At 40.5% G+C, this 60,948-nt stretch overlaps 4 protein-coding genes across 11 annotated transcripts in view; 3 read left to right on the plus strand and 1 right to left on the minus strand.

The window, feature by feature from the left end:
• Positions 1 to 5,490, plus strand: part of b3galt2 (UDP-Gal:betaGlcNAc beta 1,3-galactosyltransferase, polypeptide 2) — a 10,816-nt gene extending 5,326 nt beyond the window's left edge. For all 4 annotated transcript variants that reach the window (XM_071486323.1, XM_071486324.1, XM_071486325.1 and 1 more), the window contains one exon: positions 3,097 to 5,490. In XM_071486323.1, coding sequence (XP_071342424.1) covers positions 3,447 to 4,790 — 1,344 coding nt within the window. In that variant the 5' untranslated portion in view covers positions 3,097 to 3,446 and the 3' untranslated portion in view covers positions 4,791 to 5,490. The remainder of the gene's footprint in view (positions 1 to 3,096) is intronic.
• A 37,687-nt stretch (positions 5,491 to 43,177) lies between these two features.
• On the plus strand, positions 43,178 to 47,052 carry glrx2 (glutaredoxin 2). Of its 5 annotated transcripts, none has more exons than XM_071486331.1 (4): positions 43,178 to 43,240; positions 44,495 to 44,561; positions 44,985 to 45,161; positions 46,119 to 47,052. In XM_071486331.1, the coding sequence occupies exons 2-4, from the start codon at positions 44,496 to 44,498 to the stop codon at positions 46,281 to 46,283; spliced, it is 408 nt and encodes a 135-aa protein (XP_071342432.1). In that variant the 5' UTR covers positions 43,178 to 43,240; position 44,495; the 3' UTR covers positions 46,284 to 47,052. The 5 variants fall into 5 exon arrangements, with proteins under 5 accessions (XP_071342432.1, XP_071342431.1, XP_071342433.1 ...); XM_071486330.1 differs by having other exon boundaries at positions 43,234 to 43,450; XM_071486332.1 differs by lacking the exon at positions 43,178 to 43,240 and adding an exon at positions 43,268 to 43,305 and having other exon boundaries at positions 46,119 to 46,934.
• A 288-nt stretch (positions 47,053 to 47,340) lies between these two features.
• Positions 47,341 to 53,619, plus strand: uchl5 (ubiquitin carboxyl-terminal hydrolase L5). The gene is made up of 11 exons (XM_071486327.1): positions 47,341 to 47,537; positions 47,992 to 48,055; positions 48,134 to 48,239; positions 48,969 to 49,094; positions 49,819 to 49,880; positions 50,274 to 50,404; positions 50,657 to 50,720; positions 50,934 to 51,036; positions 52,297 to 52,410; positions 52,686 to 52,784; positions 53,236 to 53,619. Exons 1-11 carry the CDS (start codon positions 47,462 to 47,464, stop codon positions 53,278 to 53,280), a joined length of 990 nt encoding a protein of 329 aa, XP_071342428.1. The 5' UTR covers positions 47,341 to 47,461; the 3' UTR covers positions 53,281 to 53,619.
• A 4,343-nt stretch (positions 53,620 to 57,962) lies between these two features.
• rgs2 (regulator of G protein signaling 2) lies at positions 57,963 to 60,300 on the minus strand. Its single transcript, XM_071486333.1, has 5 exons — positions 60,186 to 60,300; positions 59,979 to 60,068; positions 59,460 to 59,521; positions 59,056 to 59,222; positions 57,963 to 58,889 (listed from the first exon to the last, which is right to left on the minus strand). The coding sequence occupies exons 1-5, from the start codon at positions 60,278 to 60,280 to the stop codon at positions 58,695 to 58,697; spliced, it is 609 nt and encodes a 202-aa protein (XP_071342434.1). The 5' UTR covers positions 60,281 to 60,300; the 3' UTR covers positions 57,963 to 58,694.
• Positions 60,301 to 60,948: the final 648 nt, after the last annotated feature.

Raw genomic sequence — 60,948 nt, forward strand, 5'->3', positions numbered from 1 at the left:
CAACCTTTTAAATAAAATACTATAAAAGTTTAAAATATGGGACCTTTAAAGTAACTTCAGGTTTTATAGAAATTGTGATGGGAATTTTTAATTCATCATTTAATAATGAAAATAATTGTTAGTTGCATCCCCACCAACCTATGGTCCTCATTCAGCTACGAGATTCACGACTTCTTTGTTAAATTTGTGTTTTGTTGTTCACCCTGATGAGTGCCACAAACCACAATGAGTCACGACACTTAACTTAATATTTAAATAAATCTAGAAATGTAGTGGCTGAATTAGAATGAGGACTGCTACTTCTAAGGCAGTGTTATTAAACAAAAGGGAGAACCTCAGTCAGCCACATAATCAGCCAGGCCTGTTTCAATAAAGCAGAATTTAACCTCGAACTTCAGCGAACAGCCTCTCTAAATGGCTCGCCAATGGAGGCTGCGTTTTTTCCTGAGGAAAATGTGTCACTATCACAAAGTGCACTGTTTCACTGAATGAAGGTCATATCCTCATCGACATCAGCAAAGCTTGTTTTGCATGCATTACACACTTTGCAGAGGCATAAAACGGGCCAGACAGTTTATGTAGGCGTGGAAACAGAGAAATCTACCTGTGGAGAATGTGTGTGTGTGTGTGTCCGGTATGTGTGTGTGTGTGTGTGTGTGTGTGTGTGTGTGTGTGTGTGTGTGTGTGTGTTTATGTGTGTCCATCTCGCTGTTGAAAGTGTTTCTCGTCTTTATTATGTTTTGTTTTTCCTCTAGGCTTGAAGCTGATGCGGTGACAGGGGCGATGCTATAATGTATGCCTAGTATGTCACCACTGTGTCATTCCCCCAGCCTTCGTTCTGATTATTGACCGCTGCAGAATCGCTGGGGCTTTAATTAGTGCTAGTGTAACTAATTGGCTTGCATAGAAGTGACATTGATGGGAGGCAAGAAAATGAATTAATGAGGAGAGGCATTGGCAGATTAAATGGAACTGCTAAAAAAGTAAAAACGGATGCCTGATCTCTCAGCGGAATTGGCTTTTTTACACCGAAAACAAGAAAATAAAGTCACACACTAAGCCATTCATGGTCGTCTACATGTGAGCGTGTGGGTGGGTGGATGTGCCCGTGTGTGGGCATCCATTACGAGTGTGTGTCTCTGTGTTCATACGTATTTATGTGTGTATGTGCCCCTCTGTTTGTGCACACTTCATCAGAGCTCATGTAACTAGATGTTCATTTAGTTGACAGGAGAAGCGCTGGATATGCTTCGACGTAAAGTATGTTAACCTTTAAAACAAAGCCGGCTCTGGCCCCTCTCATTCTCCTGTAATTGCTTGCGCTGGGTAAGCTCACTCGCCTGAAAAGGTTATCGTGTTCCTTGCCAGTTGTCATGACGAATGAGCAAACATAGCAGGAAATGAAAATTGGAAGTTTAGAAAATCTGCCTCACACTAAGCCGGCATGTAGCAGCTGCACAAAATAATGCTTTGTTGTTCAGCAAATTCAAATTATTAAAAAAGCAAGCAAACAAATAAACCAAAAAAAAAAAAAAAAGCAGCGCAGGCAGCCAGTAAATTAAAACACTCAGGTAGGAAGGATGGATTCACTTGCTCTGCTGCTACATTAATATTCACTAACATCTAGCACAACCTGCAAGTTCAAATGCACAGCAATGATGATGTATGTGTCTAGTGTTGACATAATTATGTTTTTAGTGCACATGCATCTTCTATATACACATGTGACTGTATGTGCAGTAGGTTTGCTCTGTATATCATTAAGTCTGGTCTGCATTAGGTTTTGTGTTGTTGTGTGCCTCCGTGAACACAAAAAAACGATTATGTATGCAGTATTTGGTGTGCATATCATAGAGTGCAATGCACAGTAAATGTTGTGCTTGTGCAAACTGATTGTTTGCCTTGGAGAGTTAGAGAATCAATGTGCGCATACATGATCGCCTTTGTGCCTCCCTTGGTGCACAGCTCCCTGAGGGCAACAGATGCAATCGCACACATCACATTTGGTCTGTGTGTTCTGTGTGTTTGCATGTGTATCTTGCATCTTTTGTGCATGTTTCCTTGTATGTCCTGTATTTATGCCTGTGTGTGTGTTTGGAGATCGGGCAGCCTGGGTGGCCACAGCTAGACAGTAGGCAGCGTCGATAAGCCGAAGGTGGAAGGTGAATGGGGGCTTATCATCAGAGGCTGGCTCAGGCTTTGGCACCACTGCCTGCTGGACCCTGAAAACTCATTCTGACTGATGCATCTCCTCCCTAGTTGTCGACGCGTGGTGGGGGGCTGATGACACTCGCTTGCCCAAGCGGCTCGGTGTAGCGTTAGCCGGCCCCACATTGAGCAAACCTGCAATTTATACTTCTGCCCCAGGCGTTAAGCTGAATAATGACATGCAAGAGGCAACCACCACTTCACTATCTCAGCACCAGCTCAGACACATTGTCTATTCTTCAATATTTTTAGATGGTCTTAACTGCCAGATGAGTTTGTGATCATGTAGGAAATGTTCTTATTTCCTATCATTGTGTAAAGCAACAGGAAAATGTGCTCAGTCGGTTCTGTTTACTGCGAGGTTGGATTAATCTGAAAAATTGTTTTGCACCCTGTCTCAGCAAAGAGGCACACATCTGGATCTACCTTTTTCAGTCATACAGATGCATAGGCATTTTTGCAACAGCATTCCCTTCTTCCACTGAGATGCTTGCAACAGTAATTTCTAAATTTCCTGTTTTCTTTCCTCGAGAAGTCACATCCCCACACCATGCTGTGTTCCAAGTCCCTGTCCAATCAAAGATGCTACAAAGCTGTCATACTAATTCTGCCATTTACTATTGTGGGCTCTGCATCCATGCACAGAAAAAAAATAATTGGGGCTTTTGCATCTCGAAGAAATTAATTCACAATTATTGTTTGTTGTTGAGTGTTCCAAAAGAAACCATAAATAAAATGATTAAGAAGCAACCCCCGTTCTTCCCACAATAGAATAAAAAACACATCTGCAACTTAAACAATTGATACATGGTTCAGTGCCAGCGAATAGCAGTTGCTTTTTGGACCACCGCCAAGACTGTTTTCTCTTTTTCTTTTTTCTCTTTTCAGATTAGAGAGACCAAACACAGAGGAGGTGACCCTTATCATATCCTGAAGGAGACAAGACAAAGAGCATGACCCTGTGTTTGTCTACAGTGCCAAAGAAGAGCCAGGGAGAAGCCTCTATGGCCAGGGAATCATCGCCCTCATAGCTCCACCAGGAGCCCTTTTGAATTTGCTCCAAGCTGCACTGGTGGACTCAATTGTTCCCTACTCCACCAGGAGGCTCACTCCAACCCGTCTGCCAGCTCAGATAACCCTCTGATTGTTGGCCACCACATGTTTGAGTTGACTGTATGTGACTGCCGCCGCCGCCCATTCTTGAGCAGCAGCAGCCTCCTGCGACCCCGACCTGCACCATGCAGTGGAGACGGCGGCACTGCTGTCCCATCAAGATGACCTGGACCGTCAAGCGTTCGCTCTTTCGGACCCATGTGGCAGGCCTCCTCTCACTGGCTCTGCTCTTCACCCTCTTCTTATTTTTCAGCCACCAGGACTGGCTGCCGGGACGCAGTGGGCCCCGGGAAAATCCACTCACCTACACCATAAGGGGCTTTCGCAGCCCCAAGGGAGAAGCCAACCAGAGCAGCTCCTTGAGGAGCCTGTGGAGGGAGACGGGGTATGTAGCACCAAAGCCTCTGCTCAACCTCAGCTCTCAGCAGGCGGAGGGGGCGGCAGGAGAGGCAGGAGGGGGGGGGGGTGGAGGAGGAGGTGGAGGTGGAGGAGGAGCCAGGATGGGTGTAATGGGGCTTGGGGACTCCATGAGCACAAACAACAGTTTACAGAAGGAGATGGGTGTGGGTGGGAGGCTCAGCGCTCAGCCCTACCGCTACATCCTGAACGAGCCCTTCAAGTGCAGGGATGCCACACCCTTCCTCATACTGCTCATCGCTGCAGAGCCCGGCCAGGCCGATGCCCGCAGTGCCATCCGCCAGACCTGGGGGAATGAGAGCGTAGCGATGGGCCTGGGGTTTGTCCGTCTTTTCCTGCTCGGCACAGGAAAAAGCTCAGACACCTTCCTTCAGAGCAGCATAGAGGAAGAGAGCCATGTTTACCATGACATCATCCAACAGGACTATCAGGACACGTACTACAATCTGACCATCAAAACCCTGATGGGCATGAACTGGGTGGCCACCTATTGCCCACATGCCTCCTATGTGATGAAGACAGACAGCGACATGTTTGTCAACACCGAATATCTCATCCAAAAGCTGCTGAAGCCCGAGCTGCCTCCCAAGCAGAGGTATTTCACCGGCTACCTGATGAGGGGCTATGCACCAAACCGAAACAAGGACAGCAAGTGGTACATGCCGCCGGAGCTGTACCCAAGCGAGCGCTACCCAATATTCTGCTCAGGCACGGGGTACGTGTTCTCAGGGGACATGGCTGAGCTGATCTACCAGGCCTCTCTCAGCATACGCAGGCTGCACTTGGAAGACGTTTACGTGGGGATCTGCTTGGCGAAGCTGCGCATTGACCCAACACCCCCTCCCAACGAGTTCCTCTTCAACCATTGGCGGGTGTCTTACTCCAGTTGTAAGTACAGCCACCTGATCACGTCCCATCAGTTCCACCCCAATGAACTCATCAAGTACTGGAACCACTTGCAGAGCAACAAGCACAACGCCTGTATCAACATGACCAAGGAAAAAAACGGCAGGTACAGACACCGAAAGTTTCACGGAGAGAGGCCTCCGTGATGCGTCCTGTGATTACCACCTGCTTCAGAAAAAGGGAGATGGGTTCACTCTAACTACAGCTGGTGGAGGGCATGTTGAACTCAGCACTATACACTATATGGGGAAAAAGCACATTGTTTTTGGTATTGTGTACAGTTGATGATCCAAACTATTTTTTTAATTTGAGGAAAAATGTTCAGTATTGTAAACCTGGTGAGCTATTTCTAAAGAGGAACGTGGAGGGTGTGAATGATGTGGAGCTTGCACAAGTGCAACTCAAGAGTGGTGTTTATGATAATTCAGGTGCCAACAGAAAGTGTGGGGGTTATCCTCTAAAGGGGACTACAGTATGTTTCACTCTACAAATCTCAAAAGAAAAACAAAAATTAAAACACAATTGTGTTTACACAGACAAAGGGAAATGTATGTGATTTATGTCGAAAGTTACACTACCTAAATATGAATGAAAGTATCTTTGACGTTGACCAGTTATGCTGCCCTGTTTCTCAGTGTTTACTTTACATATTATTCAAAGAACACAACTCTATGGAGAAGGTTTATCTGTCATATACTGTATTTTATTTTCAAAAAATCATAATGAAAGCACTCAGAATCACGTCAGAGATGACTGAGATTGTATTTTTTAAAGCTTTACATTGAGTATAACTGCACTTGAGCAAATGTGCAATGAATCAAATAACAATTAAATGTACTGAATTCATCCTTTTTGTAGTTGTGTTTGTATTTTCTCTGGGGTCCTTCATGATACATGAATTAGATACTTAACATACTTCTGGTGTCAAAGTTAAAGACAACACATTTTTTATTATAAACTAAAAAAAAAAAGGTTATGTTTTTGTGAAGTGATTAGATGGAATTTCAGCAATTCAAGTTGCATTGAGCAACAATCCCATCAAATACTTTTATCCATATTGTGATATTAATTTTAAGCATATCTCTCAATGTTAGCAACCAGTTGCAGCAGCTAAGCTATTAGTTAACTTATAAAGTACTCTTTTCTAAGTGGGGATTTATTTATCACTGAGTTAAAATGGGTTGCATTACCTTGTTATGGAAAGATTAGCCACTAATCTTATCTGTAGCTAACTGAACCAGCTGAACGAGCTTCTGTTAACTGATGAAGCTATTATTAGCTTGCTAATCTTTACCCATTAAGAGTAAAAGTAATGTAAAAGTTTTTTGTAAACTGGAATGATTTTACATGACATTTCATGTTAGCTACAACTAGCTAAGACAGTTTTTATAATGGTACAACCTTATTTAGCTTGAAACTGCACACAGACTGAGTGATGGATTAACTTATAGCTGGAGCGACCAAGTCCAGGATCGTTTACATGGCATTTGTTCAGGAAAGGTGTGGTCAAAGAAAATTGAATAACCTCTTGTTATTCTGAGACCAAAGACCTCTCCCATTGTATCTTTTCTCCATTGTTTCCTTTTGCAACTACGTGTGGTTGCACTCAACAATCAGACCATCTACAAACATAATTCTGAACAAACCAGGCAAATAATGTGTATTTTTCTACAAACATAACCATGATCATTAATAAAAAAAGGTAATATTGTAGTCAGTGGACCTTGAAGAAATGCATTAACTTTTAGTGAAACATTCAGAGAAGTTCTGGTCAGGTAGAAACAATGTGAAGACAAACAATCTCAAGGCTGAGTGATGAGAAATGAATTAAACATTGAACTCTTCAGAGTACCTGGAGAATACAAAATATTCCCCAGCAAAACACCTAAATTTAGATTTTAATTAAAAATGAATGCATATGATTTTGAAAGGCTGCCAAACAGAACTAAACTTTCAGCTTGCATAAGTGTGTGTGTATTTATGGGTGTGTGTGTGTGTGTGTGTGTGTGTGTTGTGATGGAGGGAGGCAATACGTAAATATACACTCCAGTGCTCAGGGCCACCAGCAAAAAAGAGCATATAATTGGGTGATGACTTGAAATAGCCTGTATCAGATTAAGGTAATTTAATTAAACTAATGGAGAGCAGGGGCTCCTGCACTTTTTCCACAGACTTCACCACACACCTGTCAGTCTCGTTCTAATCACCTGTACATTTCAGTGATTCTGTTTAGGGAGCTGTAAAATGAGTGAAGTTCACACAATGGTATATTTTAAGCCGCTAATCACTGAGCAGGGGAGTCTTAGGGAGGAGGAAGCTGAAATGGCGAAGACAGCGGAGGGCGAGAATATCGAGATGTTCATCTCAGATAAGCTGCACAGCGGCAAGGTCTTATTTGATGCCAGAGCCACAGGCAAAGAGACAACAGCTTTATTTTTTACTTTGTATGCGCCCATGTAAGAGTTTGTGCCACTGTATCATCCTCAGTTCAACTGTTATCACAGCAGGTAGATAGTTTAGGTAGATTTTCTGGGAGATATCACATCATTATTATCTCGAAACAGAGGATGCATCTCAGCACACATTTCTGCACAATATTTACTATTACAGTCTGCTTCACATACATAATGTCAGCTGTATCTATTTCTAAAAACTGAATAACAAACAGCAAAAGTATATTTCTTTCAAATGTACCTCTGGAAATGAGTAAGGTATCTACTTATATATTATGTATGTCTGTATGTTCTTTGACTGTAGCATGATCTTCATCATCCCTCGGGTCTTGTGGAGAGAATCTTTTTTTTATCTAAGTGTGAAAAACATCCCTATAATATTCTGTACATTTTGCTGGTTCCTTGGAGAGAAGTGTGACATCCTAGAACAACTGTGGCGCACATACAAAACCAGATGTACAGAAGCAGAATACTGTTATACTGAAAAGTACATTTTTCACAGGCACAAGTGAAAGTTTGCGGAAAAAGAGTCCCAGAAATATGTACGTTTGGAGTCACAAAGTGGATTCTGACAGTTTAAGGTACAAATTTATTCCAATTTAGCAGGAAGTGAAGGTATAGTCAAAGGTGCACTTCGTGAAGTCAGGTAGAGACGAGACAGGGGAGGCAGGAGAGGACTGCAGGCAAGAAATGCCATAGCCCACGCCTTCTTCTCACAAACAGATTACATCCCTTGGTTATCTGAAGTCAGGTTTGATGTTGACGGAGAATCCAGAATTTATTGCACTGACTCTCGTTAACTTGGCAATGCTTATTTGGCTCCGTTTGACTGGAAGTGCATTAAAGTAGAAAAATGACAGTGTCTGCTATATACTGCATTCAAAACACTCCAGGCTATCATTAAGGATTTTTTTTATGCCACGCCACCTGTTTCAGGGCACAGGTCATCGTTCAACATTCCTGAGCATGATGTCCCACCGAAGATAAAATCTCAATGGGAGACTCAGATTACACGCGCTCTTTAGCACCACGAAGAAAACCTCTGAGATATAACAGAGCTGCATGACTGAAATTGAAATTACCGTGCCAATGAAGATTTGATTCTGCAATATTTTTTTTGTTGTTTTGGAATATGCCCCATGAACATTTTTCACAACACCGTTTCTTTTATTTTTAATATTCTATTCAATACAAAAATGAATTCACTGGAACTGACTTCTGTTTGGAGACAATACAATACTACGCATCTGTTCAAGTGTAAACAAACTTTTTTTTTCCCCTCCCTGAGCTCCCTCACATATAAACTAGTTAGTTTCAATCCACTAATTCAGTCATTTGCATTCTTTGATTCAAGTTAATCCAGTGTTTGCAATTCACATCAGGAAGCATCTTTGATATGTTTTCCTCATTGCCATTTAACAGAGTTAAGGATGAAGTTTGCACTTGAAGACATAAAAACAAGTATAAGCTTTATCTCTACTTTGCTCTGTCCAGTGATAATCAACATTGCAAAGTATTTGTACAATAACAGGAACAAACCAACTATTTGTGATTATGGTGGCCATTAACTCCTGTGTTCTGTGAGATAAAAATTACTGTTTTTGTCAGTGGAGTTTTGTGGGCTTTGAAGAGAACTGGATGCTGGCTGTCTGGTAAACAAAATGGCCTTACTCTTTCACAAAAAGGTATATCTCTGTAGGAATCCTTTCCATAATGTTGTCAGACACAAACAATAACAGTCTGAACCTGTCAGTGGCAAAAATAAGAGCACTTTTAGCAGACAGACAGCAAATTCCCTGTTGCTTACATTGCAGCAGCTTTTTAGCTGGTCTACCTTTCTTGCTCAAACGTGGACCATCTGCAAAGATGTTTGTCCCTATATTGTTTAAACCCAACAACATGGGGTTAAAAGAATTAAAAAAATATCAGGAGTTTGCTTTAATATTTTTCTGTCAAAGATAAAAATAATTCACTCCTTTTGGTGGGTAAAAACCAAGCCGTTGTGCAGTTGACTCTCAACCGCAGCCTCCCAATAAAGCTGTGAGCTCAGCCCCTGTTTTGGCCACAGCAGTGCTGGAAAGCTTCATCAAATTGCAAGCTCTAATGACTGTGCTTCTTGCTGCTGTAATGACATGACTGTAAAAGGTTAGTGTGTATATTTCAAGGGTTTTCTCTGCTGGTTTAAACCAAACCTGGCAGTTACCACACTGGACAACAAGGAAATCCAGTTTCCCCCTTAAAGCCCATGTGATTCCAGGAAGGTGCAATTCATGAAATACTCAACTGGTCCCTGGTATTCATCACCCTCCATTAGTAATGATTAAAGTCATGACTCAAAGTGAAAGGATATTGGGAACATGGTTGGGTATCATTCATGCATGTCCTGTGCAATCAGAGCGCCAGATTACCAGCATCCGGCCGCACTCAGCCCTTCAACAAATAATGAAAACGAAGGAGGGCGGGGGAAGGGAAAGGGAGAGGGAACGAAGAGGTAAAAGAGGTAGGGGTAAAAACGAGGCAGAGATCGATAGACTGGTCTGCTACTGGGGAAAGGAAGAGGCTTTGCAGGATAAAGTGTAGTGAGGGCAGGCGATGGTACAGGTGAAAGAGAAAAGGATGAAGAGGAAAGAGAAAAATAGCAGGAAGGAGGTGGTGATGAATGAAGGGGAAAGGAGCAGTGACTGATCAGTATTGAAAACCTGTGCTGCTGTAAACGTGGTATAAAAGGCTAACAGTGGAAACGGATTGAGATGTCTGCCATGATGGAGTGGAGGCTGTGGCCCGGCTTTAACATCACAGCTCACTGCTCCTCAGAAACCAGAGAAGAGAAAATACACTTGAGGAAGAGACAAATCTCCTGACCTTTCCGTAACAGCCAGGACTGGAACCTGACTAATATCTCTCTGTGGGCATGACTGATGAATCCTAATGGAAGCTTTAGATGAAGAATAACTGAATTTGACAAAGAAAATGATAAATGTCACAACTGAAAAGCCATTAGCTCATTTCCGCAGCAGGGAAATAAACATTTTAAAGTACAGAAAACATATTTGCATGATAATGACTCTCACCTTATAAACAGAACCACCACCCCCCCACCATTTAAAGTTTTTGTCTGATAGAAATGGATGATAATTCTTATGTAAAAAAAAAAAAAAAAAAAAGCAAATTAGCATTTGTAGAAAGGAGAGCTAGGTCAAGCTAAAGTTATCTGCAATAGCCATGGCTATAATTTTACTTTAAAAAATGGAATTCACTTACTAAGATGTCAGGTCATTTTAACGAAATGGTAATGACCTGACATCTTGGTAGTTTTTACCACAAAGCCAGGCAGTAACTAAATCCAGTTAGTGTAGAGAATAACCACTTGCTAAACTAGCTAAAATATCTTAACAGAGCAAAGATAATTGCCATAACCTCTATAATAATTAACTTGATTTCCACCATCTCTAAGTCATTATAAGTCATGATATTTCAATATTAACAAAGAGACAACAGATTTGATAAAAATGATGCTCACAAAACGATCGTCCTGCTAAAAGCTAACTTAAGAGTAACTGCCACCACAGCCTCTGACTTAAGGCCTCAGAAAGCAAAATAAATCCGGCCACATGCTTGTTCCTCTGGCTCAGTATACGCCTAGTTCCATGGCCTGAATTTGGCCCACATGCAGCATGGGTGTCATTTGCCACTTCAACATCTCGACTTATTCTGGCGCACACCCAGAAAATCTTCTGGCTGTCAGTCAATGTGGGGGAAAAAAAACAGCAGGACTCTGCCCAGATGTGGAAGCATATGGGCCAGACTTCAGGACCAAGGCATATGTTGGGCCAGAAGAGACATCAAAATCACATTTATGTATTCAATTATATTAATTTATTATAAATATTAATGGTAGACAGATTGACAGATTTGATGACATTCACTAAGTCCCACTAAATCGTAACTAACCTAGCTTAGCAGAGAAACAACTGCCATCTCAGCCTCTGCCATCTCAATCATATGCTAATAATAAATTACAGATTCCTTGTTTGTTGATTTCAATATAAATATGCTATTTAAATGACAGACACATGCTAAAATAGAGATGTTATCCCTGTGAGCTCTGATGCAGATAAAGATCATTTACTTACACAAACTAGCATGGGTAAGAAAGCTGAAATAACACATTTTGATTGTCTTTTTTTCTCTGAAGACTATCCGAAGACAGACTGCAGCATATGCATTTTCAGGTATAATTTGCAGTTCATGGTTTGGGGGTAAAACTGTCAAAATCTAAAGAATCCTCTACAGTGCCTGTCAAACCTAAACCTAAAAACTATACCTTTTCCCCCCTCAACCCAACATTTTCTGCAATTACTGTTCTCTTCTTTTGTACAACAAAATACTCAACTGAAAAAAACAGCGTTACATATCATCAAACATGGAACTGTTAGTGCTATAGTTTTAGAATCTATGTACATCAACCCCCACACAAATCCCTTACAGTCATTTTTACAGGATGCAGGCGACATCACGCACCATCAGCCGAGGCAGAAGTCCCTAACGCTTTCAGACAGATGGCAGATTCCAGCCAGGACTCAAGGACTCAATGATGGGGTGGTGCCAGCATCCAGCCAAAATCTATTTATAAATGTAATTTGACAGAGACAGTCCACAATGCAGGAGAACTGCTGGACGTCCAACCTGCCAGGGCCCAGATAAACAAATCCAACCCTGTTAGCACTTTGAAGGGCCCTCTGAAGACGTGCGTGTGTGTGGTGCTGTTTGCACGGCACTCTGGCCATTAGCCACATAAAGCAGTCACAAGGGAAGCTGGCTATTGTTATATAATGGGTAACTTGCACACAGGCTGCCAGGGTCATGAAGAGCAGAATAGTTAATGCCATGCAATATGATGAGGTATATTTTCTCCAGTGTCGGGTGGGCATAATGGTACGTGCAGACATCAATTTGAATTTTAAATGTTTATTATTAGGGTTGCAAATGGCTTTATTTCATATAGGCTCTGCAAGTACCACTGACTTACATTGCGGTATAGAGGTGTCACTGCTGCGATGCGGTTAAAATGCTGACATTCAATGTCAAGGACTCATAGCCCCTCTTTAGTACAATGCAGCTGATGATACTGAACATACTGAAAATGCAACCAGACAGTTTTTTGTTATGACTAAACAATGGCTTATTCACCCGATCTCAACTGATCACGCACTTACCAAAGCCAAACTACAGGCAAAACAGCAGGCAGAAAGTAAAGATCTCTGCAACGCAGGACTGTACTGTAGAGATACAGAAGTGTCTGCCGACCAGAGACTGTAGAGAGCCATTTACTGTTTGCATGTGCAAAATACTCCCTAATGCAGTGTTATCAACTGGTGTTGCCAACAAGCAAACAAGAATAACTTCTTACATTGGAACATGGTGAACTTGGGTTTGACATGATCCCCAGCCCCAACAAAAGACTTCTGAGATAAATGGAGCGCGGCACAAGACTTTATTGAAAGCCATTATATGCAGCATATTCATTTGATCATAGAATCTTTAAAACTGTTCTGATTTCATACGTGTTTGTTTCACAAAACAATCCTGGTGAAATTTGTTGCGGTCACCTTAATTTCAGCTCATTAATCTCAACGAACCTTTAAGTTTGTTAATTCATCCTTTTGCTTTTGTTTATTTAAAATCAGGGTCTACATATGTTTAAATTAGCTACATTATTGACTCGATTTGCATGTAAGCACATTCAAATTAAAACTGAAACTCAGCACTTTAACCACACAGCGTTGTTTCATTTTAAATCCAATATGCTGGAGTGCAGAGTCACCACAATAAAAAATGTATTACTCTTATAGTACTTAAAAGCCACACTGCTTTATACAGGCATGATCCATCCTCCGGTGCACACACAGTGATAGGTTTTATGGTTTCCCCTTTGTTCAAAATAGAAGTGGAACCATATTACGATAAGAGAGCCAGCGGAAAAGAGACAAAGAGAAACTTCATCAAGGGAGAAAATCCAGGGCAGGAGACACCACAGTAGCATCCACATTGATTGACAGGCGATCTCTGACTGCCAGGAGCAGTGCAGAAACACCACAGCAATGAGTGATTCACACCACAGATGGTGACAACAGAGGAAAAAAACAACCACAAGTGCAGTATTACCATGGTAAGACCATATAGGCTTACGTATCTGAGCTTATAAAAGCATTTGATGAACTTGAGTGACAGTGTTCTTTATTATATCGCAAACATACATATATATATATATATATATATATATATATATATATATACAGCAAATCCTGCTTCATTATTTGATACTGAACATTTATGCTTGAACAACTTCAGATCATGTGGCATTACCAGCAAGCGAAAATAGAATCAAGTTTTTTTTTCTTTGAAGTACATTAATCTACACAAATCAGTGAGGGTGATACTAATTATCTCTCCTCAGGCCTGTCCACCCTCTCCCTGATGGGAGGTTGTGGAGAGCAGCAGCCGACGCAGCTCGTCCACTTCTGTCTTCACTGTTTATCCTTGCACTTTCTGCGATGACAAACGAGAACAAATCACAGGCCGAGAGTGCGTTAGTAGGGTTATTGGGTTGTGCGCCGGTAAAATGCGAGCCTGACAAAATACTTTTTTTTTTCCTGGAGAATCTCAGCGGTGTCATCCAACAAAGTGGAAAGTGCAGTCCTTCTTTGCGCCTCAGGCAAAATATCTGTTGCTACATGTTTGGGAACTTTGGCATGCTACCCATTTTAATTAGGAGGCAGTGTGGCTTCCTAAACCCTTTCACTGTGGGACCTGAGGAAAACAAAGCTCAGTAGCTTCTCAATTCCACACCACATACTCAAAGTCTGGTTAGAATTAATACATAAAGATGTCAGCACTCCTCTTACAATTTGCCAGAGTAAGTGAGCAACACTTACCTGTAAAAAACGAGCCCATAGGTCATTTGTCCAGCAGGTTATTAAGACCCATAGTTACGTTCATTGTCAGGTGATGTCTCGTGGCCGTAGTAATTATGACCGGAGCAAAGGGAAAAGTGTGGTGACGCAGCATATAGAGCGACAAAGTCCACATCAGGAGGAGGATGGGGTGGATGGATGAGTCCAAAAAGGCGAGCAGTGTTCGATTCCCATGTGAAAGTAGCAGTTTATGTTGTTTCTTTTATCCATGACTGTTCTACAAAGTTAACCACTTATTATTGTAACCATGACAACAAAGATTGTCTTATGTTGAGGAAATGCTTATTTTAATCCAAATCATGAAACCTAACCAAGTGGCTTTTATGCCTAAACCTAACCAAGCCTTGACTGTTACTATAGTAACAACAGCGATAAAGGTAGGTACGCCGCTCTCGGTACAGTCTGCGTGTTTATTATTGTATTCATGGTCTGCACCTGCCGCTGTGGGGGCGCAATTTCGGGAGACACTCCGAGGGGTTGTATCAGTGTTGAAAAAAACAACCTGTAAGTTCAGTTGGACTTATTGGATTGACAGGATTGGATTTTGCAGGGTACAGGTGCAGTGGCATTTCATAAAAAGCTTCACACTGCCAGCAGCTCTCCAAAATCATAGCTTGACTGACATCTAGGGAGGCACAGCTAATGAAATCTTCTGTAATGGCAAACTGCACTAATTTCTTGAAGAGGCATTAACTGCCAAAACATAATTAGATTAATACCAAGTGCATACTTTATAGAATGAAACTGGGGCTTAGCTGTAATGTCACCATGGAATCTAATATCAAAAAAAGTATGAGGGCTCTGGTGGATCAATTCATCATTTTCAGTGACCTGCCACTCGGTTTAACAATCCATTGTTGTAATTCCTTTGTTCCAGTGTATAACACTTTCATCAAGTGAACTTACACAACTAAGTCTCTCCCAAAGGATCAAATCTGTGCAGCGAGCTAGTGATGTCCTCAAAATGTCGAGCTTGTTTCTCCATAGACATTAAATATCTTTGCTGATTCATTGTTACCACATACTCAGTCTGTCCCAATTTCTTCCTTTAAGAAGCAACGCTTAGAATTCGGATGACACCACGCAGATGTTAGATGTAGTGTCTTATAAATAGGACCAAGTCCTCAAATTGTTTTCCCTTGTAAACTGATTTTCTGGCCCCTATGGGAAAGGAAACAAGCTTTAAACACAACACTGACATACAGTAATATCACCTTTTAAAAGCTGCATTCGTTTGGAGCCATGTTCCCACCCTCCTGGCCAATGTAAATACAATATTCTCTCTCTTGTAGCTTCAGCAACTCCTGAGGGAAATATCTGTCTGTTCAGCTGCTAAAAATGCTCCGTTATTAGAGGTTAAAATCTACTGAAGGATTTAAAAAGATATGAACATTATAAATGAAGGTGACAACACAAGGATTTTACCCAATTTTGTCCTTTTATATGAGTTGAAGACTTGCATCCCTCCCTCCAGGCTGAGTGAATTCTGTAAAACTGTTAAAGAACCTTCAAACCCACACAGGTGTTTTCACTCATCTTTGCTGAGAGCTGTGTTGAAAATTACATCAGGTCAAACGTCCACTCTACTGTCGGGATGGCAGAGGTATAAGCAACAACTGGTGTAAGCCGTGGAATCAATCAAGAAATCAAGGGATCCTGTGGATTTCAAGGAACAGTTTGACATTTTGGAAAAAAACACTCATTCTCTCATAAGATCAATATCAGTCTCATGGCTCCAGGAATGAGTGCTAAAACCCTGAAATAAGTTAGCATCTTAGCACTTCCTGCTCCCTCATCCAGAAGTCTATGGGTTTTTTGGATGGGTTTTTGGTTAGATGGCTGAAGTAAGGTTTGTTATTAACACAAGCTCAAGACATTTTCACGTTTTATTCTACCACATAAAAATACATCAATAAATACCACAGTCATGATTTTTTAAAAAGATTTCACGTGTCCTAAAAAAGGGTTTGTTGCTAAAAAGTGAGTAAATGTGACTAAAGAGGTTGTTGCGGACATTAAATGTTATCACAGGAAACACAAAAACCAACATATTCACTACATCTCCTTTACAGCCGTGTTGTGTTTGTACTCGTGCTCTTGCAAACTATTACTAACTTTATAAGAGGACAGGCTTTTGTAGAAGAGGTCAGAGCTAAATCAAATGGCAACTCGACAGTGTTGTGGTGGTGATGTTGAAGTCATGCAACTGTCGTGTAGTTCATTTATAGTGTAACATTAGCTTTTTGCGTCTGGTGATATATGATTTATGTATTTAGGCTTCAAAAATCATAAAAGTGTTGTTAAGTAGTGAAAATTATTTTGCTGAAAGCAACGTATAAGTATCATACGTATCAACGTTTGCTTGTTACTGAACTTAATTTCTGCACTAATCCAAAACTCATCAATGAGGTAACCAAGGTGATGCTAACTTCCATGCTGGGTTATACCTCATCCCTGCAGGACTCTATATAAGGAAGACCTGAAGTCTTGGCTGGTTGCCTGGCAACCTTACAGCGACCATAAGACTTTGGGAGATCACTACTTTAGGCCAAGAAAAAGTCCTGCAGATAACCCTCTGTAAAACCACATTTTCATCCCTTGTTTCTTGTACAGGTTAAACCAACTATATATATATATATATATATATCATATCATGTTGGCTTTTGAGTTTTAAATGTGTTGGTGGATTTTGTTACCTTCAGACAGAGCCATGATTGTTGTTCACATCCTGCTTCCAGTTTTGAACGCTAAGCTAAGATAAAAATAAAAAAAGTAGGTGTGTGTTTCCCAAAATGTCAGCCAATTGCTTGAAATGGTGTTTTGACTTGCAAATGTAATCTGACGTTAAAATAAAGTATCAAAAAATGTGTCACCTGTAACATTTCTAACACGTTTGTCCTTATTTGTGTCAAACGATCCAGTGATCACAAGTGTTGGCAGCCAACACTGTCAATAGCTGCTAGATTAAGTTTGAATGCTGACATCGGCTTGGCAGCATTCCTTTGATCTATCTCACCACACACACACACACACACACACACACACACACACACACACACAAACACACAAACACACACAAACACACACATCAACCCTGCCCTTTTCCTCTCACAGGTTTCATCCACAAAACCCTATACTGTAGAACTGCTGCTGAGTCCTTTAAGAGACCTTCACGAGACCTTGTTGGTGGATCCAGGCAGCTGGATAACACAGCAGAGGTAGCAGCCATTTGCAGGAGCACCAGATATATGGCTGAGAGAAGAGATTGTGACAAGGCTCTCCGCATATGGCAGACAGGTCTGACAATCTCACATTGTGCTCCTGTCTGCTGAACGGTGTGGGTTAACAGCAGCAAAAGAGAAAGGGAAGCAAAAGGAAAAGACGTGTCACGAGCTGCGAGAAAAGTCAGGACAAAAATTACAGCGACAGCAACCAGACTGACGGATTTAGCAGCTCCAACATTTGCAAAGGTCTATAAACGATACAACAGAAGAAAAAAAGCAAAAGAACTGAATATAGGACACCAAGATGTAGGGCTTTCTTCAGTTCACTTTATTTTAAAAAGAATCTTATTGCAACCTCTGCACACTCAGAGGAATAAAGGATGCACAGACTATAACCCGAGCTCCCGCTTGACTAATTGAGGTGATTGATGCTGTGCACGAACTTGTAACATCCAGAGTTTCATTAAAACAAAATGCAGGAATCAAGATAATGGCACAGGGGGCCTAAATAAAAATGGCAGCCCTGAAATTGGAACAGGTATAAGTCCCAGTTCTCCCTTAATTCCTAAAATGCACTATTTGAGGCAAACAGCATAGTCAAGGCTTTTCTCACTTTGTTTTTAATTAGTTTTGTATTATCAGTGACAGCGAAAAGGTCACAGCCATAACCATGGCTGCATGCTTTAAGGTAGGAGACAGGCTCAAATAAAAGATCATTTGTAGTGGGTTTAAGGTTCAAAATGAAGTACAGTAAATTGTACGTGCTCACAAACGTAGCGACTCTACTCTTTCTTATCACCCATGTTGTCTTATCACACCAGTTTTGCGAATGTAAATAATGGCAGCTGCAGACAAATGGTGATGTTTGTGATAATAGATACACGTGTTGATCCTCCATCTGCTGTGCTCATGATAAAAATAAAATCATACATATATTCAACAATTCTGGACAGCAATAGTTCTATGTCCGGTCTCCAGCCTGAAATTCTGATGCACAAAATGCTCACCTACCAACCTGACCGTCACCCTCACAGACCATCAGACGGTTAATTCTATTGGCTACAACAATTTGTTGAGGTACCAGACTATCTATAAATTCAGCCACTACGTTCATCTTGGAGGAAAATTATCCCGATTACAAAATACAAAAGCGGTGTGGACACACACTGCGGCGTCAGCAGTTCAGCGAGGCAGCGTCATACACAGGTGAGGTGATGCAAGAGGTGCGACGACTCTTTCCTGCTTGTTATATTATCACTGGTTAACTTGACTGTTACCAGAACGATCCTCAGGCTACTGGGAAATGTTGTTATGGGGTCATTGTTGAGATTTTAGTTGTGCTGTGAACCACTGGTGTACAGAATAGAGAGTAGCGGCAGTGAAAGGACACTGAATTTTAATATACAAAGAAGGGTAAAAAATTACATGAGCAATAAAGTCCATTGGAATGACAGAATCCAACAGAGGACTTCATGCACAACTAATTTCACTACAGTGTCCAGGTTGACATGTTGTGAATGGACTTCAAAAAAAAAAAGGCAGGAAATACAGTGAAATCCTAACTGGTATTAAAAGTATTTGTTCTTCGGTCCCCATGAGCATGTGCGGCCCCTCATGTGTCTCCGTCTCACTATGTCAAGTTGTCACACAAATGTAAACACATGCACACCTTGAAACGGGCTCCTGTCATTCCTCTGGTAGCACCATTCATGCGTTTGTCATTGAGGAGCCATGTGAAGTCCCAAAAAAAAAAACAACTGCAGCAGCAGCAGGTGCTTTTACTGATTAACTCCTCTGGTTGAATGCGTGCTAATCATTGAAATCAGCTGTTGAAGTAATATTTGGTTGGAATGAAAAACCTGCACACGCTACATCACAACAATATGTCAATCTCCTGCCATCCAAACACAACCTAGAAATATTAGCAGATGTTCACAAACAGCAAATGTGCATTGATGTTGTTTAATATTCCACCGTTGGATGAAAATGGTTTATTTCAGGGAGGAAAAAAATGTCAATGTTTGAAGGCAGACCATAAATCTCATGTAGGATATGTACATTTGCAACGACAATATATCAGTAGAGTGCACATGCACACAGAGATCAGGTGCAGAGATAGTCGAACACAGGCAGTATCCTGTATCAAACAGTATTTTGTCTGTGTGTGGCTAAAGTACACCTGTTTTTTTTTTGTTTTTTTTTTTTATAGGTAACCAGTTTGTTTATAAGAACACTTGCTGGGTGTAATATTAACAATGGTTCACCGTGTTAGTCTGTGGATGGAACCAACGTCACTGACTTGCAGACAAACCAGGCCCAGTAACACACAGTCTGAGTGCCGGGGGGGGGGGGGTGTGTGACAGTAGAGATGTTCTGAGTGACCGTGTATGCTTATTCCACAGATACCTCCTGACACCTGTCCAACCGCTACGCACACTAGGTTTCTGTTTAATTAAAGCTAAATGAGCATCTGCTGCTTCACTGCAAAGACTCTGAACATGTTAAAGAACTGGTTAGCATGCCTCTCTGTCGGCTGTGTGCCACCTCAGTGTCACAACAAGCCATGGACAACTGCAGACCTCGTCATTCTGGTCCAGCCAGAAATAGCTCAGCAACTATTTGATGACTGGCTGTGAAATTTAGTTTCCAGTGAGGCCGCCCTGAGGATGCCTCTTATTACAGGTATCCACTTGCACCTGTGGCAAATAAAAAGATCTCAGTCTGTTGACATGGGAAACATCACACCTAATTAAAATTGGGATGTTAAAATTGCCATTGCGATCACGTTAGCATGCTGATGTTACTATTTGGGGATGCCAGCTTCAAGTTACACTGGCTAGCTTTAGCCCCAAAAAGTTGGCCATCCGCCGACAAGGCTATTTCAGAACTAAGAGCCACATTAACAGTGACACCTGCTGACCAGTGGCACCAAATGACAAAAAAGCTAAATGCAGGCAACAAGAAAGGTAAGAGTTTCGAGAGACCCATTGGAAATATAAAGGACATCTTTTTTTGAAATTATCCCAAGCCTGACTGAAGAGTTAGGAAGAATGACTGCCTCTTAGCCTGAGCCTGCTACATTCACAGGTCTTTGCTGTACTTTCACAGTAAAATATCTGTTACTGCTAGTTCTTCCAAAAGGCAAACATTTTTGAACAGATTTGCTAAATCTGCCATGGTTTTTGGTTTTAAAAGTTTTTTTTTTTTTAAAGTTTATTTACCCAGAATTCATGACAAATGCAAGTGCAAGAGATGAATGTAGATGTAGTCTGTGTTTTTTTGATGAAAACAACCCAAGGCAAGAAACTTAACTCCTGCATAACCCAACACAAGTCTACCTGGCAGGCCTTGAACAGTGCCGATGACTCCGGTAATGACTCAAAACTAAATCTAACAGATCCGCTGCACTACATCCAGCTCATTTCAACACATCAGTATTTGAAAAACGTAGCGACACAATTTTTTGGGATATGTGACACAAAATGCTACATTTGGCAGCTTGTGGTGGTCATGTAGGTTGTGTTGTGTTAGTTAATGAAAAGTAAGAGGTCAAGAAAGGAGCTGAAGTTGAATATTCACTGTCACACACGCCACAGGGATAAAAATCACCAGGTCAAAGGGCAGTGTTGGTTTGTGTTTCAGAACTCAAATAACTGGAACTCTGTCTGATTGTGACCATAAAGTCATTGTTCGCTGTCTCTGTTTTCCTTTAAAGCTTAAATCTGGTTTTCACTATACTTTTCTCTATTGTTGTTTTCAAAATTGTTGAGAAAACTACAAAAATGTTTATTGATTCCACAACAATCACCATGAGAGAACATTTATCAGTGGTCGAATCAATGAAAACAAAAACCTCAGGAAATCAAAAGATGGAACATCACAAAGACATTAGGATGCATTTGGTGATTTTAAAGGTCCCATATTGTTTAAAGTATAAAGTGAGATTTCTATGTCATTTTGTTTATAAAGCAGGTCTAGGTTCTATTTTAATAATGTGAAAGTATCAAAGCCTGAGTCCACAGAGAAATGCACACAGCCTGTATTCAGAAACTGAGCCTTAAAAGGAGTCTTAGGACTTCTGTAACTTTGTGATGTCACAGCAAAGCCGTGACCACTCTTGGACATGCTCCAAGCCCAGCCCATCTGGACCCACCATCCAGCCTTGCAGGATTTGGTATCTCTGAGTGTTTTCCTGAAATCTGTTATCTTTTTATTCAAACCTCTCTTCTGATTGGCTCACTGAAGGTGTATCAGACATCAATGTTAATCATTGAAACGAGACTTGCAAATGCTGTGGCTTTTCTTCAAGGCTATGACTTGACCATTAACATCCAATGATAATATCCAAATGCAGCAGTTAATGGACTGGTAGAAATGTGTGTATATTACAAAAAACAAAGAAATATTTCAATATGAAAGACTAAAAGCTAGGTAATGTTGTGCATAAGTAGGGACAATTTGGTTATTGGCATATAACATTAATGATTATCGGTGATAATCACCAATATATATATATATATATATATATATATATATATATATGTTTACTACAAGTAGTAACCTCGGGGCACCACCCTGTCACCAGGGACCAAATTGATAGCTCAAAATAAAGTCTCAGAAGGTTAAACGAAGAGTGAATTCGAGCACTGACTGTTCTGAATCCAGCTGTTATCACAAATATACCCACAATAATCACAGACGACGAGTTAAATTATAACAGGATTTATTAATAAGAGTAATAATTATTCAAAATAACATTACTTGGTATTAAACACTATTATTAACACTATTCAACTATGACTAAGACAAATATTGGTCACTATCTAGATAAGCACAGGCAAACACACATGTAACAACCGTGGGTGTGTGTGTGTATGTGTGTGTGTGTGTGTGTGAGGGAGAGAGAGAGAGAGAGAAGATGGAGGCGGAGTCACGTGAGTGACGTGTCAGTAGGAGCCAAGATGGCGGCAAGGTAACGTGGGTGACGTATTCGCTAGAGCCAAGATGGTGGCTGGCTGCGGAATGTGACTGGCGTGAACAACGAGAACAAAGGGAGGGGCCTTGAGCTTTATGTGTTATGACGCGATCACATTCCAGGGCAGCTTTGATGTGACAGAGATGTAGATGAGGTGTGTGATTGGGAGAAAAGAGGGAGAATAAAGGTGAAGAGAGGAAAGAGTCCAGGAGAGATGGTCACCAGTTAATAATCACCGCGATATCAGCACACAACAACAGAGCCAGAGAACCGGAGTTGGTCTGGTCAGATATTGGTCCTTTAAGGTGAGAGACGGTGAACTTTGTTTCGTCCTTAACAAAGTCGGCGCTCATCCTCACAGGACGTAAGATCAGCTGATTGCACAGCGATCTACGTCGGGTCGGAAAAATGAATAAACGAAAAAGGGAAAACAAACAGCAGCGGTCTGTGCGCTCGGCCTGTGAGCTGAAGACTGTGACCTCGGCTTTAAGAAGTGGTGGGAAAAGGTCAAACGTTTGGAGATTGCTCCCTGTCAGCCGCCAAGTCGTGGAGAAAACTTGGAGTAGCTCTCTACTGTAACTGGTGCATAGGAAAAAGCCGTGGAGGAGGGCTGCGGTGACGTTTTTATCACCTGAGTGACGTCACTGCTGAGAGGGCCGGGCCTCGGCCAATGCCGAGGCTGAGTTTACTTTCAAACTCTGACTTTAGACCTAGGTGTGAATCGTGGGAGGGGGGTCGTGGCGCCATTTTTGTGTAGGATGTGACACGTAGGCCCCTCCATTGTTCTTTTCAGAGCACATGGCTTGAGATCCCAACAGCAAGAAGGATAGAATCAAAACATGAAAGATGCTCATGTATGTGGAATTGATATGTACCTCTGGAAGTGCTGGTTTTCTTTGTATTCGTATTTACTGGCTCTCCTGGTATTGTGCAGACTGGCTCAACCAAGTGTGTTTTCATTCACGTCAGACAAAAACATCAGATCTGTGTGGACTGATGAGACCGTCTCTCTTTCTTTGAATTAGCACATGAAACAAAGAGAGCTTCCGTATTTCCGTCACATTTTCAACACCGTTTCCCATCATTTACGGTTTCCCCAGAACGCTTTTTGATCTTGTTGCACCTTCTTCCTCTCCAATGGTTGAATGGGGCACGACTGGGGAATTAGCAGCACCAGCTGTTTATCTCGATGTTTCCATACCCTACTATTTGCACAACAGAAGAGGATGGAAAGGGGCATTAATTTGCATTTTGTTTTCCAGAAAATTGGTTGAAATTCGTATAACATTTAGATGGAAACCTGGCTGCAGAAAAGGCTTGCTAACTGGGACAGCGTCATTATTAATATTGTTCGGCAAGTCAAAATGTCTGCTGAGAGAAAGGTCTATTCTCATCTGACCACAGTAGGAAGGAATTCTCAGGAGATAATCAACGTTGATTAGGATAAAGCAAGGGCAGATTGAGGTCAGAACACACAAGCAAAAAAATGTTAAATTGTCTGGGGGGTGCAGCATGTAAATAAATGAGAAACCTGCCTAAGCCACTGGACGGTTGTGTATTGAGTAAATAAACACTCGTTTGGACAAGCTGTTAGATTAGTCGACCCCGTGGGACCTGACGGGGAAAGGAAATGGTACTTGTTCTTTCAGTGGCTTTAAATGCATGGACAGACACTGTTTATACCACAAAAAAGCTGAATGAAAAACCAGCTGAAAGTGGGTCAATAAGTGTGAAAAGGGGCTAATAAACAAATTACTTCTCAGCTTTTCCAACAACTTTAGGCAAAAGAAGTCTAGTTAAGTCTACCTTATTATGATTCTTTCCATTGTATGCTTTTTATGACTGCTGTTTTTGCCTTTTCTGAAATTCCAGATGGAGGTCTTTCTCTCTTGTCATAGACTTGATGATGAAGGGGAAAGTCAACTTTTTCATTATTCATGGCACCGGCGCTGAGGCTAGGCTTTCTTTCCACACCATTTTTCAGATTTATACATGAAAAAATGCAACATGAGGAACGGCACCTGCACTGAACGTACCGCCTGAGGCCAAACTCTGGTTGCCATTACACTGCACAGGTTCAGCCTCTCTTCTGATTGGCTCACTGAAGGTGTATCAGACATCAATGTTAATCACTGAGCCGCTGTCTCTGTGACTAAAAGCTAGGTAATGTTGTGCATAAGTAGGGACAATTTGGTTATTGGCATATAACATTAATGATTATCAGTGATAATCACCAATATATATATACACATATATATGTGTGTGTATATGTGTGTTTACTACAAGTAGTAACCTCGGGGCACCACCCTGTCACCAGGGACCAATGACCAAATTGACGAAGGGTGAATTCGAGCACCGACTGTTCTGAATCCAGCTGTTATCACAAATATACCCACAATAATCACAGACAACGACGAGTTAAATTATAACAGGATTTATTAATAAAGCAGCTTCATTCATACTGATTGCTGATTTGATTAGATTTGCAAAACATATTTTACCTAGAAATTGTTAAATAAATGTATTGAACTAAAAAGTAGGTTAGTGTTTCATTCTGAAATGTAGTATTAAATGATATCACATAGAAATATTCAAGTAAATTACAAGTACCTCAAAAATGTACTTAAGTACAGCCCTTGAGTAAATGTACATTATATTCATTACATTCAACCCCTGGGTTTTAAGTTTCTGATTCAGTGCACAAAATGGCTGTCGTAAGAATAAGTCCTGATGTGCAGTTTAAGCCTCAGTGTTCTCTTCATCCACTCTCTGTGCTGTTTCCTGGTGGCTGCTCATACCAAATACAAAACCCTGGTGCTAATGGAAGTGTAACCTTGTACTGTCCAGGTTTCAGTCGAGCCTCACACACCAGTCCTCTTCTCTCTGTTACAACGCCCACAGCGGCCTGGATATCACTCAACCCTGTCTACAAGCCTGTTCCACCTCAGTGACCTTCCCAGACAGAACTGTAAAGTCACTCCCTGTTTTCTATTTTATTCACACAGTGAGAGCACATTTGAGAAAACGGTTCCATTTTGACTAATTAAAACAACCTACATTAACTGACGGGAAAATGCCTCGTCTGACACTGAACAGACTGCAACAAAACAGTGACGACGGACTGCACCACCCAAAGAAACTGGGACTTGGAACATTTGATCTTTCTTTAATCACGTCTGTGCTATCCTTTATCATCAAGTATCACAGACCAGCTGCGCTGGTAATTATCTGTGTGCTGTGTGCAGTTTACTGATATCACTTCAAATCATTTCTAGGTAATGAGGATGAAAATTTCCTGCTTCCTCTGATGCCATTTTGCAATGCAAATTGCCTGGTGCCACTATAAGCTTCAGACTCAGATGTAGGGATTTATGGATCTTCTCTGTTATTTCATCGTAAACTGAATATCCTGTTTTGGACAGGTAGTTGATAAACTTGAGAATTTTATATTGGGGCCTTGTAATGAGAATTTTTCCACATATTTTAACATTTTATAGATAATGGTTCAACAAAATGATGCTCAGAAATGTGACCTTATGGACTTGAAGGAGCTATTTGTGAGTTTTGCTGTTGCCACATAGCCAACATTAGCATTAACAGCTGTCTACTTACCACTCTAGAAGAAACATTGCAAGTTCAGCATCAAACTTCATTCCGTTACTCACCAACAACTGTCTCCAGCGGTGGAAAGCACCGCCAATGTTCACTCTTGTCTCGGTCAAGTCTTTTCTTTTACTGAAGTTAGCAGGCTAACCAGCTAGCCCCTGCCCGCCTCGTCACTTTAGGATAGCAATTCACTGTAGCTTCCAATCTGCCCTGAAGATGTAGTGCTGCACTACAGGGCATATTATAACCTCTTGTCTTGTAAATGCAATGATGGCCTCTTCAATCACTCGTCAGTAACCACCACCCGCTCATGGCCAGAATCCACGTTCAGTGGCAGAGAAAAATTACAAAAGCCCCTGTAATGAATCCTATTCTGGTCCCTAAGGTCAAGAATAAACTTCTAGGGCCAAAGAGGTCAAACTGTTTCACAGGCTGCAATACATTCAAACCCTGAATAGAAAAAAATCACTACTCAGCACAACTTTATATGCTATTGACATGGCATTCATATCAGCCCTGGATATACTGTGAATGAAGTTACCTCATTTCATTGCTACTACTATGTTCTTTGTACATGGCTTAATACCAAACACTGAGGATACATGTGTATTTACATCTCTATTTGTCACCATAGTGGAAAAGCTTTGCTGGGATTAGATTTGTAGGAATAAAAGATACGTAGCGTTTGGGTAAACAGACCCAACACTTTGTGCTCATTGGCTGTGAGTTTTGAGAGATTTTGATGTGCCGCCGAACAGCCTGTTCAACCTCTAAAGACTCTTTATTCAGTACATCCTTCACCGGCTATCCATCCACTGTAACGTTTTATGAAGTGCAACTGCAGCTGCTGCTGCTACACCAAAGGCACAACTTTCAAAAGTGATGCAGAAATTCAAGGTTGGTTGGTTCCTGGTCTGGGCGATATTACCCTCTGGAGGGAGGAGGCATCAATCTCGCTTGTCTGGAGGAACAAAAGCCTGTGTTTGCAGCCAGGGAGGTTTTTCTGTTTATTTATTTATTAAATTTCCTCTTTTTTGCCATTTTGATTCTCTTCCTCTCATTAGCAGGGTTCAAAATTGTATTAAAAAAAAAAAATCAAAGACAAAATTAATAATATCTTCAGATAAAATGCAAAATAAAATAAGACCATTCCCTTGAAAGGAAGAATTTACTTGTGCATGTTTTGTTTTTTTTTATGTTGGATTTTTTGTTTGTATTTTTTTTAAACAGGTCGTGGTATGGCAGCTCCTCTTCTTCAAATCATCTCTGGGACATAAATTCTAAAAGTGCAATAAGTATTTTAGTGAAAGATGAAAAACTGATCGCAGTACCACAGGCATCAAGAGGAGAATTAATGTAATTTTAATCTCTGATTTATCCACCAACAAGATGCTTTGCTTGGTTCATTTTCGCAAATGAAGTTAATTGACCCGTAGATTTAGGAAGATTAAGCTGGGGCATTTAGCCAACTCTGCCATTTCATTTCACTCCCAGTTTTCCACTTTATTTTCAATCATATCAGTTCCTGGTGTTGCTTTGTGTTTGGCTCATATTTCTTCGACTCCTCTTTCACTGACAACCCCTCTGACCGCCCAATGACCACCTTCCTGCGGCGCTCCCTGCAATTACAAAACATGATTAATTTACTTGGTACCCGGTCGGTGTGGTGCATCCTGAGGCCTGATGAATATGATGCAGTCCATCTCTGCCAGCCCCCCCTTCCTCTCTCTCTCTCTCTCTCTCTCTCTCTCTCTCTCTCTCTCTCGCTCGGTGTACACTCATTCTCATTACCATGCACAGCAACCTTTCTTTCACAAGGTCAGCTCTTTGCATGTGATGTACAACAGTAACTACAGATCACCATTCCCACTCTGAAGAGACAATAAAGTCAAAGTGTTTGGAAAAGGCAGCGCCATCATTCTTGGTTTATTCTAATTATCCAGTCTGTCTTTCTATAAATACACCGGATCAGTCATTGCTGAGAGAGTTGAAAGGGGAGGAAGCAGAGGAATCGGTTGGGGGGGGGGGTTTGGGTTGCATTGCAGGAAGTGACAAGGTAAGAAGGAGTGGGAGGGGAGAGATAAGTGAAGGTGTGAAATCTGAAGGAAAACATGGCAAAGGGAGGAGAGTGATTTCAGAGAAGGGATGACAGAGAGAGAAAGGATCATATTCTCCTAAACTGCAGCAGTTCTGAAAAAAAAAAAAGATTATTCTCCCTAAACAACCAGGCCACACACAAGCTTGTGTGGCTACAATTCGCTGTGTGCCTCAGGGAGGGTGATGTATAACCCCCAAAGCTGCTTTTTTTTTTCTTTTTATCGTTCGGTGTAAACTCTAAATACTGAAACACATGCCATCAGGGAGCAAAAACTTTGTTTTATGATGACAGGCTCCTCCATTGCCGAGCTACTTTTATTCAAGTCCTTCTTTTAGAGATATTTCAATAAATAGCCTTCACACAGAGAGTGTTTCTTTAACTAGAAAGAAACAAAACAAGCCTGACAGTGCTGTGTGTGTGTGTGTGTGCGTTTTCTTTCCTTTGAATTTGGTCATTATTCTGCACAGAGCTGAGAGGAAGTCAAGTGTGGCAGGTGAGAGCATCTCGACTAGACAGCTGTCAAAGCCGCTCTGAATGTAAGGGCAGCGCAGGAGCGCAGCATCACCGGCGGAGGCCTCACCACCCTGACTGGTGGGAAGCAGGTACAGTCAGTGTACAGCAAACACACAAACAGACACATGGTGGAAGAGTCACGAACACACACACACACACACCACCTGCATGGGTGGTTTTATCGCCATGGCAACCGGTGATTGATCCCCTGAGTTGTTGCCATGTGAGAGAGGGAGAATATTAATGACGGGGAAGGAGGCGCGGCGGAGGATGGAAAGTGACGGGATAGTGAGTGAGAGAACGGCTAATATGCACACAGAGGCTCGCTAATACGCCGAGGGAAGGATCAAAGGAAGCGGCATGTAGAGTGATTTTGTGTTTGGCCATGTCTGCGAGGCGACAGTCACACCGCAGGCTTTCATGCTCGATTCTGAACTGCTGCTCACTGCCGATTGTGAGGTTGACTGTTCTAATAGTATGTATGAACTGGTGGCTGTAACCCATGTTGGCATGTGATGAAAAAAAAGATCCATTTATCTATTTCACAAAGCATCTTTTTTTTTTTTTTTTTTTTAAATCTTGTTTTATTGTTAAAGGAGGCCTCACCCCACAGATTTTACAATCCACATCATGAAAACAGTTATGAATCCTGTCTGTGGTTGCTCTGAAGGATCTTTGTCAGGTCTGAAAAAGTGATGCTTACTGTCGGGGTGTCCATGTCACCCCTGTAAAGATGGGGAGGGCTGTTGTGTACTTTAACACTAAGAAGCACATTTATACCCCTTTGAGAGAGAGAGAGTTAGTGTGGGAGTGCTGGTGCATATCTACTCATAGCCCTGTGTTTATCATGGTTAAGTTAATGTTACTGTTTGTTAGCCCCCCAGAATAGAGCACAGTCATCAGCAGACCCATGCTTTGTATTCACTTCCACAGAAGAGAAATAAATCTGGTTCATGTACAATGTCATCTCCCAGCTGCACTAGTGCTGCCAGTTATCTGTGAGGGGCATGAACTGGGGCTGCAGTTAGCTCCACTGTTTATAACTTGGCGCAGCAGCTGCATACTAAGGACTAAAAGCCAGGATATCTTTTTACTATTGATTACTTAATCCAACAATCATGACTTACCAGAGCCCAGACTAATGAATTAATCTGACCTGCAGCCATCAAACACATGTATGCATTTCGTATGAAACAGACACATTTATGTAGATGCAGCAAACGTTTCCAGTTTCCATCCATTCATCCATTACCTACATGATACACATTTATCCTGTACAGGGTTGAACAAACCTGTCCGAGGTCGAACTGGGATAGAGGTACACACTGAGCACCAGCCCGTCACAGTTTCAACATACACCCACCGAGCACTGCATTAAGACCACCTGTTCACCTGCTTGATCTTACAGTTATCCAGTCAGCCGGTCATGTGGCAGCAGTCAGTGTGTAAAATCATGCAGATACAGGTCAGGAGCTTCAGCTAATGTTCACATTAAACATCAGAATTGTAGTTGCAGTGGGCACAGGCTCAACAAAACTGGACAGATGAAGACCGGGAAAATGTAGCCTGGTCTGATGAAGTAGAAGTCCGACTTTGTTGTCAACAGCATTAATCCATGGGCCCAACCTGCCTCATCCAGGCTGGTGGTGTTGGTGTAATGTTGTGGGTAATGTTTTCTTGGAACACTTTGGGCCCTTTAATACCAATCAATCATGGTTTGAGTACTGTTGCTGACCATGTTTATGTTCCTTTACGGCCACAGCTTTCCAGTCTTGAAATGGTTGCTTCCAGTAGGATAATGAAGGAAAATCATCTCAAACTGGTTTCATGCACATGACAGTGAGTTGAGTGAACTTCAGTTGCCCCCCCCCCCCCCCCCCTCCCCCCCCCCCCCCAAACACCTTTGGGATGTGGTTTAACAGGATATTGGCAGCATGAACATGCAGCTGATGCACCTGCAGAAATGATGTGATACAATCGTGTCAACATGGAGCAGAATCTTAGAGGAATGTTTCCAACATCTTGCTGAATCCGTGACATGAAGAACTGAGGCTGTTTGGAGAGCAAAGGGAGGATCTAATCCAACTCTGCCTCCTAGAGATTATCTGAGCGTGAATCTCAATGTGAATCTCAGTCTCTGGTGTCATAGTTGTACACTTTGTACATCCTCCGTCGTCCCCAACCAAAACTCCTAGCGACACCGCTGCTGTTGATAAATGTAACACTTCATTCATAATCCAGCCAGCAGTTATATTTCCTACATAGTATATTGATGTTGCAGTTTAGCTGTATATATTCATAATTTCTACCCAATTTCTTAGCCCAGTACTTGAATGCTGTTCCTTATAAACTGCATTCAGTGAATATAGTTACAATTAAAAATATAAAATTTACAGTCGCTATTTAACCTAAAGTGTCTTCGGATTGTAGGAGGAAATTTTTGACCAGGGGAAGAGCGACACAGTGCTGCCCATGTTTCGTAGTTCCATTGTTTAAATCAGTGGTTCCCAACCTTTCCCAACTTATGGCCCTTTTGAAAATCTCAAAAATGTTGGTGGCCCATGTCCGACCCCGTATCAATACGTAGGCCAAATGATGCCTTAGAGCACTTTTTATTTTAAGGATAATTGAAAGCAGAGGAAGCTCAATTTCTCTTTTTTATTTGATGGTGTATAGATCATTTGTTAATTAACGATGTGTCTCTTGACTCTTTCCTTTTAATCCTTCCTGTTGCTAACCAGCTATGCATTTTGATACTCCACTTTTTGCCTCGGATGGGCTGACTTGCAATAACCTTACAGCCCACAGGTTGGGAACCACTGGAGTAAAAGTAAAAGTGTACTGTTCACCCAAAGATGCTGTAGGTGGCCAAAAGAGAAGTAATTTTAGAAAAGAAAAAAAAAGAAAAAAGAGGGCACAGTTTTCACTTACAAAAATATACCAATGCATTGATCAGATTCACCAGTAGTCTCCAATTTCACTGCAAAATGTCCGTTTGTTTTTTGCATATCATGTCTTCCATGCAAATGCAGGCTCATACAGAGTCATTTGCTTTAGGATTCATTCTCTATCCTCACAGCCCTGCAACAACAGATTTGTACCACCTGTAAAGGTAAACCCCCCCCCCCCCCAAAAAAAAACACGGTGCTGATACACTTTCAGATGCAGAGTGAACACAGTCTGTGAAATGTTGGGATAAAACAACAAGAGGCAGAGCCAGCAGATAAGAGAAGTGCATGGAGAAGAAAGTGATGAGTGGATTGTGGATCCTATGAAGAAGAGTCGTCTCAGAGATGCATCAGGGAGCGTCTTATTATCAGAGAGGACTTGTAACAAATGTAAAATCTTTTGAGGGAAAAAAAAAATAAAATCTGTCAATCATCAGTCCTTATAGGAACAGACAGTGCCCGACCATTCATTCTGATCAAACGCCTGTAATCCTGTTGTAGAAGATCAGCCCGTCTCAACACCACATGTAAAAATAACATAGGTGAAATTCTTTGGCAATATGAAAGGATTCACTGTCAGTCACACTTTTTTTTTCCTTCAGAGGGAATAAATAATACACACACTAACATTTATTTTCGGGTACCTGATCTATTACATTGGACAACATTAATTAATTAAGTGTCTTTTCCACTGTAAGCAATTATGGATGGATAAAATAAAAAAAACATCTTGCTCTATTTTTGTTCTTTGAGGACAACAAGGCTCAGCGTGCTGAAACCTTGCTGTCTTTGACTTGAGGCCAGCAGCGCCGTAACCCTGCAGTGTCAACCTGGAGACCCGCGGGCTCGCAGCTCGTTTATATACAGAATCTTGGGGGTTTTTTTTGCTGATTCACTTTCTTGAGAATAAGATTATTGTGCTTTTGATAAAGTGTTTAAGTTGCTGCAAGGTCAACATAATTCCTGCTCGAGATAAAGCAACACATAGAGACCTGGCACTCTGCTTGGGGGGGTCTGAGGCCAACTGATAAAACTGCACTGGGAGGGTGGAAGGATTCATAAGAAAGATAAGAGAGAGAGAGAAAAAGAGGAAGAAGAAGAGGAAGAAGAAGAAGATAGAGTTGGGGGGAAGATGGATCGCCAGCTTCCACAGCCAACAGGACGTCATCTGTGATTGCTGCAGGCCACCCACACAGGAACAGCAGCAGCGACAGGCCGTTTACTTATCTACCTTGGCCTACTGAGCCTCAGGGGTCGAGGATTATTAGAGATAAATGCTGCATTTTTCCCCCTGATGTGTGGAACTACTGTGCACAAGATAAGTGTATTGGTAACAGTCCTGTTTATGCCCCATTTGTGCATTCAAATCTGGGGTTAAATTAGAAAAAAATGCATGTATTAGGTAAAATCAACCCAAAGCAAATTACTGTAGATGGTAAGTATGAACTGAACAGATTTCCTCAAAGTGTCAAACATGTTCAGCTGTTTCAGACACAAGCAAAGTTTTTCACTTATCAACTGATCAGGTCCTTTCGTGAGACTTAAAAATTCATTGTCAGGTTTTGTCACTGCAGTTTTGGCTTTTGAGCAATTCAACAAAGCAACTCTGCCCTCCTCAGTTTAAAACCAGAATTACACCAAACACACCTTGTTTGGCTGTGACTCAGACTCGACACAGTACAGGTTCCACCATGTGAAATTAAAGCCAGTTCCTCTCACATTTTTTTAATGTTGAAAGAAAGTGTGTATGATATATCAAAAACATTTTGATGCCCAGGCCATGTGCATTTTCTTATAATGCATTCATACCTTGGACTGTACATTGTGTTAAAAAATCAGTCAATAACTGGAAGAGGAAAAAAATTCAAATGCTTTAAATGTATTTTAATGGCTGAACTCACCTTTAAACTATAATGTACCTCAGACTTTGAAATAAATAAGGAACTACTTTATCATTTATTAATGAATAATATATTACAAGAAGCAGCAGTTTGGAAACAATTCCTCATGGCTCCAAAAATTCAGTCAATATGTATTCATCATTACATAATACACATACACATTACACAGTCTTTTGAAGACTATGAGTAGACTATGGAGTAAATCTACTGAACACGAGGTCAAGAACTCCCTAACTACACAAATAATCTTATAAATATACATATATATATATATATACATATATATACAGCGTATTTTTGATACCCAGCACTGCTTCTGATTTATATATATAATTTAATTACTGTATTCATGCATTACTATTTTCATGTGCAGCTTGTATGAGCTGTTATGAGGTAAAAAATAAATAAATGTATTTAATCAATTCAGAGAAAATAACACTGTGCAGGAAGAAGCTGTTGACCTTATTTTTAGGGAACAATAACACGTCACGTTGTGGAGCGATACAGATCAGTGGATGCAGCGTTCAGTAAGTGTTTCAGCATCTTCCAGGGGGCCCTTTTATTTGCCATCTTGTATCAAGAGCTCCAGGATTACTGTGCTCAAGGAGCTGTGAAATCTCTTCCGACACCTCAGGCCACTAAAACAACTGGTGTCTGCCTCTCCTATCGCAGAGACACACACCGGCCAGCGTCCATCCTGAATAACAAGAAAAACCCACCCCACCCTCCTCCCACACACATACAACCTCTGTCTCTCTCGCACACACAGTCAAAAGAATTGGGACCTGTCCGTTTTAGACTTCTAAACACTAACCTGACATGCCACCAATCCAATTTGTGTCAACTGCCGTCCCTCCACCCGTCCCCTCAGCAACAACAAAAACAGCAATTCGTGCTGACAGTGGTCAGGAGAATACTTACTTGACACATTGTCATGACCTTCCCTAAAACAAATGTCAGCTGAGATGGGCTGTGCCACTGATGTTGACATTTGTTTTAGGGAAGGAACGAGCCGTGTCCAATCTCTCAGCCGAGACATTTAAAAACTAAAGATGACACATGAGCAGGAGAGGAGCACAGAATTCATTTAAACCCTACAAATAGAACAGTGGACACATGTTCCTGATTTTCTTCAGTGTAATCCTTCATCCAGATGACAACTTGTTTTTCTGGAAAATAAGAAAACATGTTTGTGCCATTATTCAACATTGTACTGTTATCTTGGACAAGTTGTCCTCATTGTTGTAGCTGTGCTGTGACATTTTGATCTGTAATTGTAAAAACCAAAACCATCCCAAAACAATACAAAACAATACAAAACAATACAAAACAATACAAAACAAAAAAGAAACCTACAATTACAGCCTTGCATTTGTAGGTCTCATCCAGCCAAGTTGCAGGAAATATGTTCACAGTCTCCCCTTCCTGAGATACAGAGTTGAATAATAGCCAGAGGTGTTTTAGCAGAACATTATGATGTCACAGTGAAGTTGACCTTTGACCTTTGGATATAAAATGTCATCACCTCCTTTTATCCTAATAGACATTTGAGTTAAATTGTGATAATTAGTGTATGAATTGATGAGTTATGGCCAAAAACATATTTTTTAGGTCACAGTGACCTTGAACTTTGACCTTTTCCACCAAAATCTAATCAGTTCATCTTTGAGTCCAAGTGAATGTTTGTGCCAAATTTGGAGACGTTCCATCAAAATGTTACTGAGATGTTGCTAGTTTTTTATGCCTCCACGCAGGTGACCGCCAGAGTCAGAGGCATTATGGTTTCAGGTTGTCTGTCTCATCCCATTTGCTTGAACGAGATAGTAATACCTTGAGGATTTTCTTCTTTTGGCAAATTTGTCACAAACATTCATTAGAGCTTAAGGATTAACTAATTAGATTTTGGTGATCAAAGGTCAAAGGTCAAGGTTACTGTGACCTCACAAAACACATTTTTGGTCATAACTCACAAATTCATACACTAATTATGACACAAACGCTAACTCTACTTTAAATGTCTATCAGAATAAAATTAAATGACATTTTCCAATTAAATGAAATCAAAAAAATACATTCCAAAGGGTCAAAGGTCAATCATAATGTTTTGCAAAAACACTTCCAGCTATTATTCAACTGTGTATCTCAGGAAGGGGAGATTGTGACCATATTTCCTGCAACTCAGCTGGTTCGCAAAGGCATAAAACTGCAAGGCGGTAATTCTAGTTTTTGAGAGGTTTGGCTTCCTGTTCATTTATAGTTGAAAAAATAAACAGCCTGTGTCCAGACCTGGAAAATGTTTCTCATAAATGAAGAAAAACATTCTGCCATAAAGTGCTGTCTGAAAACTCGTGTTTTCATTGCTCATTCAAGAAACGCAAAGGTCTCTGATGGTCTCTGAGAGTCCATGTCCTCTCTAAAACATTCACATAAAGACACACACCACACCGTTCATAAAGGAGCACTGGGATGAAGCAACTGTTTGGACTGAAATCACCTTGTTTTGAGGTTATGAACTGCGATTCATTAGTAATGATACAAAGTTATGTTTAGAGTTGAAAAACACTTCTGTATACTCTGATGTATATTGATCTTGATGAGTCTTTTTATAAGCTCTAAAACAATAAAGAGTCAGTGGATTATGTAAGAGGTCAATCTTTATGATTGATAAGTGTCAGTTATGACATTATTATTCATGTTTATTATACAAATTTGTGACTTTTGAAGTTGAAAGCATTGAACAAGAAGTGTATATAGATATATTATCATACATGTATTAAAATATATCTATGCCATTGTGTCCCACCGGGGTTCATCATTATTTGTGTCCCCTTGAAACACTGTCGTCGTGGTGTGAGTAGGCTTATTTGCAGCTTGGTTGTTTGGTTGTGTTGTGAGTATTTTATGTCACATGTGTTGTCAAATTGATGAGGAGTGTTGTCTGAATTTGCTTGTGTTTTGTCTGTTTGCATATGTTTTCTTGTTGAGCTGCAGTGCACTGAGCTCTCAGGGCCACTGTACTCAACAGTGTAAAAGAACTTCATCAGAATTAGATTTTCCTCCATTTTGTGCAGTCCACAGTTTCCCAAGTCTTTATAGTTTAACTTAATTAAGCTACCTGGGCTTTAATAGGAAAAATGATGGATGGAAACACATTACTTTGGAAATTTAGTCCTTTTTCATGTGCCAGTATAGTGGCAATGGAAGGAAGTAATCGTCCACTTTGAGTCAACCACGTACATTAAATATGCAAGCTTCAGGCTCGTGAAAGGCAAAACAGAGTATGTGACTTTAAATCCATATCCGACCACATCATCTTTTTAATGTCAATTTTAAACCACTGCCTGTTTCTCTCTCTTCTGGATACATTTATTCCCAGAATAATACCTTCAGTGTTTCCCTCACTTTTTGTGCGCATGTATTTGCATTTCAAAACATCACTTTCAATCATTGTGACAAAGTTTCCTGAGACAATGCTCCACCAAAGACATCCGTAAAAAAAACCAGAGAAATGAAAACAAAGAAAACAAACTGTATGCGTGATTGCACCCTGACAGCCAATCGGCAACCTGAGTCATGGGTGTAATCAGGAATGGCTGCTGGATCTGCCATGTCCTGCTGGCGAGCCCGTGATTGTCTACAGGAGGGGGTGTTGGGGGTATGGGGTGTGCGAGATTCATGACAGCCTCTTGGAGAACCTTGTGGACTGATTACACGTCCGAGGAAAATGCATGCAGCAAACGAATATTAAATCACCACAGCTTATTGCCATGCCAGTGTAGGGCCGAGTCCGAGCGTGGGCAAAATGCATCTGCAGCTCACCCCTATAAGCACTTGAGGCAGTGGGAGAATTACATTTCTATGGGGGCTCTGGATGAGTTAGGCAATCTTCCCTTCCACAGCAATGATTAATAGTGATGGTCCCATAAATTGTTCTGTCTGAGAAATATATTGCTGCCATAGTATCTGTTGTTTTGCTCTGGGAGGCCACTCTGCTTTAAAGGCCAATGGTTGGATAAGCAGTCAACAATAGAGCAGGAGACTCAGAAAAAAACACTCCCCCCTATAGCAGGAGCTTGGCTTGATCCATCAAAACTGATTATCACTTGCCATGCAAAGATTTTTAAAGCCCCCTGGTGTGAATTTAAGCTGCCTGAGACCAAAGAAATCAGAGAGAAATGGGGCAGCATTGTCTCATTTTATCTCACTGACCCTGTGTGCTCCTACAACCTGCTCGCTGTCACCTGAACAAAGGAGTCTCTATTTTTAGCTGAATGTGGGGCTGTGGTTGCGCTTGAGTCTGGTCTCCGGGTCCATTTTTCGATGTCTTTCATTTTCTTATGTTTATTCATTATATTATTCATGTTTCCTAGAAATTATGTTAACATTCAGCAAATTTACAACAGCTCACACCAACAACTCCTCTAAGCTGAACAACCATACAGGTCGTTTGTGTTTTGTTGACCCATCCATCCACCCCAACCTCCTCCTGACGTGGACTTTGTCACTCTATAAACTACGTCACTGCACTTTTCCCTTTGCTCCTGTCATAATTATTACTACCACAAGATATTGCCTAGCAATAGCAATAGCAAAACGTAACTATGAGTTATAATACCCTGCTACATAAATGACCTATGGGCTCGTTTTTTACAGGAGGACAATCTCGCAAATGCAGAAACAAGTACTCAGTGGTCAGTACTCATGGGTCGGACCACACCCATCTTCTAGCTCAGCCTTCGTTTTGATGTCAGCTACGATGATGCCACGATGATGCAGCTAAGTTTCGCGACTGTATCTTATCAAAGTTGCAACACTGTCACTCATCAAATCAAAGATCTTTCCAATGACAGACAGAAGTATAACACCTGCCAAAGTTCTCAAAACTGCCTCCGTGGTAGTTCCCGCTACAGTAGCTGCTTCCACAACCACATTTTGCCGTGATGACACACACATGCAGACATGAAAGCAATACCAGTCCTGCTGGTAATGATGTTGTTAATATATCTGCCACACATATGTTGATATTGAACATATCAGTGAAATGTTCATAGACAACATATTTTGTTTTCCACCAAAATATATGAACTTGTCCATTTGCAGTGATTACAGCACTAATCCACTTTAATAAACTCACAGCTCTTGGTTGAGGTTAGGGAAATATTATAATTTTAAAAAATCACTCTTGATTTGAATAGTGTCTTACATTTGGAAAAATCCCTCCAGCACAGTTTTTATAACCAGTCTTGGCCTTTAATATTGTAGGTCCTGATTTTCTCTGATCATGGTGTTGGCTCAGTCTCAACTCTTCTGGACCTGGTTTTAAGCAGACTTGGAATGAGCCCAGGCTGGCCTGACTGTGGCCAGCCCTGACTGACAGTTTTCTCAACACATAAAAATAGGGAATCTGGCTGCAGCTCGGCTCCATCCCTGACTGAAACTCACATGGAGTGAAAAATCACAGTGACACATGCTTTACTTATCCTCACGATAAGTGCTATAGATTTTAGTGTTAGCTTATTGATGAACTGACTAAAAATGAGTTATTATGCACTTTGCCAATTGCCTGTTAAGCAGAAACTCCACAGCACTCAATCACACAGTGGCCGAGAGCTATGTTTTGATCAATGGAGATTACAATTGAGATTTTTCTTTAGTATCAAGCTACTCGGCCTCGAGCAACTGCTAACTCTGGAAGAAATATAATTGTGTAGAGAATCTGAGACGCTGCAAACACCTGAAAGCTCACCTCTTTCTGCCCTCAGATGTCGAGATGAGAGAAATAAAATGATACGTGTTGAAAATACATAAAACTAGGGACGATTTTATTTTCACAGCATTTGTCAAAGCAGGCAAAAATACATCAAAAGATCAATATTTTGCAAACATGCAAGGATATGATTTCAATTAAACTTTTTTTTTTTTTGAGGCCTGTTTGATTTTATAAATGAAAATGCTTAATCATAATCCCACTCATCACTCTCACTTTTCTCACCTAAAAAGACGTTTGTATATCCCTTAATGTGGCAAGTGTGCTCCTTCAGAAGTGTTTGTCGGGTCGTGGTGGCGCGGGTAACTTTCCAAAACCGACAATCTGACATTCACCCCCACTTCACGCTTTGATTGGCCAACTCTGTGGGGGTGAGAAAGGAGCCTGGGTTTGAACTACTCTCTCTCTCTCTCTCTCTCTCTCTCTCTTTTTTTCTTCATTGCTGATACAACTATTTCTGTCACTTTTCACATGAACAACCGAGTGCAACTCTGTGAATATCCGTCCAGGTGAGTCTGACTGAAAATGCGTGCCCCACATTTAACCTATAGCACGTCTCCCTGCTCTGTACGAGGGGCCAGCTGAGTGGTTGTGAACATGGTGTGTGGAATTTGCGTGGCCTCCCTGTGGAGAACATGTGCCCAGTGTTTGCGTGGCTATCGTCCACCGACCCACATGAGGCGGATTTGAGGCGCTGAATTGCTGATACGGATGAATGCGACCGTACTTGCGCTGTGATGGACAGTTTTCCAGTCCATGAACAGGTTCCCATGGGTGTCAGTCTGCTGCACAACATGAAGTATTGCCGGGACAGGCTCTAACCTCACATGACCTTGACTGGGGAAAGAAAATGATAAAATGAAGCCCACTTGCTGAACACATTGTGAATGTCTTGCACATATTTGTCTCGCAAACAAGTGTTAAACCAGAAGAGGCAGTGTCAACAACCCACCCCATGCAGGCTCTAATTTGTCAAAGTGAAGCGTCAGTGGGCTAATGTGAGATGTGTGATATAGATCACACTAACGGCTGCTCATTCTTTTCCAGAGACAAACAACAGTGAGTCTGTTTTCTGAATAACTGATTTATTGATTTTAAAAAAAGTTTTCAAATATGTATTTTAACCGGATGAAGGATTTTAGTCATCGGACGTCTGGATCTTAAGTTATCAGAGAAGAAAGCCAAGCAAATGTTAGGCATCTCAGCTCCCAGCCCCTCCAAGACGTCCTGCCTCTCCTGAACAGCGTCGATGAGGCTGCTTTAGTCGTTGTTTCTACCGGTTTTAATCCCCTGGTCAGTGTGTTATGGAGAGGAGGACAGCTCTGCGGATAATTTTGCTGCCAGCAAAAACCTCCTGAATGTCTGGTTCATAAGTCTCAGCTCACCAGGCCTTCCCTAACGTTGGTGAAACACTGACTTCAAAAGTGAAACTGATTTATTCAGTGTTGTTACTGGTTATAATCACCTGGTCTGTTTGAATCTGAGAGGAGGAGACTGTAGATAATTCAGAAAAAAAAAAAAAAAAACTCCTGAACAACTGACACTGAAGGAATCCAAACTGGAAGAGTTAAGCTTACGGTAAGAGTGGTGAAGACAGCAGCTTCCATGATCCTACGCTACTTAAGGACATCACCAATTTCCGTCTTTTGTTGTTGTTGTGTTTACTGAGAAACCCATACAGGCATAAGTTACATACTGTACATTCAAACCCTATCATCATCACCACCCCTATATTGTGACCGTAGCCCAAATTGTCTCATGTTTTTGCACAGATTTTACACAATTAGAGTTTACGTGGATGGGCATATTAAATGCTTTTTAATATATCTAGCTGATGTAAATTTGTATGCATCCCAGTACATACTGTACATCTGTGCCAGGAGACTACATGAGTGTTATGGTGACATTTCCATCACATGTAATATAAATTAAATGGCCTGATGGCTGAGCAGAGCGAATACATCCACCACCAATTTGTCAACAAATCCTGGTTCCACATGTCAAAAATTCATTGCAGCCTGAAATGTTTTTTCCGTGCCTCATTGCCAGCCTTGTTTACATGATAGGGGGTTGCACACATTTCCCTAACTGTGCCTGAAATGGGACATGAAAAATGCTTTTTTTTAAATCTCATTTTAGGTGATTATTATATCCTCTCACCAACAACATGGAAAGGTATTTTATAACCCTGGCTCTGTCTATCTACAGCTGTATTTGAAAAATGTTACATGACAGTTATGTCAAAACCAGTGTGAGCTAAAAGTGCCTCCACAATACTTAATAATAGACTATGTGCTTCTTTTTCTACCTAGGAACACAGGATCTGATGATATGACATGGCATATATGACATCTATTCAGAAGTTACATGCCTTTTAGTGAGAGGTGGTGTTCGTTTCCATGGCAACCCTTTGGCTGGCCAGTAAAAATCAGTTTTTCCCTTGCCCCATGACCAACCTTTGATAAAGTATATAACCCCAGTGCAGGTTATGTTGGCTCTATCTACTGGGAGGAAGTGTAATCTAAACACACACACTCTTGCATGAAGATGATAGATGAAAGGTTCCTCCGAAAAGAAGCACTTACCTTTTTATATGGAGGAAAAGGGTTTACACCTTAAAATCCAGACAGGAAGGCAAAGACTGTAGCTTTATGTTGAAGCCTGATCCACCCTGACCAAAATGGGTTGTGGAAACGCTCAGACTATTTTATCCATTCCTTCTTGTCTGACATCATATGTATCATGCTGTGAGCAGGTATTTGAACCCTAATGCTATTCTTCACTGTCTTTCGTAATACTTCTGGCTTTGTGTCAGGATATTACCCACTCCAGGGCAAAGCTGTAGATCTCTTTGATGGTGTGAATCCATTCTGAAATGATACATTTCTCTGTTGGCTTTGACAAAAAAAGGAAAAAAAAAAAAAAGGTATTTGAAGTGAAGCAGTTCGGTGCTGCCTCATCAGATATCTTTAGGTTTGTGATTGATTCCCCAGCCTGTGAGCCATTTCTGGGCTGACGTGGTGAATGGGGAGCAGTTAATTCTGAACTAATGCATTTCAACCTGTGTTTGAAGAGGGGGGGAAATAAAACTCTTTGAGGATGAAGGAAGAAATAATCTGAATGTGTACCAGCACTGGTGCCTGTGCTGCACATACGGAGTGGGATGACTGAAGGAAGTTATCTCTTCTCTCTGCTGGAGTTCGGCTGCTCTCTTTGACCTCAACACACTCAGCACAAGTTATGTTTTACTCAAGTAGGCCCTGACATTGGGATGTCACCTATCAATGTTACTATAATTAATGTTAGTATTATACTAAATCCTGTCAGAATCTGGTACTGATAAATACATCAACAATATAGATGCAAGTATGTTTTGGTGCAATCTCTTCCTCTTTCAAATGGAGGCTACTTGGTAGTTTGACCGCACCACATCCTTGGACCAGCCCAGCACAGAGAGGAGGAGAAAAACATCTCTAAAAAGCCAAGATTAAAAAATAAGAAAAAATACAAATCTACAATTCAACATTGAGTCTTAGCCACATTTCTGTTTGTCAAAAAACATGTCTCATATATTAAACAGGATAATAGATAATTATTTACAGTGTATATACATTTATATTTAAATATTATATATTATTTTTATTCAAAGACGTTTTTTTTAAATGTGCAGGGTTTCATAAAATGTCTTGCAAAGTGGATCTGATATTTATCCATTACAATGTATTTACAAAATCAGAGCCTGCTGTTCTTTGCTTTGGGTAAAATTTAAATATTTAAGATTGAGTGGATGAGATATTGATGAGACTGTCAGTTCACACCCCTCATACATTCTGAATATATGATATTAATAATATATCTAATGTTTTAGGTCGTGAGGTCGCTTGGGAACAGCAACATCTAAATCAATCTTTACTGTCTTCTAAACACAAACTCTCTCAGACGTTAATTGAGCTAATGGCGTCCTGTATGGAAGCAAATACAGTATACTATACTACTACTACACTGTACTACAATGTACCTTTATCATGCCAGCCTCCGTGGTCACATGGTTGACACATTGTGACGTTGACGTTACGTACGTTACGTTACGTTCAAACTGCGGCTTGCGTCAGAAACTGCTTCCGTTGGTCACGTAAGGTAGGCTTCATACATAAACAGTGCAAATAACAGGCGAAAGCGAGGCCACAGAAACAGGCAGGGCGGTGTGTAACTGCGGAACTGTTTGTACACTAACCGCATGTTTCATCCAGGCCAACAGCTCGATTATCTTTTGGCTGTTTGTTCTTTTTTCTCCATGTTTTTTCGAGCGGGATGTCTTCCTAGAGTGGCATGGACCGGCTGCCGAAGGTCAACCCCGCTAGCTTGACTGGAAACATAGCTTGCTATCTAATGAATCGACAACAGCAAATTATGAAAGAAAAAAGACAAAAACAAAACAGCAAAGCATATTTATATAAACGTCCGTAAGTAGTCAAACATTGCTGGGCATAGTTTTCGGTTCCCAGAAGTTGAAAAGGGCTACTCAATTTGACTGCTTGTGGTAACCGACCGGCAATATTTCATAGTAATCTCGTATAATTCAAAGTTGAGTCTATTTAAACGTGCCTTTTTCATAGATAAACACATATCGCTCGTAGTCTTTGCGGTTCTGTAGGTTCCTCTGGCAAATTCGGCATACATATGATCCATCATCAATACACGATTTCATACAAATCTCAAGCTTAATCTTCGGCATGCCTTTTACCGTCAACGTTAGCTAACATAACCCCGGTTACCTTCCACCCACTGCTTTGAACTGAGCCACAGCAAAGCAATTGGGACACGCTGGAATTGAATTGAAACAAGTGCTGGGAGGTGTATGAAATGTGTCCCGGATTTACGCTAAAATCGCTACATGAGTAAACATTAAACAACTGCTGCCATGTTTTACACAGTTTCACTCGTTTTCACTTGCCATCCTAATATTGACAATTTTTTAATGGGATTTGGCGTGCCGCCTGCTCATTTTAGCGAATTAGCAGTGTAGGTGAAGAGCATGTGTGCCTCTAATCCTGGATTACCTAGCACATAAATCTTACTGCAGTTGTATACCTGGCGTTATAAGCAGTAAAACAACGCAACTGACGATCGTAACGATGGACTTGTGTATTTTCAGACTAGCAGTTGTCCTGCAGTTAGGTATTACTTTGATGCTAATTCAGTTCGTCTCTTCCTGTAACATCGTCACGTTTCTAAGGTTATTGCACGAACCAGGGCATTTGCTGTTATTTCTCGTTGTGTGTGTCATTTAATCTAGTAGATTATAATATAATTATTGTGCAGTAATGTAAGAGAAGGCCAAGTAATCTTAAATACTGAATGCTCCAATATTGTGATTTGTCTTTTTTTCAGAATGGGGAATTTTACATCCTCCACTGCTGGGGGTCTGTCCAGCACAGCCTGTGTACAATATGTTCAGGTAAGTAGACACCCTTTTGGTACAGTAGTGTGCTGTGTATCTCTCTACAAGACACAAATCCATATTTTGGTTTTGCTTATGTCTACTACAGTTCACCAACACTCATTTGCTTCTTATTCAGTTGCATTGCCTGTCATCTTTTGTCGGTTTTCTCTATTATATTACCCTCTGTTCTGACGCTTTCCTGCATGCCTGAATCACAAATCTGTTACGAAGTGGACACAGAAGTAGCATCTGTAACTCAATATGTGAACAAACACCAATTAATAAATTCTCTGCCACAGTTTACTCACTGTCTAAAAACCAACCACGGATATATTTAATAAAAACCAGCTTTGAGGTTCTTTAGCCTTTGCCCGGTTTGGTCTATTTCTGTGTTCAACTGATATTTAATGACATTTTATTTCTCACCTGCCTTTTCAGGAGGTGGTGGCCCAGAACTGTGTCGTGATATTTTCCAAGACCACCTGTCCTTATTGCAAAATGGCCAAGAATGTGTTCAGTGATATCGGTGCGACCTACAAAGTGGTTGAACTGGATGAACACAGTGATGGGAGGAGACTGCAAGAGGCCTTAGCTCAGATGACTGGTGCCAGAACAGTAAGAACCTCATGTCATATTTTGGGATTGGAATTTCAAGTAACTTCACAGTCTGCTATTTCAGCATCTAATTAAAAAAATAATCAAAACAGGGATATTTGACAGCTTGTTTGTTCTGGCAGCTCTGCATTAAAGTTGAATTTAGGGTTACTTGTCAAGAAGTTTTTGTTAGGACTGCAGCCAAGAATTATGTATTTATCATTCTCAAAATAGCTGCATCTGAATCAAGATAAAGAGCAGACCAAGTGGAATCTTTTTCCCAGACTTAACTCTTTAACAAGGGAAAATACACAGCATTTATTGAAAGTAATAAATTGAAAGTAATTATATTCTGGATATTTCATGTAATGTTTTCCCGTATGAAATGCTGTACTACATACATATAATTACATGTTTAGAGAACAGTCACCTGCACATAAACACTATATACTATAGGCTGAAGAACCTTAACAGGGTTTGGAAGTTACAAAATGCAAAATGAGAGTTAAAAACTGACCTTTTCCACTTTTATTTTATATGACTACGAACTTCCTGTCTCCCCTTCTCTGCTTCTTCCACGGCTGTGAAAGCTGTTAATGACATTTACAAGTTAAAAGATGTACAGTTCAACTCCTGACTTCAGATGTAAAGTTACAGCTTCATAAATAGTTGTTTTAATAGTGATTTTATAGTGAGTCAGTCAGTAAGTCATTGCATTGCACTTTTCACAAACTGGTATTTGGGTTAAATATAAGACAGTAGAAAATGTGTTGGCAGATATTTGAAACATGTTAGTGAAAGTTAAAGAACCAAAACGGGGGGAAAAAGCAGAGGCACATAAATGCAATATAAATAACAATGTAAAAATCCATTTGTATAGTGAAAACAGTACTTTTCAAAAACCCCACCATAACAGAGGGTTGTAAGCTGTGACTCACGCACACTGCGCTAACGTTATGGCATTATTTGTGTGTTCAGGTGCCAAGAGTGTTCATTAACGGAAACTGCATCGGGGGTGGCTCTGATACCAAACAGCTCCATCAGCAGGGAAAGTTGGTGCCCTTGATCGAACAGTGTGCTCCCTGCTGCGCCGCGTCCAGCTCTGAGGGCTCGGGCAGCGGACAGTTTCAGTCCGCTAAATGACTAACCGTTTTTGTTGTTTGTTTCAATCCTGTATTTATTAAATGTTCTCTTGATCTTTTGCTACAAGTTGTACATTGCATGAGCAGGACTATGTTATATATTTCTCAAAGTGCATTAGATACTTGATATTTAAGCCACATAAGTTTTCATCAAGGAATGTACGGTATTACTATTAAAGCTGCCATCTTTTAAACAAAACCTGTGAACAGTGGAACTACTTCAAATACTTCTCTCTTGCATGGTTGTTTTATTGAAGAATATTACAGTCATGAACAAGCATGATCTCTCTAAGCATCAAGCATCATCAAACAGGGAACATCAAGAAGTATTGACTCATGTTATATCAATGGAATTTATATGAGGTAATTTTTCATATCTTGTAACAATGATAGAACTACAGATTTTTGTTTGATTTGCACATTTTATTGTGTTAAGTATTTGAAAAAGACATCTTATTGAAAAATGTAATTTTATCACACATTTTTTTTATTTAAATAGCTTGTATGTCGAAAAATTGTTTTTTTTTTTTGTTTACTTGCTTACCAAAGCATATTCTGTCTCAGTGTGTGATATTTTGGCTGAATCTATGTTTAGTTTTATTTAATCTTAGGTATGTAGTTGATTTTTTGCTAAATAAATAAGGAGTCATGATTCTGATAAGTGTGATTATGAATATATTGATGAACGGACGTATGTATGAAGTCACAACCATGTTTTTGATACGTTAAATGTATATTTAATATTATTTATAAATATGAATGAAAGTCCAGTATCAGGTTCTCCCGTCTTTCTTTGCTTCTTTACCGAAGAGTGCTTCATTTTTGTACCCGCATACTCGTAGGGGGGCGGATATGAGCTCTGTTTTCAGTAGAGAGCTGACATTTAGTCGTGCAAAATTATTCAGTTAAGCTATTGTCTTTACAATGACAGTCACATGTATATTTATAAAAACACATCCAACTAATGTTTAGAAGATTTTTTTGTAAAACGATAGTCGCCTGACTGCCGTGAGTGTCTTAACATAAAACATGCGCACCCACATTACCCACGTTGCACCGCATCACGGTGACGTCACTCGCTTCAGTTAAATTAGCTTTACTGTCGGGTGTGCTGCTAAGCTAAGGGAATTAGCATCTTGTTTATGTGCGCAGTAGGTTGAATAAACAACATTGTAAAGAATGGCTGGAAGCGCGGGAGAGTGGTGCCTGATGGAGAGTGACCCGGGGGTGTTCACAGAGCTGATAAAAGGTTTTGGTGAGTGACTCGTAGCTCAGTGCTAGCTGCTCATTCAATGTAACGTGTGCTAGTTAGCCAGCTGCTCCACAGCTAACGGTAATCTCAATTAGCCACCATTGGCTACCAGTTAATTCCCGCGCTGAAAATACAACGGGGGATGAATCAAAAATATTGTACAGGCTGTGCATTTTCAACAGCCATCCAAACGCTGCATTTTACGACGAGTTGCATGTAAAGAGTGGGCAGTCGTTGCTAACTTAATTGGGGCGAGCTAACTAGCTAGCATTACTCAGCGTTCAAAACAACGGCGCGTGAAAACAAATCGTCGCTCATGAATGATGACATTTGTTGTGCCGTAAAACCGACACCGAGAGAAGCTGCTCGACAACTGATGCTACTGAACATGTAGTTTTTACTGTAACCGGTATTCCGAGTGTGGATGAGTGTTTGATGCATCATTTGTCATTATCAGGCTGCAAAGGAGCCCAGGTTGAGGAGATATGGAGTATGGAGCCAGAGAACTTTGACAACTTGAAGTATGTTCAAACGTGAAGCCTCATTATCATGCATGCTCCCTCTAAAGACAGGCCTTTTAATTATCTGTTCTGTTCCAGACCAGTTCACGGCTTGATTTTCCTGTTCAAGTGGCAGCCAGGTGAAGAGCCAGCAGGATCAATTGTCCAGGATTCAAGACTTGACCACATCTTCTTTGCAAAACAGGCATGTTTAGGATCATTTCAGAAAACATACACATTGAACCTCTTTTATATTAGCAAAATATTATTAATTTGCAGCTGTAGTATAAGTTCATCACCAAGTGGCAACCTCTATCTGCTTCTGTACATCTTGGCTTGTTCTCAGTTTGTGCAGAAGTGTGTTCTTCCTGATGCATTTGACTCATTGCCTTACTACTGAAGTATATTTCCTAAGAAGACTATTATTTTTAAATAGCTCACTTTAAAGATATTTAGAAAATTGTGAATAATGCCTTTCACAACTTCTTAAATGATAAATCAATCAGTATTTTGCCAATTAAGGTTGCATTAGATGGCAACGTACTGGCCAGAACAAAAGAGAAATCAAAGTGCAAGTGCAAGACATCATTATCTAGAATGCAGAGTTGTTCAGCCAAATTGAATAATGAATTGCCTGGGCTCATGGCATTAAGGATACAGCTCATAACAAAATGTGAGGATGCACAAAAGTGAGAACAAGTACAATATAGGAAGATCTTGCTCTATATGGCATAAATATTAACATACCATTGTCAGATATGAACCTTTGTTTGCACAGAGTTGCAGAAAATCATAAAAATGTAATCTTTTGCCACAAAATTATATAATTCAATTTATGATACAAATTAAGTGCTTTGTTTAAATTAATCAGAAACATCATTAAGGGTTTTCTTTTATCTGCCTAATTAATTATTGCATATTTGTGTGTTTTCAGGTCATTAACAATGCCTGTGCCACCCAGGCGATTGTCAGCGTTCTGCTTAACTGTACCCATCCTGACATGTTGCTGGGAGACACACTGACAGAGTTCAGAGAGTTTTCACAGAGTTTTGATGCCGCTGTAAGTTCATGGTATTTTTGTTTTGAATCCAAAAAAACTGTCTTTGGTTTTGTTTAATTTTGTTTAGATTTGCGTGATGTAGTTCAAGGATGTATTTGTTTTCTGTTATCTGTTTATTTGTAACATATTATCTATGAACCATCCCATTAAGTTCTGTGTAACCAACTTTAGGCTGAAATTCACATAGTAAGTAATTCGTTATGCATTCCTTTTTCTAAAAATAACATTTGCCCTGCTTTCCTCCTTGGAGCAGTAATTTATTGCACAACTCACTATAGTAATTTCCCCTTCTGTCTCGAACACTGACAGTTTTATCCTCTTGCCTTTTAAAACCTTAGATGACTCAGTTGTCTGTCCCTGTGATAATTGAGGAGAACCATGCTGTACTGATTTATGATGCTCGACTTCTCCTTTGGTTCTGAAAATCTAAAATTTGCTAGACATTGTTACCTTGTTATTTTAGAGACGCAACACTTAAGAGGGAAAACAAGCAAGGCTGGAATTGTTGCATATTAAAATCCATATATTTATCAGATGTATAGTAAGTCATTTATTTTAAAAAATAACTGTAATGTTACTGAAATTGAGATGCTGATTGGATGCTCAGCTTTCTTGGAAGAGGAATGTACAATGTGTTCCATAGAGTGCTTCATTACACCACAGCATCTTTAATGCAAGGGTTATACTGTCAGCATTCTAATAGTGCATCTCCCACTCTCCTCAGATGAAAGGTTTGGCTCTTAGCAACTCTGAAGTGATCCGGCAAGTTCACAACAGCTTTGCCAGGTAAGCTCCTGCTCATATCATATCCAGCTGGAGAGGCTCTCTATGATTGGCTTCATGTTATTTTTAGCTCCTCATTTGAGCTTGGAGAGAAGCGACTGGCCCATTTTGTCGCTAATGCACCAGTCCACCTTTGTGAAACATGCACATGTGAGGCTGGTTCATTTGCAAAAATTATGGGCCATTTAATAAATAGCAAATAAGAAATGTTTTCCTCACGCAAAGCACTTTCACAACTCACTAAGTAACGTTTTTAATTGGAGATAATACATTTTTAACATTCAACACATTTACAATCATTATTTTGACTTAAAGTAGTGTTATGATATTCTTATGATATTCTGGAGCAGAAATCATTCCCATTTAATGACTTGTGCATGCTTTTATTTTTTGCAGACAGCAAATGTTTGAATTTGATGCAAAGTCTGCAGCAAAGGACGAGGACGCCTTTCACTTTGTGAGCTATGTTCCTGTAAATGGCAGACTATACGAGCTGGATGGACTTCGAGAGGGACCAATTGACTTGGGTAAGCGGGAAATATGTGATTTGTTATTTTTCTCTTATGGCTTTAAGGTTTCAGCACCTAAACTGGCAGTTTAATGCATGAAGTCCCTTGGTGTTAGGCCCTGCTGTGCACAGCTGAATTTTTGTCTTGGTGGTCATAGCCCATTTCCCCTAAAACTGTCTGTTTTTATGATGACGTACAGCGTGTGCTTGCAGCTACTGTATCCACGGACACCTGCAGTGTTATTTATTCCTGTCTGTGTTTTTCTACTAGGTGCATGCAACCAGGATGACTGGATCAGCGCGGTTCGCCCAGTGATTGAGAAAAGAATACAAAAGTGATTATTTTCGTGCATTTATTATAGATAAATCTTAGATTAACCAATGATGAAAGTGGAATTTTAATGCTGTAATTTTATCTTTCATTTTCTTTAAAAACACTCAGATTTTTGTATGGTATGATCTGAAGCTATGTCAGTAAATACTGCCTTGCTTTTCTTAGACAGTGCAACACCTAGTTCTCACTGAACTTGTATTGTTTTCCTCCTCAGGTACAGTGAAGGAGAGATCCGGTTCAACCTAATGGCCATCGTGTCAGACAGAAAGATGATATATGAGAGGAAAATCGCAGAGCTCCAGACTCAGCTTACTGAGGTGAGTGGCAGCAAAAGAGTTAGATCCAGAGCAGACATGAGACAGAATAATTTATTATTTTGCTTTCTCCCTAGGAGGCCGCATGTTAAAATTAATCAGCTGTCAGATTTCAAAAAGTTAGAGATCATAGCTGTGGTGTGCTTTACAGGGTTCCCACAGGTCCTCCATATCCTTGAAAGTTTGTGAATTTGAGGGGAAAATAAATCAAAGCCTTGAAAGTTTTTGAAAACAGTCATAAATGAATGGAAAGTAAATGAATTTATACATTTTCTCCAATTTGTAAATAAGTCTCTTCATCACTCAACTTACACAACATATTGTTTTGCTATGTTTAGAGGAAGCAAAAGACCACATCACTGTAACACAACACAGCTGAGAAGTGTTGGCACATTCAAGCCTCTCTCTCCTTTTAATTATTGTCTGTGAGCTTCTGTAAAACCTGCTACTTCTTATTATGAAAATTTGTAGTGTTGTTAAAGGAGTTAACCCTCATCTGTGTCTCAAACTTTGCCATGTTGGGTCCTTGAATTTAAGTGAATTGGGACCTTTGCTCCCTTGACTTTGATGTGTGGAAACAGTGGCTGAAGAGCGTTATTTTCATCCACTCATCTGTTTGCCTTCTTCGTCACATCATATTTGCTCAACACACATGATGTATTCGATACAGTTACTCCAGTTTTGATAAAACCTGGTGTAATGATGCAATCATGTCCTGAGTTGCAACACTTAGGAAGAAAACATGGATTGTTCCCGTTAGGAGTGGTGACTGACTGAGATACACCTGTACTGTCTTTGATTATTATGAAAATGCCTCCATCCATGCATCTATTTTCAATAACAGAAATGTGCTGTGTTGTGCATGGAGCCAACCACACCTCATACTGATCACACCCTGGGTGCAGTATCTAATACAGTATCTGCATTACTGCAGCAAGGTTAAACCTCCAACCACTGGAGGTCAGCAAAAAACCAGGTTTTGAGATGGTTGCTAAAAGAAATAGATATGGTTACCATAAGTGTGGAACTTTATTTCATGATACCACTTCTTAATAAACATTGGAAATCCCACAAAGCCAGCAATTTAATTAATATTGGATTCACTCAAGTGGCTTGAGTTCAATCAGCCTAAGCATCTTCATCAACAAATATCCTCTCATCAGAGTGCTGATGGTTTTTGTTTTCTCTTCCCTCATTGACTCTCTCTAACCAGTCAGGATATATCCTGGATATATAGAAACCTTTTTCCCTTTCTGTTCCCAGGATGAACCAATGGACACAGACCAGAACAGCACATTTCTTAGCTCCATCCAGTCAGAAATTGCCAAGTACCAGCTCCTTATTGAAGAGGAAAATCAGAAACTTAAAAGATATAAGGTGGGTTTCTCCTCAGCATTATGTTCCCTGCAGTTACATGCTGCATTTCACCTCACAGTCATTGTGGTAGAAGTACAAGGAAATGGTCCATAAGGCTACAGCACAGTTTCTTTCCTCTGAAAAAACCATGAGCACATTGTAAATGTAGAGACTGGATTTACTGCAGTGTTTTCAGCCACCTCTAAATGAACTGTAGCCACAGAGGTTTTATACATTTCCTCCCTTCCACCAAGTTAGTTTTGTCCTTCACTCCTTGGATTGATTTGTTTTTACAGATTGAAAACATTCGACGAAAGCACAACTACCTTCCTTTCATCATGGAGCTACTGAAGACGCTGGCAGAGTATCAGCAGTTAATACCTTTGGTGGAGAAGGTAATTTTTTTTTTTTTTATTAGTCTTTCTACAACACTGTTTGCTGTCATTTTATGAGTGTCTGGGAAGACCTAAAAAAGTACCTTTTATATTTTTAAAATGATTGGTTATTTCTCTTTATTAAAACGTGCACATTATTTTTAATATCTTGGATGTCACCACTATTTATTTTTTAGAGACATTTAATGACAAAAACTGAAAGACTTTGGTCAACGTGAAGGGTCACAGGAAGGAAAAATGATTTATAGATATATATGATCACAAAAAATTGTTTCAGTGTTTATTCTGTCCACTAGAGGGCAGATACGATGTCTCACAAGCACAGCATGCGGTGCTTAGTCCATGAATATGACTGGGAATTTATTTTTTGTTTTTCCACAGTAATTACTTTTGCTGACTTCTGTGTATGAAGGAGACACTAATGAAAATGTCTCTGGGCTTGTCTCACCAGGCAAAGGAGAAACAGAGCGCCAAAAAAGCTCAGGAGGCCAAATGAACAACAACAACAACACCACACTTCCAACAGAGAAGCCTCTAATTACACACACACAGACACATTCAGAACCCTACAGTCACTCTTTCATCAGTGAGCCACATACAGATACTGTGCATCATTTGTCATGCTCATATTAATGACCATGAATAGTCTGCAGCACTTCCTCACTGTGGCATCCTGTAAACCATCCAGACATTATGAACTGCACTGCAGGTGTAGCAGAGAGACTGTCGGCAAAACACCGTCTTCATGTGTGTCCATCAGCTCTGTTGCATGATTGAAGGAAATATGTGTTCAAATTATGTCTGTCCTATTTTCATAATAAAATGTGTAGATGTTTGTGAATGGTTTGATTTCGTGGGGGAACTTTCAAAATGTTTAGTTTTCAACATATTCAGTTACAGATGTCGGCAGATATTTTTTTTTCTATTACTGCTGTTCAGTTCCCCTCAGACTTAGTGGTGGATCTTTGCCACCACCTACTGGTGTAGCAGAGGAAAGACGAGGACTGTTTTTATTGTACATTACAAAAAAGCCATCTGATAAATTTTCTCTGAGCGTCATTAATTAACTAGTGAAGCTACAGGATAAATACCAAATCCAAAACCAAAAACCTACTCCAACAATGTTACATTTTGATCTGTTTATTAGACATCTGACCTGATGACAGCACAGTGACAAGCTGCCAAATCCTAATAAGTGCATCATTGAGAAAGGACTGGTACAAATTTAGTGACTCGTGTGTTTTTTGGATAGCTTCCCGTAGCACCATGTTGAGTTTTTGAACATGGGAGTCTGAAGTGGCCTCTGTGGTTTGTCCTGTAAATCAACTTCTGGCTTGTACTCAACAAAGAAACCATACTTGGCTGACTTTCGGGTCACGCTTGTACACAGTGTGTGTCTAAAGTCCTGCGTAGTCTGGCGTATCTGCAGTCTCCCAACCAAAGTAAAACGTGGCCCTTTTCTATTTCTGGCTGTAGTGTTTACATACACACCTCAAGCACTCCTTGGATCTGATCCCAGTCATCTATTGCCAAGATCCTTCATGGCAACAAATGAAAACCCACAGGTTTTACTACCAGCTCATGGAGCAAGAGAACAGTGTGTCTGTTGTATTGTCCTATCTGATGTCAGGCCACATGGATGAATAAGCAAAGAGTATTCATGGTGACTGCCAGTTCTGCGGGCCGTTCGTGAATACCTTTACTACCTCACTATAGCCTGCTTGGGCATCAAACTAACTAAGGCTAACACATAGCCTTATCATCACTATTGTATCCTTTATATGCCTTAGGTCACACAATGTTGAATGTATGATGTGGTAGGCGTATGCTGGTGCAGATGCGATGAAAAGAATTAAGTCTTAAAAATAGCCAAAGACTTGCGTAATGGAATGTGTGCTGCGTAGGCCTACTTTGAAGGTCGAGGAAAGTTTATTTGTACAGCTTATTATCACATCTAGTGTCTCGAAGGGCTTTGGAGGCCCATAAAAGCAGTGGTTCCAAACCCAGACAAGGAATAGTCCTTGAAAAATAACATCAGCTGCAACTAATGAGTGTTTTTGCTGTTGATCGTTTAGTCTAATAAATGTCAGAAAAAGAACCCAAGATGGTCTTAGATTGCTTGTTTTTTCTTTGAACAGCAGTCCAAAACCCAAAGGCGTTTAGTTTTGCTACTGTTATTTTTGATCTCATTTTAAAGTCAAGATGCTAGAGCCAGCAAATGTTTGGCATTTTATTTTGATAAGGAGGATTAATAGGTTTTTATAATTAGCATTTACAGAAAAAATAAAGAAACCTTGGGAGAGGCAATTTAAAGACAAATGCCCTCTCCTTCAACTGTCAACTGTGCAATAGGTATTAAAAAAGACTTTAACAGAAGTGAAAAAGTGAAAACAGCTCATAAAAAAAAAGATGACCATGAAGTAAAGAGTAAACAGCCGTGCTTGTTCTGTTAGCAGGTATTTTGATTGCCATGATAACTATCATAGTTTAGCATATTGGCATGCTGGTATTTTATTGTCTCTAAGACAGAACGTACAGCTAAACCATCTTAGTTTAGCTCAATAGCATGCTAATATTTGCTAATTGTCTCTAAACAGTACCTAAAGCACTGCTGGCTAACGGGAATGTCATAGGTTTATTACCAAATACTAAACCTAAGTGTTGGACAGAGTGAAATTTTGACATGATAATGGCACTATGATAAGGGTTCACTAAAGTTATTACATTTCATCCTGAGGGGGATATAAATGTCTGTACCAAATTTAAAGGCAGTCCACCAGTAGCTGTCAAAACATTTCATTTAAAAACAAATGTCAACCTTGTGGTGATGCTTGAAGGGAAATCAGGGGAGCACCACGGTCAGCGGCCCCTGTCCTCAGGGGATCCTGAATGTATGTACAAAATTTCAAGCCAATTCATCCAATGGTTATTTCACTGTGGAGCCCAAGAGACGGACCAAGCAACTGACATTGCCATTTCTAGAGCCATTCTGCTAGCGTGGCTTATACTAGGGTTGTAATAATTCCAATACTTCAGTAAATAACTCTTTATTGGTACAGTTACATGTCCTTCCAGACAGTGTGGGTTTCAAACTATTCATGTTGGGATCACAGGTCTACCTCTCTAACCTGCGAGCCAGCCAACAGAGCATACAGTTCTGGAGAGCTGCTGGTGTAAAAGATGATCTCATAACACCACGACAGCAGGCCACACGTCTGAGGAGAGAGCGGGGGCTGTCAGCTTGTCAGGAGCAAAGTCCGGGTGTCTGGCCACTGTCAGGCTCCACTATGAGTTCACGGCTGGAAACAGCCTCAGTATCAGAGAGCAGATGCACAGCAAGCAGAAGAGGACTCTCTGCTGTCAGTCAGTGTTCTCTCTTCTTCTGTGCAGGGGGGGGTGGGGTCATTGTTACAGTATGAGAACTCAGATGTGATGACGTGAGCCTACTGGCTGCACAAAGAGGAAACAATGTTCTAATACCATGAGGAATGTTGTTTTTGTTTGTGGAACGTAACATCCAGCACATTGTCTCTGGTAATATGTCAGCGTACAGTATGTAGATGTGTCTGACCTTTCTGTTAAAGCAAACACCCAAAGTGCACTGCATTTATCTTAAACCATTTCCAGTTTGGACACTGTAGATGAGCAATAATTAATACAAAATGTTCTCTCTCTGGAAAATACATTTCAAAATATTGTTTTATTTTACGTTAGCAATAGATGACGTATTTTAGGACAGTCTAAGGCACATAGTGTTGTGTTGGCACTGTCTTTAACAAATGTCCACAATTCATCACCACCCAGCTCAGCTGTTCTCCTTTGCCCTATTCAATGTTTTAGCTTCTTTCAGCCCATTGCTTTGCTTATGGCCCACAGCTTTACTGTTTTGATTCACTCTCACCACTCTCAGGCTTTTTTCAGCAAAGAAATCTCCAATAAATCACCAACAAAGACACTCTACTCTGGCTCAACCTCCAAGGGCACAAATGAAGCCAATACAGAAGTGCCAAAAACTGCAGTCCCTCAAATGGCCACTTGAGGTTGGTTCCAAAAGCGAGTCAATCCTCATAGACTCCCATGTTAAAATGCCCAACTTTACAGCAGAAATAAACATGTTTATTTAGCCTACATGTTTACATAGTTAATTTTCCCCTGCATGACAACTGTACAGGGGGTGAATTTTTTATACAACTCACCCAAACCGATAACACTGCCCAAATTTTATTAAGGCTTAAAGATATGCATAAATGGGGGCATGGCCACTTGGAGTGACAGGTGGGTGCCATCACACTCCACTAGCTGTCTGCTCTGCGTCCCCTCAGCTAATTAGAGTCACAGAACGTGACCTCTCGACCGTGTTTGTGGTGTTGGTGCGTTTTGGAGGATGTTCATGCAAATATCAGACAAATAATATGACTTGCTGTGCAGTTAATTGACTAACAGAGCATGAGAAAGCCTGAGCTCCTGTATTCTGAGGTGATCGAAATGTTAGCACTTATTAGCAGGTGTCATTGTTCGTGCTCACCAGCTTAGCCTGTTAACCTGAAATAAATTAGCCTTTGGTTAACCTCGGAACAACACACCCAGACGCTCAGCTGTGCTAACGATATTAATGGAAGCATGTGCACCGAAGCACTCCAACACACGCCCTCTTTGCCAATTTCTGGGTGTTAGGTGGACTCATGCACTGCCAAGATGGCGACAGCGGAGCAGCCCACTTTGAGCTTCAAATCCGCTCTACAGAAAACTATGGGTGACGTCACAGAGGCGGTTATTTTTGTATACAATCTATGTTGCTAACACACATTTATCAAGTTAAGATAGTGAAGCATTTAGCAGCCAAAGAGAAATTTCCCTCTGAATATTGGAGTTGCATTCACCATGTGGGTGGAAACACTCCAACTGCAAATGAATGCTAATGTGACATCTATGTGACATCTATTAGATGTGTAAGTAAGCAACTGTTTGCTAACCGTGCCAACTTTAAAAAGGTGATAATATGTCAATTTGGTGTTTTAAGGAAATGAGTGTTAAATGTAGTGCTTTAGCAGTAATAGACTGTAATTGCTTGATGAAGACTGAGATGGAAGATGATGAAAGGATGAAAAGTTCTGAAGCTATTAAGTGGACCTTTGAGTTATATTGGTTGATTTGCACTGATCATGAGGGAAGGATATATTTAAGTGCTAAAGAATAACATTTATTTCTCAAGCAGTCCAGCTGCCCCAAACTTAAAATTCACATTCAACACATCATACAGCATCACCATATTTACAATAAATAACATTGTCACAGTCATTTCAGGCCATAAGCAGTCTTAAGTGGAAATTTTAAATAATATTTAAATAAAAATTGCACTTCTTGTGTAAACTGAAGCAAAACAAGCAGTGCAATATAGCAATGAACACCAGGGTCAAATGGGAGGTCCTGTGTGTATCTGTGAATTTATACAGCAGAAAATACATTCAAACAGCATCGTCAGTGATGGATACAGAGCTAATCTTTGTGTTCTTCTCATTCTGTGAATGCAGTGGCTCTACAACAGCATTTTCTTTAGATGCATCATTGCACAAAGTACCAAGTTCTAATAACACAATAAAGGAAGTGCAGGTAATGGCCCAGTGAAGAAAATGTAACCTTAATCCTGTCTGGTTGAAACACTGTGTACTGCCTGCAGCAGAATAAAACATCCAGCACAATTGTCCCAACTTCATTGTTGAAAGCTCTCAGCAGGATGGACTGAAAATGGCTTCAGTTTTGCATTTTCCACACTTGCTGTTAATGTTTATGCTCAGGATTTGCATTCAAGTCCATTATCCCGAGGCAGTGCCTGGAATGAACACCATCAGTGGTCTATTCACACAGTCACCGTGGTAAACAAATGACTTCAGGAGTGGGTGTCCAGTTTGACTAAGACTTAATGTGCTTGCCCTCTCCCTTGGCAGCCACACACAGTTCTTTGTAGAGGTCGGAGTGGATAAACCTGGGGTAGGAGTTGTTCTCCATAAGACTGTAGACTTTCCTCTGAGCTGCCAGGAAGCTGGTCGTAGTGGGCTCATGAAGGCTCTGGATGATAGCATTTTTTGTGTGGAAATCCAGGTTTATCTGCACAAAGAGAAACATGAAACAATGAGTCTTCAACGTCCATTTTTTACTAAAGAATATCATGTGTAATAAAACTTGTAGGCATATAATTTTGGATTAAAATCAATTTGAAGAAACTAATTTGTTTAGATTTACAGCAATTTACACTGTATTTCAAAGCTGTTACCTCCTTGGGAGCTTCGTTTTTAATGAACTCCTCATAAATGCTGTTAGCCTTGGACGCCAGCTCTTTGTGTGACGCAAGTGTCCTGAAGTCCTCACATGCTGTCCAAAACTCAATGTTCTCTTCACAGAACTCTGACTTCAGGAACATACAAAAGACGGCTTTCCCATCTGCAGGGAGGGGGAGAGAGAGGGAGAAGTGTTACAGACAAGGCTGTTAAAGCAAGCCGTGGGATGTACCCAATTGCTGTTTGCCCATTTATGTAAGGTAAAGTAAGTGCAGGGCCATTTCAGCCTTTGTTTTATTGATGCCAATAAACCACTTTCATTCAGCACACAGCTGACCATGTGACATTTGAGGACACTTTTATGTAATCATGCACCTGTAGTGCAGTGAATGACACTCACATTTATGGCAGAGTAGTTTGTCAAGTGACTGCGCCCATTGGCTGACGTCATCAGCAGATGGCCTGAAAGAAGAGATAAAAGATTGTATGTGAGATAATTACAGTGGGAGCAACTACTTCTTTTGTTAAGTGTCACTTCAGATTCCTCAAACTGATTATTGTAGTTGTGTGTTACTAAAAATAACTTCATTGCAATACAGTACTTTGCTATACAGTATGTCCATGTTATCTTAAGACATTTGGAATTCAGTTATTTATTTCAGGCATAGAATCATTAAGTCTGATTTGGTTTAAGTTAGCTATAGCACAATATTTAAATAACATGCACGCAGAAATATACACAATAAAACAGTGTGGATTATGGATATGACTAACTTTAAGCTATAAATATGAATTGATTTACATAAAATGAAATGCAACTGAGTTGAGCTAAACTGACTATAATATGCACACAATGTGGGATCTTATGCATTGTCATGAGCTTTATATCCTTAAAAATACAGAAAAGGTAGTGCCATACCTGTACGATCTGTGTTTCATCAGATGTAAAATTGACTTGGACGAGTTTTTCTTCAGGAGAAATCTTATTCTGTTTCTCCAGTTTTTCCTCCTGTGAAAAAAGAAAGAGTTCAGTTGTCAGTGCTATGTGGAAGTGTAATTCTTAATATTATCTTTTACAAGGTCATCACAACCGGGAACATCCTTGTTAAACACCAAATGAGCTTACTTTATCCCCTTCTTCTCTGCGACCAGGTCAGTGGGTGTGGAGCAGTCTGGGAACGCCATGTTTTGGGATGATACACTGGCAAGGTTCTCTCTCATGGTTTACTCTCCTCTCCTTCTCCCTCTTGACTTGTCAGGCAACTTTATAGTTTCTCTCCAGCCATGATCCGTTGTGTGACAGCCTGGAGGCGGGCCTGGAATGACAGGCCTTTAATGTGATTGGCTCTTGCTGTGTAAACAGCGACTTACCCTGGTATGACTCTCAGGACCTGAGGCAGTGATAGGCTGTCACTGGATAAACATTTCCTCTCAGAGTATCCAGTTGGCTTCCACTTTTAAACCTAAGGTCAAGACATGACTTTTAAGGCAGACTCGGTGCCTTTATTCCTAAAATAAAGTTCTGTCAGGGAGTAGTGGAACTTTTCTCTCCTTTCTTGTGTGTTTTTAATCATGAGAGCATTTTGCCAAACTCCTCTTTGAATTGCATCTAGACACATTCACAAAGCAGCAGAGGCATTCATACTTTTAATTTACACACGTTTTACCATTTAAAAACAAAGTATACTCTTTAATGAAAGAAACACAACAACACAGCACCCATCACGTACAGCACGTTTAGCCATAAAACTGACTGCTACCCCCCACATGTAATGATTTCTGATCCACAATTGATTCATTGTCACTTTGCATCACTACCTGCACTGTTCATATTCAATGGATGACTCACCCAGGGTGTGGATTTGTGAAGCACTACTTCTGTCACAATG

Source organism: Trachinotus anak, unplaced genomic scaffold (genome assembly GCF_046630095.1).
Source record: "Trachinotus anak isolate AG129_WGS33_773 ecotype Australia unplaced genomic scaffold, CSIRO_AGI_Tana_v1 ptg000010l, whole genome shotgun sequence".
NCBI classification, from domain to species: Eukaryota; Metazoa; Chordata; class Actinopteri; order Carangiformes; family Carangidae; genus Trachinotus; species Trachinotus anak.

Coding starts and splice junctions, on each gene's coding strand:
- glrx2 (XM_071486328.1), top strand. CDS start 43,433: ATGGACCGGCTGCCGAAGGTCAACCCCGCTAGCTTGACTGGAAACATA. Junction 44,562..44,984: donor CCTGTGTACAATATGTTCAG/GTAAGTAGACAC, acceptor CTGCCTTTTCAG/GAGGTGGTGGCCCAGAACTG. Junction 45,162..46,118: donor AGATGACTGGTGCCAGAACA/GTAAGAACCTCA, acceptor TTGTGTGTTCAG/GTGCCAAGAGTGTTCATTAA.
- uchl5 (XM_071486327.1), top strand. CDS start 47,462: ATGGCTGGAAGCGCGGGAGAGTGGTGCCTGATGGAGAGTGACCCGGGG. Junction 48,240..48,968: donor ACATCTTCTTTGCAAAACAG/GCATGTTTAGGA, acceptor GTGTGTTTTCAG/GTCATTAACAATGCCTGTGC. Junction 51,037..52,296: donor TCCAGACTCAGCTTACTGAG/GTGAGTGGCAGC, acceptor TTCTGTTCCCAG/GATGAACCAATGGACACAGA.
- rgs2 (XM_071486333.1), bottom strand. CDS start 60,280: ATGAGAGAGAACCTTGCCAGTGTATCATCCCAAAACATGGCGTTCCCA. Junction 60,069..60,185: donor GCAGAGAAGAAGGGGATAAA/GTAAGCTCATTT, acceptor CTTTTTTCACAG/GAGGAAAAACTGGAGAAACA. Junction 59,223..59,459: donor CAAACTACTCTGCCATAAAT/GTGAGTGTCATT, acceptor CCCTCCCTGCAG/ATGGGAAAGCCGTCTTTTGT.